The sequence below is a fragment of the Cyanistes caeruleus genome, chromosome 6, assembly GCF_971803275.1.
Source record: "Cyanistes caeruleus chromosome 6, bCyaCae1.hap1.1, whole genome shotgun sequence".
Classification (NCBI taxonomy): domain Eukaryota; kingdom Metazoa; phylum Chordata; class Aves; order Passeriformes; family Paridae; genus Cyanistes; species Cyanistes caeruleus.
Window position 1 is genome coordinate 16165717 of NC_141706.1, and position 72089 is coordinate 16237805.

At 40.6% G+C, this 72089-nt stretch overlaps 2 protein-coding genes across 2 annotated transcripts; one reads left to right on the forward strand and one right to left on the reverse strand.

Moving 5' to 3' along the window:
• The first annotated feature begins 27198 nt into the window (after positions 1-27198).
• On the forward strand, positions 27199-48336 carry LOC147652471 (uncharacterized). Its single transcript, XM_086892645.1, has 7 exons — positions 27199-28047; positions 42877-42949; positions 43318-43545; positions 45134-45269; positions 45545-45643; positions 45788-45931; positions 46953-48336. The coding sequence occupies exons 4-7, from the start codon at positions 45232-45234 to the stop codon at positions 47008-47010; spliced, it is 339 nt and encodes a 112-aa protein (XP_086748771.1). The 5' UTR covers positions 27199-28047; positions 42877-42949; positions 43318-43545; positions 45134-45231; the 3' UTR covers positions 47011-48336.
• Positions 48337-50284: 1948 nt separating this feature from the next.
• On the reverse strand, positions 50285-55757 carry LOC147652472 (uncharacterized). Its single transcript, XM_086892646.1, has 2 exons — positions 51081-55757; positions 50285-50767 (listed from the first exon to the last, which is right to left on the reverse strand). Exons 1-2 carry the CDS (start codon positions 51891-51893, stop codon positions 50570-50572), a joined length of 1011 nt encoding a protein of 336 aa, XP_086748772.1. The 5' UTR covers positions 51894-55757; the 3' UTR covers positions 50285-50569.
• Between the last annotated feature and the right edge of the window lie 16332 nt (positions 55758-72089).

Genomic DNA, 72089 nt, shown 5'->3' on the forward strand with positions numbered 1-72089 from the left:
TGCAATGTAGTTTTTATGCCAGAGTCATGAGTCATCCCCTCAGTTCCAACCTGATCCAATGCTCACTTGAATCTTGGAAAGGCTCAAATCAGCAAGATGAAATTTCAATTGTATTCATGAAAGGAGCTCTTTACTCTCCATTCCCCTCCCTCCCCCAAATACATCAGCACCAAGTGAGAAAGGCTCAATTTGAAAAATAATTATTACACAATTAAACTTGGACATAGCTAGTTTGCTACAAGTTCCAGCAGACAGACAAATGAGAGCAGAATCAGAGGTTATCAACCTCAATAGAAATTCCAGCTCATGCTTTCCCCAAAAGCCTCATTTAATTTATCCAGGATTAAAAAATAAAAGAGAAATGAAAAAAACCACATAAAAGCATTTCACATAGTATATAGTGAAATGCTATCGTTTCCACCTGAAATATTCATCATCATTATTATGTTTTTCCATAGTAAATTACAAAGTCTCCTGCACCCATCTTCCCAATATCTCATTCTAAGTGCTTGCTACTTTAATCCCTTAGGAAGCAAAAGGAGCCCCAGGTGTCTCTGGATCAACAGAAACTAAACAACACAGCTTGACAAAGTATATCAAATTGTCAATCAACTCAATAAAGAACTCCCACTCCAGAGATAGCTATCACCAGCTGATGAATTTGGCTAGGGCAGGTTTAGTGAAGAAAAACTAGGTCTTTATTACCAAATCAGTTAGGAGTTGTTCTACCGTACTGCCCGTAGGATGGGAGTATAAACACCATATTCTTCACAGCCTCATCCACAAAGAATTCCACCTTCAAATTAAGGCTGCTTTGGAGTTGGACCAAACCAATGAAAACTCACTCATCAAACACAGTGATGGCAGCATGCTCAGTCTTTGCAATACAAAACTGGCAACTAACAGCACATTCCTGATCACATCTCCAAGGCTGAGTGTACAGAACTGCAGTGGTGGCCAGGCCCTCGCTGACTGCCAAACCTCCAGCCATCATCCCTTCCTCTCACAGCGACAGGGCAGAAAATAACAACAGCAGAAACTAGAAAGCTTAAGCTAAAATCACAAAGGTCATTGATGAAACAGACTGGAGTGCTTTAGAAACTAGCACGCAGATTTAACTGAAAACAAATCTTATTGATCACCAATTACAATGAATACTTAATTCTATCATTCTGCATTATTATTAGACAGTCAGAGACAGCCAAGCTGACCTCAAGCATGCTGAAGCATCGGGGCCAAGCAGTGCACATCTTCCCAGGAGCTGATTTACCCATCGTTCTCAAGTGAATTCACCTGCACACAGCCCCACCGTACAACTGCTAGGCTGCAAAATAAAAAAATAGCTCTGCTTAAGAGTCAAACCCCAGGACATAGACCATATGAAAGGAAGAATGAAACCTGCAGCATTTGGTTGACCTTCAATGCCCTGAGAAGATGACAAATTCCCCAAGATGAACAAGTGCCCAAAATACAAAGCAAAGGACTGACTTTTAGGGATCAAATGTTAAATAGGCCTGCGAAATTGGAGTTGTTAGGTTGCACATGAAAGAAGGGAAAAAAGAAAAAACCACCCCAACCCTCAACTGCAATTTTACATCCCTCTTGGAAAATTTGCTTTAATAAGAGAGAGGAATGGATACAACCTTCCCCTCACCTGGAGATTTTAATCAATTCAAGCCATTTCAAATCTGGCAAGAAAGCCCTACCACAGTCCCCATCAAACAACATTGCCTTTCATTTTTGCTTCTCATGACTACTTCAGAGCAGTCTAAATAACAGCAAAGAAGGAAATTCAAGCTGCAATTAAAACACTAAGCTCTGGAATCCCACATTGCCTTCAAACACCTGCATGAAACACTAACTTCATGCTCTATGCTCCCTGCTTTCTTCTAGTTTACTGCACAGTGCATTATTTACATAAAACAGAATTTCTTCTGTGGGAAAGGCTTGCATGGTACTTCAAAGCCTGAATAAATCAGGGACTGCAGCTTGAACTAACAAAAAAATCATCCAAAAAATTCCTTTCAATATCTGCATTGTATTACCTTATCATGCTACCTGTCTAGCTGAGTTATTCAGGTATCCACACCAGAAATGACAGACAATGTCTCTCTATGATGATGTGATGTTACTTCAAATGAAAAAAAACAATAAATAAAAATCACAGATTAATTTCCCATACAAATGATGACTCACTACTCCCAAATCCTTCCTTATAGCAGGATGCTCACTTCAGTCTGGAAGTCTTCATGTTGCAGCCTGCAGGAATCAGCTTATTTCCTGTCAAGGGCTGGAAAGCCTTACAGGAACTGGTTTTGGTTGAAGAACTTCTCCAAGGTGCTTACCTGTGGGACTTATCCAGGTAAGGGATGTTAGCTCCCTCTTCTTTGAGGTTCAGTGTCCAACCACTCCTACTGCTGGTAAGAAGAACAGAAGAAACATCTGCCCATAGCAAGGACTGCACTGGTGGGCAAAGTCCAAATTCCATCCTTCAGGGAAAAAGAAACAAAGACTGAGGAATTCATGTCTGTTCAAAATTTCATCCTTGACTACTGAAAGCATTGGAAGCACATGTGTATGTTTAAAAATGGAATTGTCCTCATTTAAGAATAAAAATAATTTCATCCCATCACCATTTTTCTTGGTCCAATCCTGAACTGCAGATCCAAACAGCTGAGAAAGCATGGAATAGTCTGCTGGACAGCATTAAAATGAGCAACTCCTGTATCTTCCTAAGATAAGAACACAAATCACAAAGAAAGGCACTCTGAGAAAAAATTTCTTAGAGGAAGACCTCAATTATTTTCCAGCAAGGCAGGTAATATGCATTTGGCTATTTGTTAGAAAAAAAACCAAAAAACAAACCTGTTTTTATACAAGATTTTACTCATATATTAACTATCACATATTTTGCAAAACAAAAAGAGACCACAGCAAAGTAAAATCCCAATTTTTTCCTATATTTAAGCTGTGATAGTATGTCTGAAATGGGAATCCAGAGCCTCACCAGATTAATATCACCACTTGGACCAGAGAATTTGCCATATCCACTTCTTCTGGTTTCGTTCAGTTGGAGCTTCTGTTTGTACAGTGATGATGGCTCTTGAACATTCAGGGATTTAAAGTAGTCCCTGAAGAGATGGCTGACAAAAATATGATGTTACTTTCAAGATGCTTTTTAATTATTTCGACCCTCATCCAGAACCTTCTGAGGAGACTTGAAGAATTTTGAGGAATTTTTCTTAGATTTTGTGGAAACTTGTGGAGGTTTTGTGGGATTTTTGTGTGATTTTGTGGGATATTGAGGCGATTTAGGGATCTTGAGGGATTTTTCATGTATTTTGTGGGAATTTGTGGAGATTTGGTGGGATATTTTTCTAGAATTTTGTGGTATTTTGAAAAGATTTAGGGAATTTTGTGGTGTTTTTTCTTGAATTTTGTGGGAAACTGTGCTGATTTTATGGGGCGTTTCTGGAATTTGGTCGAGTTTTCAGAAGATTTAGGGATTTTTGTGGGATGTTCTGGGAATTGGTGGAGATTTTGTGGGACATTCCTGTGAATTGGTAGGGTTTTGAAATGAGTTAGGGAGTTTTGTGGGACTTTTCTGGAATTTGGTGGGGTTTTTCTGGAATTGTGTGGGATTCTGAGGAGACTTGAAGAATTTTGAGGAATTTGTTTTAGATTTTGTGGGAATTTGTGAAGATTCTGTGGGATTTTTCTGGAATTTGGTGGGCCTTTTCAAGGACGTTGTGTGGTTTTGAGGAGACTTGAAGAATTTTGAGGAATTTTTCTTAGATTTTGTGGAAACTTGTGGAGGTTTTGTGTGATTTTTGTGTGATTTTGTGGGATATTGAGGCGATTTAGGGATCTTGAGGGATTTTTCATGTATTTTGTGGGAATTTGTGGAGATTTGGTGGGATATTTTTCTAGAATTTGGTCGTGTTTTGAGAAGATTTAGCGAATTATGTGGGATTTTTCCTGGAATTTTGTTGGATATTGAGGAGATTTTGTGGGTGGTGTGTGGAACTTTGGGGGACTTTTCTGGAATTTGGTGAGATTCTGTAGAGAACTGACGAATTATCAGGGATTTTTCATGTATTCTGTGGGAATTTGTGGAGATTTGGTGGGATTTTTGTGGATTTTGGCCGTGTTTTGAGAAGATTTAGGGAATTTTGTGGGACTTCTCTGGGATTTTGTTGGGTATTGAGGACATTTTGTGGGATGTTTCTGGAATTTGGTGGGGCTTTTCAAGAATTTTGTGGTATTTTGAAAAGATTTAGGGAATTTTGTGGTGTTTTTTCTTGAATTTTGTGGGAAACTGTGCTGATTTTATGGGGCGTTTCTGGAATTTGGTCGAGTTTTCAGAAGATTTAGGGATTTTTGTGGCATTTTTGTGGGATGTTCTGGGAATTGGTGGAGATTTTGTGGGACATTCCTGTGAATTGGTAGGGTTTTGAAATGATTTAGGGAGTTTTGTGGGACTTCTCTGGAATTTGGTGGGGTTTTTTATGGAATTGTGTGGGATTCTGAGGAAACTTGAAGAATTTTGAGGAACTTGTTTTAGATTTTGTGGGAATTTGTGAGATTCTGTGTTATTTTACTGGAATTTGGTGGTTTTTTTCAAGGACTTTTTGTAGTTTTGCGGAGACTTGAAGAATTTTGAGGAATTTTTCTTAGATTTTGTGGAAACTTGTGGAGGTTTTGTGTGATTTTTGTGTGATTTTTTGGGATATTGAGGCGATTTAGGGATCTTGAGGGATTTCTCATGTATTTTGTGGGAATTTGTGGAGATTTGGTGGGATATTTTTCTAGAATTTGGTCGTGTTTTGAGATAATTTAGGGAATTTTGTGGTGTTTTTTCTTGAATTTTGTGGGAAACTGTGCTGATTTTATGGGGCGTTTCTGGAATTTGGTCAAGTTTTCAGAAGATTTAGGGAATTTTGTGAGATTTTTCCTGGAATTTTGTTGGATATTAGGGAGATTTTGTGGGATGCTTGTGGAACTTTGAGGGACTTTTCTGGAATTTGGTGAGATTCTGTAGAGAACTGACGAATTATCAGGGATTTTTCACGTATTCTGTGGGAATTTGTGGAGATTTGGTGGGATTTTTCTGGAATTTGGCCGTGTTTTGAGAAGATTTAGAGAATTTTGTGGGATTTTTCTTGAATTTTGTTGGATATTGAGGAGATTTTGTGGGATGTTTGTGGAACTTTGAGGGACTTTTCTGGAATTCGGTGAGATTCTGTAGAGAACTGACGAATTATCAGGGATTTTTCATGTATTCTGTGGGAATTTGTGGAGATTCGGTGGGATTTTTATGGAATTTTGGTTGTGTTTTGAGAAAATTTAAGGAATTTTGTGGGATTTTTCTGGGATTTTGTTGGATATTGGGGAGATTTTGTGGGATGTTTCTGGAATTTGGTGGGGCTTTTCAAGAATTTTGTGGTATTTTGAAAAGATTTAGGGAATTTTGTGGTGTTTTTTCTTGAATTTTGTTGGAAACTGTGCTGATTTTATGGGGCGTTTCTGGAATTTGGTCGAGTTTTCAGAAGATTTAGGGATTTTTGTGAGATTTTTGTGGGATGTTCTGGGTATTGGTGGAGATTTTGTGGGACATTCCTGTGAATTGGTAGGGTTTTGAAATGATTTAGGGAGTTTTGTGGGACTTCTCTGGAATTTTGTGGGGTTTTTCTGGAATTGTGTGGTTTTGAGGAGACTTGAAGAATTTTGAGGAATTTTTCTTAGATTTTGTGGAAACTTGTGGAGGTTTTGTGGGATTTTTGTGTGATTTTGTGGGATATTGAGGCGATTTAGGGATCTTGAGGGATTTTTCATGTATTTTGTGGGAATTTGTGGAGATTCGGTGGGATATTTTTCTGGAATTTGGTCGTGTTTTGAGAAGATTGAGGGAATTTTGTGGGATTTTTCTTGAATTTTGTGGGATATTGAGGAGATTTTGTGGGATGTTTGTGGAACTTTGGGGGACTTTTCTGGAATTTGGTGAGATTCTGTAGAGAAGTGACGAATTATCAGGGATTTTTCATGTATTCTGTGGGAATTTGTGGAGATTTGGTGGGATTTTTGTGGGTTAAAACACGACCAAATTCTAGAAAAATATCCCACCAAATCTCCACAAATTCCCACAAAATACATGAGAAATCCCTCAAGATCCCTAAATCGCCTCAATATCCCACAAAATCACACAAAAATCCCACAAAACCTCCACAAGTTTCCACAAAATCTAAGAGAAATTCCTCAAAATTCTTCAAGTCTCCTCAAAACCACACAAAGTTCGTGAAAAGGCCCAATAAAATTCCAGAAAAATCCCACAGAATCTCCACAAATTCCCACAAAAATCTAAATCAAATTCCTCAAAATTCTTCAAGTCTCCTCAGAATCCCACACAATTCCAGAAAAAACACACAAAATTCCAGAGAAGTCCCACAAAACTCCCTCAATCATTTCAAAACCCTACCAATTCACAGGAATGTCCCAAAAAATCTCCACCAATTCCCAGAACATCCCACAGAAATCCCACAAAAATCCCTAAATCTTCTGAAAACTCGACCAAATTCCAGAAACGCCCCATAAAATCAGCACAGTTTCCCACAAAATTCAAGAAAAAACACCACAAAATTCCCTAAATCTTTTCAAAATACCACAAAATTCTTGAAAAGCCCAACCAAATTCCAGAAACAGCCCACAAAATGTCCTCAATATCCAACAAAATCCCAGAAAAATCACACAAAATTCCCTAAATTTTCTCAAAACATAACCAAAATTCCAGAAAAATCCCTCCAAATCTCCACAAATTCCCACAGAATACGTGAAAAATCCCTGATAATTTGTCAGTTCTCTACAGAATCTCACCAAATTCCAGAAAAGTCCCTCAAAGTTCCACAAACCACCCACAAAATCTCCCCAGTATCCAACAAAATTCCAGGAAAAATCACACAAAATTTCCTAAATCTTCTCAAAACACGACCAAATTCTAGAAAAATATCCCACCAAATCTCCACAAATTCCCACAAAATACATGAAAAATCCCTCAAGATCCCTAAATCGCCTCAATATCCCACAAAATCACACAAAAATCACACAAAACCTCCACAAGTTTCCACAAAATCTAAGAAAAATTCCACAAAATTCTTCAAGTCTCCTCAAAACCACACAAAGTCCTTGAAAAGGCCCACCAAATTCCAGAAAAATAACACAGAATCTCCACAAATTCCCACAAAAATCTAAATCAAATTCCTCAAAATTCTTCAAGTCTCCTCAGAATCCCACACAATTCCAGAAAAACCCCACCAAATTCCAGAGAAGTCCCACAAAACTCCCTAAATCATTTCAAAACCCTACCAATTCACAGGAATGTCCCACAAAATCTCTACCAATTCCCAGAACATCCCAAAAAAATCTCACAAAAATCCCTAAATCTTCAGAAAACTCGACCAAATTCCAGAAACGCCCCATTAAATCAGCACAGTTTCCCACAAAATTCAAGAAAAAACACCACAAAATTCCCTAAATCTTTTCAAAATACCACAAAATTCTTGAAAAGCCCAACCAAATTCCAGAAACATCCCACAAAATGTACTCAATATCCAACAAAATCCCAGAAAAATCACACAAAATTCCCTAAATTTTCTCAAAACATAACCAAAATTCCAGAAAAATCCCACCAAATCTCCACAAATTCCCACAGAATACGTGAAAAATCCCTGATAATTCGTCAGTTCTCTACAGAATCTCACCAAATTCCAGAAAAGTCCCTCAAAGTTCCACAAACATCCCACAAAATCTCCTCAATATCCAACAAAATTCAAGAAAAATCACACAAAATTCTCTAAATCGTCTCAAAACACGACCAAATTCTAGAAAAATATCCCACCAAATCTCCACAAATTCCCAGAGAATACATGAAAAATCCCTGATAATTCGTCAGTTCTCTACAGAATCTCACCAAATTCCAGAAAAGTCCCCCAAAGTTCCACAAGCATCCCACAAAATCTCCCTAATATCCAAGAAAATTCCAGGAAAAATCTCACAAAATTCCCTAAATCTTCTGAAAACTTGACCAAATTCCAGAAACGCCCAATAAAATCAGCACAGTTTCCCACAAAATTCAAGAAAAAACACCACAAAATTCCCTAAATCTTCTCAAAACACGACCAAATTCTAGAAAATTATCCCACCAAATCTCCACAAATTCCCACAAAATACATGAAAAATCCCTCAAGATCCCGAAATCGCCTCAATATCCCACAAAATCACACAAAAATCACACAAAACCTCCACAAGTTTCCACAAAATCTAAGAAAAATTCCTCAAAATTCTTCAAGTCTCCTCAGAATCCCACACAATTCCAGAAAAAACACACCAAATTCCAGAGAAGTCCCACAAAACTCCCTCAATCATTTCAAAACCCTACCAATTCACAGGAATGTCCCACAAAATCTCCACCAATTCCCAGAACATCCCACAGAAATCCCACAAAAATCCCTAAATCTTCTGAAAACTCGACCAAATTCCAGAAACGCCCCATAAAATCAGCACAGTTTCCCACAAAATTCAAGAAAAAACACCACAAAATTCCCTAAATCTTTTCAAAATACCACAAAATTCTTGAAAAGCCCAACCAAATTCCCGAAACAGCCCACAAAATGTCCTCAATATCCAACAAAATCCCAGAAAAATCACACAAAATTCCCTAAATTTTCTCAAAACATAACCAAAATTCCAGAAAAATCCCTCCAAATCTCCACAAATTCCCACAGAATACGTGAAAAATCCCTGATAATTTGTCAGTTCTCTACAGAATCTCACCAAATTCCAGAAAAGTCCCTCAAAGTTCCACAAACCACCCACAAAATCTCCCCAGTATCCAACAAAATTCCAGGAAAAATCCCACAAAATTCCCTAAATCTTCTCAAAACACGACCAAATTCTAGAAAAATATCCCACCAAATCTCCACAAATTCCCACAAAATACATGAGAAATCCCTCAAGATCCCTAAATCGCCTCAATATCCCACAAAATCACACAAAAATCCCACAAAACCTCCACAAGTTTCCACAAAATCTAAGAAAAATTCCTCAAAATTCTTCAAGTCTCCTCAAAACCACACAAAGTTCGTGAAAAGGCCCACCAAATTCCAGAAAAATCCCACAGAATCTCCACAAATTCCCACAAAAATCTAAATCAAATTCCTCAAAATTCTTCAAGTCTCCTCAGAATCCCACACAATTCCAGAAAAAACACACAAAATTCCAGAGAAGTCCCACAAAACTCCCTAAATCATTTCAAAACCCTACCAATTCACAGGAATGTCCCACAAAATCTCCACCAATTCCCAGAACAGCCAACAAAAATCTCACAAAAATCCCTAAATCTTCTGAAAACTCGACCAAATTCCAGAAACGCCCCATAAAAACAGCACAGTTTCCCACAAAATTCAAGAAAAAACACCACACAATTCCCTAAATCTTTTCAAAATACCACAAAATTCTTGAAAACCCCCACCAAATTCCAGAAACATCCCACAAAATCTCCCCAATATCCAACAAAATTCCAGGAAAAATCACAGAAAATTCCCTAAATCTTCTCAAAACACGGCCAAAATCCACAAAAATCCCACCGAATCTCCACAAATTCCCACAAAATACATGAAAAATCCCTCAAGATCCCTAAATCGCCTCAATATCCCACAAAATCACACAAAAATCACACAAAACCTCCACAAGTTTCCACAAAATCTAAGAAAAATTCCACAAAATTCTTCAAGTCTCCTCAAAACCACACAAAGTCCTTGAAAAGGCCCACCAAATTCCAGAAAAATAACACAGAATCTCCACAAATTCCCACAAAAATCTAAATCAAATTCCTCAAAATTCTTCAAGTCTCCTCAGAATCCCACACAATTCCAGAAAAAACACACAAAATTCCAGAGAAGTCCCACAAAACTCCCTAAATCATTTCAAAACCCTACCAATTCACAGGAATGTCCCACAAAATCTCTACCAATTCCCAGAACATCCCAAAAAAATCTCACAAAAATCCCTAAATCTTCAGAAAACTCGACCAAATTCCAGAAACGCCCCATTAAATCAGCACAGTTTCCCACAAAATTCAAGAAAAAACACCACAAAATTCCCTAAATCTTTTCAAAATACCACAAAATTCTTGAAAAGCCCAACCAAATTCCAGAAACATCCCACAAAATGTACTCAATATCCAACAAAATCCCAGAAAAATCACACAAAATTCCCTAAATTTTCTCAAAACATAACCAAAATTCCAGAAAAATCCCACCAAATCTCCACAAATTCCCACAGAATACGTGAAAAATCCCTGATAATTCGTCAGTTCTCTACAGAATCTCACCAAATTCCAGAAAAGTCCCTCAAAGTTCCACAAACATCCCACAAAATCTCCTCAATATCCAACAAAATTCAAGAAAAATCACACAAAATTCTCTAAATCGTCTCAAAACACGACCAAATTCTAGAAAAATATCCCACCAAATCTCCACAAATTCCCAGAGAATACATGAAAAATCCCTGATAATTCGTCAGTTCTCTACAGAATCTCACCAAATTCCAGAAAAGTCCCCCAAAGTTCCACAAGCATCCCACAAAATCTCCCTAATATCCAAGAAAATTCCAGGAAAAATCTCACAAAATTCCCTAAATCTTCTGAAAACTTGACCAAATTCCAGAAACGCCCAATAAAATCAGCACAGTTTCCCACAAAATTCAAGAAAAAACACCACAAAATTCCCTAAATCTTCTCAAAACACGACCAAATTCTAGAAAATTATCCCACCAAATCTCCACAAATTCCCACAAAATACATGAAAAATCCCTCAAGATCCCGAAATCGCCTCAATATCCCACAAAATCACACAAAAATCACACAAAACCTCCACAAGTTTCCACAAAATCTAAGAAAAATTCCTCAAAATTCTTCAAGTCTCCTCAGAATCCCACACAATTCCAGAAAAAACACACCAAATTCCAGAGAAGTCCCACAAAACTCCCTCAATCATTTCAAAACCCTACCAATTCACAGGAATGTCCCACAAAATCTCCACCAATTCCCAGAACATCCCACAGAAATCCCACAAAAATCCCTAAATCTTCTGAAAACTCGACCAAATTCCAGAAACGCCCCATAAAATCAGCACAGTTTCCCACAAAATTCAAGAAAAAACACCACAAAATTCCCTAAATCTTTTCAAAATACCACAAAATTCTTGAAAAGCCCAACCAAATTCCCGAAACAGCCCACAAAATGTCCTCAATATCCAACAAAATCCCAGAAAAATCACACAAAATTCCCTAAATTTTCTCAAAACATAACCAAAATTCCAGAAAAATCCCTCCAAATCTCCACAAATTCCCACAGAATACGTGAAAAATCCCTGATAATTTGTCAGTTCTCTACAGAATCTCACCAAATTCCAGAAAAGTCCCTCAAAGTTCCACAAACCACCCACAAAATCTCCCCAGTATCCAACAAAATTCCAGGAAAAATCCCACAAAATTCCCTAAATCTTCTCAAAACACGACCAAATTCTAGAAAAATATCCCACCAAATCTCCACAAATTCCCACAAAATACATGAGAAATCCCTCAAGATCCCTAAATCGCCTCAATATCCCACAAAATCACACAAAAATCCCACAAAACCTCCACAAGTTTCCACAAAATCTAAGAAAAATTCCTCAAAATTCTTCAAGTCTCCTCAAAACCACACAAAGTTCGTGAAAAGGCCCACCAAATTCCAGAAAAATCCCACAGAATCTCCACAAATTCCCACAAAAATCTAAATCAAATTCCTCAAAATTCTTCAAGTCTCCTCAGAATCCCACACAATTCCAGAAAAAACACACAAAATTCCAGAGAAGTCCCACAAAACTCCCTAAATCATTTCAAAACCCTACCAATTCACAGGAATGTCCCACAAAATCTCCACCAATTCCCAGAACAGCCAACAAAAATCTCACAAAAATCCCTAAATCTTCTGAAAACTCGACCAAATTCCAGAAACGCCCCATAAAAACAGCACAGTTTCCCACAAAATTCAAGAAAAAACACCACAAAATTCCCTAAATCTTTTCAAAATACCACAAAATTCTTGAAAACCCCCACCAAATTCCAGAAACATCCCACAAAATCTCCCCAATATCCAACAAAATTCCAGGAAAAATCACAGAAAATTCCCTAAATCTTCTCAAAACACGGCCAAAATCCACAAAAATCCCACCGAATCTCCACAAATTCCCACAAAATACATGAAAAATCCCTCAAGATCCCTAAATCGCCTCAATATCCCACAAAATCACACAAAAATCACACAAAACCTCCACAAGTTTCCACAAAATCTAAGAAAAATTCCACAAAATTCTTCAAGTCTCCTCAAAACCACACAAAGTCCTTGAAAAGGCCCACCAAATTCCAGAAAAATAACACAGAATCTCCACAAATTCCCACAAAAATCTAAATCAAATTCCTCAAAATTCTTCAAGTCTCCTCAGAATCCCACACAATTCCAGAAAAAACACACAAAATTCCAGAGAAGTCCCACAAAACTCCCTAAATCATTTCAAAACCCTACCAATTCACAGGAATGTCCCACAAAATCTCTACCAATTCCCAGAACATCCCAAAAAAATCTCACAAAAATCCCTAAATCTTCAGAAAACTCGACCAAATTCCAGAAACGCCCCATTAAATCAGCACAGTTTCCCACAAAATTCAAGAAAAAACACCACAAAATTCCCTAAATCTTTTCAAAATACCACAAAATTCTTGAAAAGCCCAACCAAATTCCAGAAACATCCCACAAAATGTACTCAATATCCAACAAAATCCCAGAAAAATCACACAAAATTCCCTAAATTTTCTCAAAACATAACCAAAATTCCAGAAAAATCCCACCAAATCTCCACAAATTCCCACAGAATACGTGAAAAATCCCTGATAATTCGTCAGTTCTCTACAGAATCTCACCAAATTCCAGAAAAGTCCCTCAAAGTTCCACAAACATCCCACAAAATCTCCTCAATATCCAACAAAATTCAAGAAAAATCACACAAAATTCTCTAAATCGTCTCAAAACACGACCAAATTCTAGAAAAATATCCCACCAAATCTCCACAAATTCCCAGAGAATACATGAAAAATCCCTGATAATTCGTCAGTTCTCTACAGAATCTCACCAAATTCCAGAAAAGTCCCCCAAAGTTCCACAAGCATCCCACAAAATCTCCCTAATATCCAAGAAAATTCCAGGAAAAATCTCACAAAATTCCCTAAATCTTCTGAAAACTTGACCAAATTCCAGAAACGCCCAATAAAATCAGCACAGTTTCCCACAAAATTCAAGAAAAAACACCACAAAATTCCCTAAATCTTCTCAAAACACGACCAAATTCTAGAAAATTATCCCACCAAATCTCCACAAATTCCCACAAAATACATGAAAAATCCCTCAAGATCCCGAAATCGCCTCAATATCCCACAAAATCACACAAAAATCACACAAAACCTCCACAAGTTTCCACAAAATCTAAGAAAAATTCCTCAAAATTCTTCAAGTCTCCTCAGAATCCCACACAATTCCAGAAAAAACACACCAAATTCCAGAGAAGTCCCACAAAACTCCCTCAATCATTTCAAAACCCTACCAATTCACAGGAATGTCCCACAAAATCTCCACCAATTCCCAGAACATCCCACAGAAATCCCACAAAAATCCCTAAATCTTCTGAAAACTCGACCAAATTCCAGAAACGCCCCATAAAATCAGCACAGTTTCCCACAAAATTCAAGAAAAAACACCACAAAATTCCCTAAATCTTTTCAAAATACCACAAAATTCTTGAAAAGCCCAACCAAATTCCCGAAACAGCCCACAAAATGTCCTCAATATCCAACAAAATCCCAGAAAAGTCCCACAAAATTCCCTAAATTTTCTCAAAACATAACCAAAATTCCAGAAAAATCCCTCCAAATCTCCACAAATTCCCACAGAATACGTGAAAAATCCCTGATAATTTGTCAGTTCTCTACAGAATCTCACCAAATTCCAGAAAAGTCCCTCAAAGTTCCACAAACCACCCACAAAATCTCCCCAGTATCCAACAAAATTCCAGGAAAAATCCCACAAAATTCCCTAAATCTTCTCAAAACACGACCAAATTCTAGAAAAATATCCCACCAAATCTCCACAAATTCCCACAAAATACATGAGAAATCCCTCAAGATCCCTAAATCGCCTCAATATCCCACAAAATCACACAAAAATCCCACAAAACCTCCACAAGTTTCCACAAAATCTAAGAAAAATTCCTCAAAATTCTTCAAGTCTCCTCAAAACCACACAAAGTTCGTGAAAAGGCCCACCAAATTCCAGAAAAATCCCACAGAATCTCCACAAATTCCCACAAAAATCTAAATCAAATTCCTCAAAATTCTTCAAGTCTCCTCAGAATCCCACACAATTCCAGAAAAAACACACAAAATTCCAGAGAAGTCCCACAAAACTCCCTAAATCATTTCAAAACCCTACCAATTCACAGGAATGTCCCACAAAATCTCCACCAATTCCCAGAACAGCCAACAAAAATCTCACAAAAATCCCTAAATCTTCTGAAAACTCGACCAAATTCCAGAAACGCCCCATAAAAACAGCACAGTTTCCCACAAAATTCAAGAAAAAACACCACACAATTCCCTAAATCTTTTCAAAATACCACAAAATTCTTGAAAACCCCCACCAAATTCCAGAAACATCCCACAAAATCTCCCCAATATCCAACAAAATTCCAGGAAAAATCACAGAAAATTCCCTAAATCTTCTCAAAACACGGCCAAAATCCACAAAAATCCCACCGAATCTCCACAAATTCCCACAAAATACATGAAAAATCCCTCAAGATCCCTAAATCGCCTCAATATCCCACAAAATCACACAAAAATCACACAAAACCTCCACAAGTTTCCACAAAATCTAAGAAAAATTCCACAAAATTCTTCAAGTCTCCTCAAAACCACACAAAGTCCTTGAAAAGGCCCACCAAATTCCAGAAAAATAACACAGAATCTCCACAAATTCCCACAAAAATCTAAATCAAATTCCTCAAAATTCTTCAAGTCTCCTCAGAATCCCACACAATTCCAGAAAAACCCCACCAAATTCCAGAGAAGTCCCACAAAACTCCCTAAATCATTTCAAAACCCTACCAATTCACAGGAATGTCCCACAAAATCTCTACCAATTCCCAGAACATCCCAAAAAAATCTCACAAAAATCCCTAAATCTTCAGAAAACTCGACCAAATTCCAGAAACGCCCCATTAAATCAGCACAGTTTCCCACAAAATTCAAGAAAAAACACCACAAAATTCCCTAAATCTTTTCAAAATACCACAAAATTCTTGAAAAGCCCAACCAAATTCCAGAAACATCCCACAAAATGTACTCAATATCCAACAAAATCCCAGAAAAATCACACAAAATTCCCTAAATTTTCTCAAAACATAACCAAAATTCCAGAAAAATCCCACCAAATCTCCACAAATTCCCACAGAATACGTGAAAAATCCCTGATAATTCGTCAGTTCTCTACAGAATCTCACCAAATTCCAGAAAAGTCCCTCAAAGTTCCACAAACATCCCACAAAATCTCCTCAATATCCAACAAAATTCAAGAAAAATCACACAAAATTCTCTAAATCGTCTCAAAACACGACCAAATTCTAGAAAAATATCCCACCAAATCTCCACAAATTCCCAGAGAATACATGAAAAATCCCTGATAATTCGTCAGTTCTCTACAGAATCTCACCAAATTCCAGAAAAGTCCCCCAAAGTTCCACAAGCATCCCACAAAATCTCCCTAATATCCAAGAAAATTCCAGGAAAAATCTCACAAAATTCCCTAAATCTTCTGAAAACTTGACCAAATTCCAGAAACGCCCAATAAAATCAGCACAGTTTCCCACAAAATTCAAGAAAAAACACCACAAAATTCCCTAAATCTTCTCAAAACACGACCAAATTCTAGAAAATTATCCCACCAAATCTCTACAAATTCCCACAAAATACATGAAAAATCCCTCAAGATCCCGAAATCGCCTCAATATCCCACAAAATCACACAAAAATCACACAAAACCTCCACAAGTTTCCACAAAATCTAAGAAAAATTCCTCAAAATTCTTCAAGTCTCCTCAGAATCCCACACAATTCCAGAAAAAACACACAAAATTCCAGAGAAGTCCCACAAAACTCCCTAAATCATTTCAAAACCCTACCAATTCACAGGAATGTCCCACAAAATCTCCACCAATTCCCAGAACATCCCACAAAAATCTCACAAAAATCCCTAACACTTCTGAAAACTCGACCAAATTCCAGAAACGCCCCATAAAATCAGCACAGTTTCCCACAAAATTCAAGAAAAAACACCACAAAATTCCCTAAACCTTTTCAAAATACCACAAAATTCTTGAAAAGCCCCAACAAATTCCAGAAACATCCCACAAAATGACCTCAATATCCAACAAAATCCCAGAAAAATCACACAAAATTCCCTAAATCTTCTCAAAACACGGCCAAAATCCACAAAAATCCCACAGAATCTCCACAAATTCCCACAGAATACATGAAAAATCCCTGATAATTCGTCAGTTCTCTACAGAATCTCACCAAATTCCAGAAAAGTCCCTCAAAGTTCCACAAACATCCCACAAAATCTCCTCAATATCCAACAAAATCCCAGAAAAATCACACAAAATTCCCTAAATCTTCTCAAAACTCTACCAAATTCCAGAAAAATCTCACCAAATCTCCACAAATTCCCACAGAATACGTGAAAAATCCCTGATAATTCGTCAGTTCTCTACAGAATCTCACCAAATTCCAGAAAAGTCCCTCAAAGTTCCACAAACATCCCACAAAATCTCCTCAATATCCAACAAAATTCAAGAAAAATCACACAAAATTCTCTAAATCGTCTCAAAACACGACCAAATTCTAGAAAAATATCCCACCAAATCTCCACAAATTCCCAGAGAATACATGAAAAATCCCTGATAATTCGTCAGTTCTCTACAGAATCTCACCAAATTCCAGAAAAGTCCCCCAAAGTTCCACAAGCATCCCACAAAATCTCCCTAATATCCAAGAAAATTCCAGGAAAAATCTCACAAAATTCCCTAAATCTTCTGAAAACTTGACCAAATTCCAGAAACGCCCAATAAAATCAGCACAGTTTCCCACAAAATTCAAGAAAAAACACCACAAAATTCCCTAAATCTTCTCAAAACACGACCAAATTCTAGAAAATTATCCCACCAATCTCTACAAATTCCCACAAAATACATGAAAAATCCCTCAAGATCCCGAAATCGCCTCAATATCCCACAAAATCACACAAAAATCACACAAAACCTCCACAAGTTTCCACAAAATCTAAGAAAAATTCCTCAAAATTCTTCAAGTCTCCTCAGAATCCCACACAATTCCAGAAAAAACACACAAAATTCCAGAGAAGTCCCACAAAACTCCCTCAATCATTTCAAAACCCTACCAATTCACAGGAATGTCCCACAAAATCTCCACCAATTCCCAGAACATCCCACAGAAATCCCACAAAAATCCCTAAATCTTCTGAAAACTCGACCAAATTCCAGAAACGCCCCATAAAATCAGCACAGTTTCCCACAAAATTCAAGAAAAAACACCACAAAATTCCCTAAATCTTTTCAAAATACCACAAAATTCTTGAAAAGCCCAACCAAATTCCCGAAACAGCCCACAAAATGTCCTCAATATCCAACAAAATCCCAGAAAAGTCCCACAAAATTCCCTAAATTTTCTCAAAACATAACCAAAATTCCAGAAAAATCCCTCCAAATCTCCACAAATTCCCACAGAATACGTGAAAAATCCCTGATAATTTGTCAGTTCTCTACAGAATCTCACCAAATTCCAGAAAAGTCCCTCAAAGTTCCACAAACCACCCACAAAATCTCCCCAGTATCCAACAAAATTCCAGGAAAAATCCCACAAAATTCCCTAAATCTTCTCAAAACACGACCAAATTCTAGAAAAATATCCCACCAAATCTCCACAAATTCCCACAAAATACATGAGAAATCCCTCAAGATCCCTAAATCGCCTCAATATCCCACAAAATCACACAAAAATCCCACAAAACCTCCACAAGTTTCCACAAAATCTAAGAAAAATTCCTCAAAATTCTTCAAGTCTCCTCAAAACCACACAAAGTTCGTGAAAAGGCCCACCAAATTCCAGAAAAATCCCACAGAATCTCCACAAATTCCCACAAAAATCTAAATCAAATTCCTCAAAATTCTTCAAGTCTCCTCAGAATCCCACACAATTCCAGAAAAAACACACAAAATTCCAGAGAAGTCCCACAAAACTCCCTAAATCATTTCAAAACCCTACCAATTCACAGGAATGTCCCACAAAATCTCCACCAATTCCCAGAACAGCCAACAAAAATCTCACAAAAATCCCTAAATCTTCTGAAAACTCGACCAAATTCCAGAAACGCCCCATAAAAACAGCACAGTTTCCCACAAAATTCAAGAAAAAACACCACACAATTCCCTAAATCTTTTCAAAATACCACAAAATTCTTGAAAACCCCCACCAAATTCCAGAAACATCCCACAAAATCTCCCCAATATCCAACAAAATTCCAGGAAAAATCACAGAAAATTCCCTAAATCTTCTCAAAACACGGCCAAAATCCACAAAAATCCCACCGAATCTCCACAAATTCCCACAAAATACATGAAAAATCCCTCAAGATCCCTAAATCGCCTCAATATCCCACAAAATCACACAAAAATCACACAAAACCTCCACAAGTTTCCACAAAATCTAAGAAAAATTCCACAAAATTCTTCAAGTCTCCTCAAAACCACACAAAGTCCTTGAAAAGGCCCACCAAATTCCAGAAAAATAACACAGAATCTCCACAAATTCCCACAAAAATCTAAATCAAATTCCTCAAAATTCTTCAAGTCTCCTCAGAATCCCACACAATTCCAGAAAAACCCCACCAAATTCCAGAGAAGTCCCACAAAACTCCCTAAATCATTTCAAAACCCTACCAATTCACAGGAATGTCCCACAAAATCTCTACCAATTCCCAGAACATCCCAAAAAAATCTCACAAAAATCCCTAAATCTTCAGAAAACTCGACCAAATTCCAGAAACGCCCCATTAAATCAGCACAGTTTCCCACAAAATTCAAGAAAAAACACCACAAAATTCCCTAAATCTTTTCAAAATACCACAAAATTCTTGAAAAGCCCAACCAAATTCCAGAAACATCCCACAAAATGTACTCAATATCCAACAAAATCCCAGAAAAATCACACAAAATTCCCTAAATTTTCTCAAAACATAACCAAAATTCCAGAAAAATCCCACCAAATCTCCACAAATTCCCACAGAATACGTGAAAAATCCCTGATAATTCGTCAGTTCTCTACAGAATCTCACCAAATTCCAGAAAAGTCCCTCAAAGTTCCACAAACATCCCACAAAATCTCCTCAATATCCAACAAAATTCAAGAAAAATCACACAAAATTCTCTAAATCGTCTCAAAACACGACCAAATTCTAGAAAAATATCCCACCAAATCTCCACAAATTCCCAGAGAATACATGAAAAATCCCTGATAATTCGTCAGTTCTCTACAGAATCTCACCAAATTCCAGAAAAGTCCCCCAAAGTTCCACAAGCATCCCACAAAATCTCCCTAATATCCAAGAAAATTCCAGGAAAAATCTCACAAAATTCCCTAAATCTTCTGAAAACTTGACCAAATTCCAGAAACGCCCAATAAAATCAGCACAGTTTCCCACAAAATTCAAGAAAAAACACCACAAAATTCCCTAAATCTTCTCAAAACACGACCAAATTCTAGAAAATTATCCCACCAAATCTCTACAAATTCCCACAAAATACATGAAAAATCCCTCAAGATCCCGAAATCGCCTCAATATCCCACAAAATCACACAAAAATCACACAAAACCTCCACAAGTTTCCACAAAATCTAAGAAAAATTCCTCAAAATTCTTCAAGTCTCCTCAGAATCCCACACAATTCCAGAAAAAACACACAAAATTCCAGAGAAGTCCCACAAAACTCCCTAAATCATTTCAAAACCCTACCAATTCACAGGAATGTCCCACAAAATCTCCACCAATTCCCAGAACATCCCACAAAAATCTCACAAAAATCCCTAACACTTCTGAAAACTCGACCAAATTCCAGAAACGCCCCATAAAATCAGCACAGTTTCCCACAAAATTCAAGAAAAAACACCACAAAATTCCCTAAACCTTTTCAAAATACCACAAAATTCTTGAAAAGCCCCAACAAATTCCAGAAACATCCCACAAAATGACCTCAATATCCAACAAAATCCCAGAAAAATCACACAAAATTCCCTAAATCTTCTCAAAACACGGCCAAAATCCACAAAAATCCCACAGAATCTCCACAAATTCCCACAGAATACATGAAAAATCCCTGATAATTCGTCAGTTCTCTACAGAATCTCACCAAATTCCAGAAAAGTCCCTCAAAGTTCCACAAACATCCCACAAAATCTCCTCAATATCCAACAAAATCCCAGAAAAATCACACAAAATTCCCTAAATCTTCTCAAAACTCTACCAAATTCCAGAAAAATCTCACCAAATCTCCACAAATTCCCACAGAATACATGAAAAATCCCTGATAATTTGTCAGTTCTCTACAGAATCTCACCAAATTCCAGAAAAGTCCCTCAAAGTTCCACAAACCACCCACAAAATCTCCCCAGTATCCAACAAAATTCCAGGAAAAATCCCACAAAATTCCCTAAATCTTCTCAAAACACGACCAAATTCTAGAAAAATATCCTACCAAATCTCCACAAATTCCCACAAAATACATGAGAAATCCCTCAAGATCCCTAAATCGCCTCAATATCCCACAAAATCACACAAAAATCACACAAAACCTCCACAAGTTTCCACAAAATCTAAGAAAAATTCCTCAAAATTCTTCAAGTCTCCTCAGAATCCCACACAATTCCAGAAAAAACACACAAAATTCCAGAGAAGTCCCACAAAACTCCCTCAATCATTTCAAAACCCTACCAATTCACAGGAATGTCCCACAAAATCTCCACCAATTCCCAGAACATCCCACAGAAATCCCACAAAAATCCCTAAATCTTCTGAAAACTCAACCAAATTCCAGAAACGCCCCATAAAATCAGCACAGTTTCCCACAAAATTCAAGAAAAAACACCACAAAATTCCCTAAATCTTTTCAAAATACCACAAAATTCTTGAAAAGCCCCACCAAATTCCAGAAACATCCCACAAAATGTCCTCAATATCCAACAAAATCCCAGAAAAATCAACCAAAATTCCCTAAATTTTCTCAAAACATAACCAAAATTCCAGAAAAATCCCACCAAATCTCCACAAATTCCCACAGAATACGTGAAAAATCCCTGATAATTCGTCAGTTCTCTACAGAATCTCACCAAATTCCAGAAAAGTCCCTCAAAGTTCCACAAACATCCCACAAAATCTCCTCAATATCCAACAAAATTCAAGAAAAATCCCACAAAATTCTCTAAATCTTCTCAAAACACGACCAAATTCTAGAAAAATATCCCACCAAATCTCCACAAATTCCCAGAGAATACATGAAAAATCCCTGATAATTCGTCAGTTCTCTACAGAATCTCACCAAATTCCAGAAAAGTCCCTCAAAGTTCCACAAGCATCCCACAAAATCTCCCTAATATCCAACAAAATTCCAGGAAAAATCTAACAAAATTCCCTAAATCTTCTGAAAACTTGACCAAATTCCAGAAATGCCCCATAAAATCAGCAGAGTTTCCCACAAAATTCAAGAAAAAACACCACAAAATTCCCTAAATCTTCTCAAAACACGACCAAATTCTAGAAAATTATCCCACCAAATCTCCACAAATTCCCACAAAATACATGAGAAATCCCTCAAGATCCCTAAATCGCCTCAATATCCCACAAAATCACACAAAAATCCCACAAAACCTCCACAAGTTTCCACAAAATCTAAGAAAAATTCCTCAAAATTCTTCAAGTCTCCTCAAAACCACACAAAGTTCGTGAAAAGGCCCACCAAATTCCAGAAAAATCCCACAGAATCTCCACAAATTCCCACAAAAATCTAAATCAAATTCCTCAAAATTCTTCAAGTCTTTTCAGAATCCCACACAATTCCAGAAAAAACACACAAAATTCCAGAGAAGTCCCACAAAACTCCCTAAATCATTTCAAAACCCTACCAATTCACAGGAATGTCCCACAAAATCTCCACCAATTCCCAGAACATCCCACAGAAATCCCACAAAAATCCCTAAATCTTCTGAAAACTCGACCAAATTCCAGAAACGCCCCATAAAATCAGCACAGTTTCCCACAAAATTCAAGAAAAAACACCACAAAATTCCCTAAACCTTTTCAAAATACCACAAAATTCTTGAAAAGCCCCAACAAATTCCAGAAACATCCCACAAAATCTCCTCAATATCCAACAAAATCCCAGAAAAATCACACAAAATTCCCTAAATCTTCTCAAAACACGGCCAAAATCCTCAAAAATCCCACCGAATCTCAACAAATTCCCACAGAATACATGAAAAATCCCTGATAATTTGTCAGTTCTCTACAGAATCTCACCAAATTCCAGAAAAGTCCCTCAAAGTTCTACAAAACACCCACAAAATCTCCCCAGTATCCAACAAAATTCCAGGAAAAATCCCACAAAATTCCCTAAATCTTCTCAAAACACGACCAAATTCTAGAAAAATATCCCACCAAATCTCCACAAATTCCCACAAAATACATGAGAAATCCCTCAAGATCCCTAAATCGCCTCAATATCCCACAAAATCACACAAAAATCACACAAAACCTCCACAAGTTTCCACAAAATCTAAGAAAAATTCCTCAAAATTCTTCAAGTCTCCTCAGAATCCCACACAATTCCAGAAAAAACACACAAAATTCCAGAGAAGTCCCACAAAACTCCCTCAATCATTTCAAAACCCTACCAATTCACAGGAATGTCCCACAAAATCTCTACCAATTCCCAGAACATCCCACAAAAATCTCACAAAAATCCCTAAATCTTCTGAAAACTCGACCAAATTCCAGAAACGCCCCATAAAATCAGCACAGTTTCCCACAAAATTCAAGGAAAAACACCACAAAATTCCCTAAACCTTTTCAAAATACCACAAAATTCTTGAAGAGCCCCAACAAATTCCAGAAACATCCCACAAAATCTCCTCAATATCCAACAAAATTCAAGAAAAATCCCACAAAATTCTCTAAATCTTCTCAAAACACGGCCAAAATCCTCAAAAATCCCACCGAATCTCCACAAATTCCCACAGAATACATGAAAAATCCCTGATAATTCGTCAGTTCTCTACAGAATCTCACCAAATTCCAGAAAAGTCCCTCAAAGTTCCACAAACATCCCACAAAATCTCCCCAGTATCCAACAAAATTCAAGGAAAAATCCCACAAAATTCTCTAAATCTTCTCAAAACACGGCCAAAATCCTCAAAAATCCCACCGAATCTCCACAAATTCCCACAGAATACATGAAAAATCCCTGATAATTCGTCAGTTCTCTACAGAATCTCACCAAATTCCTAAAAAGTCCCTCAAAGTTCCACAAACATCCCAAAAAAGGTCCTCAATACCCAACAAAATCCCAGAAAAATCTCACAAAATTCCCTAAATTTTCTCAAAACACAACCAAAATTCCAGAAAAATCCCACCGCATCTCCACAAATTCCCACAGAATACATGAAAAATCCCTGATAATTCGTCAGTTCTCTACAGAATCTCACCAAATTGCAGAAAAGTCCCTCAAAGTTCCACAAACATCCCACAAAATCTCCTCAATATCCAACAAAATCCCAGAAAAATCACACAAAATTCCCTAAATCTTCTCAAAACACGACTAAATTCTAGAAAAATGTCCCACCAAATCTCCACAAAATCCCACAAAATACATTAAAAATCCCTCAAGATCCCTAAATCGCCTCAATATCCCAAAAAATCCCACAAAAATCACACAAAACCTCCACAAGTTTCCACAAAATCTAAGAAAAATTCCCACAAAATACTTCAAGTCTCCTCCGAATCCCACACAATTCCAGAAAAACCCCACAAAATTCCTGAGAAGTCCCACAAAACTCCCTAAATCATTTCAAAACCCTACCAATTCACAGGAATGTCCCACAAAATCTCCACCAATTCCCAGAACATCCCACAAAAATCTCACAAAAATCCCTAAATCTTCTGAAAACTCGACCAAATTCCAGAAACGCCCCATAAAATCAGCACAGTTTCCCAAAAAATTCAAGAAAAAACACCACAAAATTCCCTAAACCTTTTCAAAATACCACAAAATTCTTGAAGAGCCCCACCAAATTCCAGAAACATCCCACAAAATCTCCCCAGTATCCAACAAAATTCCAGGAAAAATCCCACAAATTTCTCTAAATCTTCTCAAAACACGACCAAATTCTAGAAAAATATCCCACCGAATCTCCACAAATTCCCACAGAATACATGAAAAATCCCTGATAATTCGTCAGTTCTCTACAGAATCTCACCAAATACCAGAAAAGTCCCCCAAAGTTCCACAAGCCTCCCACAAAATCTCCCTAATATCCAAGAAAATTCCAGGAAAAATCTCACAAAATTCCCTAAATCTTCTGAAAACTTGACCAAATTCCAGAAACGCCCCATAAAATCAGCACAGTTTCCCACAAAATTCAAGAAAAAACAACACAAAATTCCCTAAATCTTCTCAAAACTCTACCAAATTCCAGAAGCATCCCACAGAATCTCCACAAATTCCCACAGAATACATGAAAAATCCCTGATAATTTGTCAGTTCTCTACAGAATCACACCAAATTCCAGAAAAGTCCCTCAAAGTTCCACAAACATCCCACAAAAATCTCACAAAAATCCCTAACACTTCTGAAAACTCGACCAAATTCCAGAAACGCCCAATAAAATCAGCACAGTTTCCCACAAAATTCAAGAAAAAACACCACACAATTCCCTAAATCTTTTCAAAATACAACAAAATTCTTGAAAACCCCCACCAAATTCCAGAAACATCCCACAAAATCTCCCCAATATCCAACAAAATTCCAGGAAAAATCACAGAAAATTCCCTAAATCTTCTCAAAACTCTACCAAAATCCACAAAAATCCCACAGAATCTCCACAAATTCCCACTGAATACATGACAAATCCCTGATAATTCGTCAGTTCTCTACAGAATCTCTCCAAATTCCAGAAGAGTCCCTCAAAGTTCCACAAACATCCCACAAAATCTCCCAATATCCAACAAAATTCCAGGAAAAATCCCACAAAATTCCCTAAATCTTCTCACAACACGACGAAATTCTAGAAAAATATCCCACCAAATCTCCACAAATTCTTACAGAATACATGAAAAATCCCTGATAATTCGTCAGTTCTCTACAGAATCTCACCAAATTCCAGAAGAGTCCCTCAAAGTTCCACAAACATCCCACAAAATCTCCCAATATCCAATAAAATTCCAGAAAAAATCCCACAAAATTCCCTAAATCTCTTCAAAACTAGGCCAAAATCCACAAAAATCCCGCCGAATCTCCACAAATTCCCACAGAATACATGAAAAATCCCTGATAATTCGTCAGTTCTCTACAGAATCTCAACAAATTCCAGAAGAGTCCCTCAAAGTTCCACAAACATCCCACAAAATCTCCCCAGTATCCAATAAAATTCCAGGAAAAATCTTCGGAATTTGGTGGGGCTTTTCAGGAATTTTGTGGTATTTTGAAAAGATTTAAGGAATTGTGTGGTGTTTTTTCTTGAATTTTGTGGGAAACTGTGCTGATTTTATGGGGAGTTGCAGGAATTTGGTCGAGTTTTCAGAAGATTTAGGGATTTTTGTGGGATTTTTGTGGGATGTTCTGGGAATTGGTGGAGATTTTGTGGGACATTCCTGTGAATTGGTAGGGTTTTGAAATGATTTAGGGAGTTTTGTGGGACTTCTCTGGAATTTTGTGTGTTTTTTCTGGAATTGTGTGGGATTCTGAGGAGACTTGAAGAATTTTGAGGAATTTATTTTAGATTTTGTGGGAATTTGTGGAGATTCTGTGGGATTTTTCTGGGATTTGGTGGGCCTTTTCACGAACTTTGTGTGGTTTTGAGGAGACTTGAAGAATTTTGAGGAATTTTTCTTAGATTTTGTGGAAACTTGTGGAGGTTTTGTGTGATTTTTGTGTGATTTTGTGGGATATTGAGGCGATTTAGGGATCTTGAGGGATTTTTCATGTATTTTGTGGGAATTTGTGGTGATTTGGTGAGATATTTTTCTAGAATTTGGTCGTGTTTATGGGAAGATTTATCTATCTATCTATCTATCTATCTATCTATCTATCTATCTATCTATCTCTCTATCTATCTATCTATCTATCTATCTATCTATCTATCTCCCTATCTATATATCTCCCTATCTATCACCCTATATGCATTTCTTTATTATAGATTTGTATATTTTAATTTCTATATTATTCATTTAAATGCCAAGCTTTTAAATAAATAGGGGAACCGAGTGAGAGGAGTGGCAGCATGGTACGAGTCGTCGCGAGTGCCAGAAGCCCGAAAAAGCGGCCGCGTCAAGGACCCCGGCAGAGTGCGGCGTCGTCACCGCTGCCTGTCGGCACCCGACCGCCTCGCGCTCGGCCCCGGTGCCGCCGAGCGCACAGCCCGTGTCCGCACGGCTGGAGCAGTCGCGGAAAATTGCGACGGGGCGGCGTCGACGCCGGGGTGTTTGTTAGGCAGTCGAATTCACGCACCCACTGCCCGGGGTCCTTCCATTTTCCCGCCTTTTTGGCCGCCATCCTTGGAAGGACAAGCCGGCCACGACCTGGCAGCCATCTTCGGCGTGGCGTGACGTAACTTCCGCCCTTCCTCGCCGCCATCTTTGCTGTGGCTGAAGCCACTTCCGGCAGAGCGGCCATCTTTGTTATGGCACAATTAAGGCCCCCGCTGCTCTCAGCGCGTCTGTCTAACTTACATGCCTGAACGAAAAACCTGCCGACGCTGACCGACTCCGAGCATTCCGCCCGATTTTCCGCCGCCTTTCCCGGGGCGAGGACGATGGCGGCGAGACTCAGCGGCTCCGTAGCTGGGTGGCGGCCGCGCCTGCGGCGGCAGGCATTGGAGTTAACGCCTCTGCCGCGGTCCTCCCGGCCGGCTCCGGCGGGGGGCGGGGGGGAGGCCCGACGCGGCTCGGTTCGGTTCGACTCTTTCCGGCCCGCTTCGGCTCGGCTCTTTCTGGCCCGCTTCGGCTCGGCTCGCCCCTGCTCGGCCCCGCTCGGCCAGGCCCCGCCCGGCTCGGAGCACAGCTGCAGTACCGCTCTGTGCCCACAATGCGGCAGCACTGCCGCAGAGCTCAGCCCGGGGTGGGCGGGGGGAGCCCCTGCAAGTGCAGAGAAGCGAGGCAAGAAACCACGTGTACAACCCCCTTCCATATGCTGCTACCTGTTTCCAGGCGACGACAAAGACCCATGAAGCAAATGCTTTTTCTTGGCCCATTTTGCTAAGCAAAGCTCTTCTGCAGCTCTTTAGTGCTTGCCAAACTCCAATGCGCGTGCTGCTGCTTCGATCGGATAAGAAGCACAGCCTTCTGACAGCAGCTTTCAGGTTGCTTCGTGCTCTTGCAAAGCCTGCTGGGGCACTGGGGCTCTCCATTGCAGGCAGTCTGGAGCTGCCATGCAAAGCCATCTCTCAAGGAGTCCCCAGGTCTCAGGTGCAACCTCAAGAAAATGACACAGCAACGTGTAGAAAACGTGAACTTTATTCACTTGACTACTTCTAAAATCTACAATCCAACGTTACTAGAAGACTATGGGGTAAGAATCTTAAGGCTAAGAAACTTCAATGCTTCAACTGTTTAGAACTGAACACTAAGGGAAAGGTCAACTTCTTGGGGGAAACGTGGTGGGGAATCGAACAACAACAGGGGTGTGGCTAACTTGTAAGGTGGGGAACGTCGCAGTGCCTGGGCTGGGCACTGGTCACCCGTTCCCCGTAAGGTTCTTTAGATGGAGCGCGGCGCTGGAGGTCAGAGCTGTGGGGAGGTGCGGAGTCTCCTGTCACTGCCCTCTTTTGCCGCCGTCTTGGTGGTTGGCCTCCTCGGCTGAGAGCTGTAGCGAAGGTGCAGCCGCATCAGGTCACGGTTTTGCCTGAGCAGCTGCATCAACTTGGTGGGACAGCCGAGTCTTCGATGGCGGCGGGGCCCCGCACGGCCCGAAGGGCTCTGGAGATTCCGCTGCAAGGCAAAGCACAGGGATCCCCATGGAAGAGGCAGAGGGGCAGAGCGGGGCCGGCACCTGTGGGGCTGCCTTTGGCCTGGGAGACAGAGACTCGGGCCCAGTTGGGCTGGGCTGGCCCAGGGAAGAGGCTGCAGCAGGCAGAGCTCTGCCGCCTCTGCTTGGTGCTGTCCATGGAGCTCAGCCCCTGGGCCACATTCCCCAGCCAGGAGCTCAGGCCCCTTCTGCCGCAGGGCATTGGCCAAAGGGTGCCCAAGAGGCCCTCAAAGTCTGCCCCATCCCACCTGCCCCTGACCCCCCACCCCCTGCCTCACCTCTCCCCAGCGTCTCTGAAATCTTCTTCCAAGGGCCCATCCCATGGCCATTCCTATGAGGAGCACGTCAATGAGCAGGAGTGTCCTGGACGCCCACCAGAGGAGCGCAGAGTCCTTCTCCTCCAGGTCGAAATCCTCCGGAACCAGAGGAGAGGCACCCGTGCTCCTCTCGGGTTTGCTCACAGGGTCGAGGGGATGGGCCAAGAGCAGCAGCACGTAAAGCTGCAGCAGCGCGGAGGAGCCGTGAGCAGCCATAGTGCTCTGCCAGCAGCACCGAGGCTCTGGGCGTCTCTCTGCGAGCAGCTGTGCCTGGGCTCTGGGGCGCAGCAACAGCTGGGGACAGTTGCCAGCCAGCGTGCCGTCCCCAGAGGCTGTGATGTCACAGAAGCACAGAACGCCCTGGCTGCAGAGAGCCCTGAGAGAATGTTGAGTCCAAGCTGGGAGCCATGGCGGCAAGTATGGCCAGCAGAGCGGGGCCCGAGCGCTGCGGCCTGGCTTGCCTTGCACCCGTGCCACAATGATGACTCCAGCAGCCCCTGTCAGGCCATTGCAGTATCTGATGGCCCACGCTGGGCACAAGTTCTTCCCAATGGCCAGCGTAAACCTCCCTTGGCCCAGCTTCCAAGCCTTGTTGGCATCTGCTCTCTCTTGTCCTTGCCCACCTGGCTGGCGATGCCGTGTTGCTCGCTGGCCTGTCTGTGGGAGAAGAGGCTGTGCCAATGAGTGCTGCTCAACTTGGAGGCCATTCAAAGGAGGATTTGATTGTGCCTGCTGTGGGAAGAAGGAATATGCGTGCACATGGCCACTTCCCATAGGTTTTACCCCAGATTTTCATGAGCAGCTGTCCTAGTGAAAGTCAAGTCTGTTTTAGTGAGTATTTGAGGGCTTCCAGAGCACAGTGCCATCTCAGGGGAATTCTGCTGGTTGAGTTCTACTGAGGCTTTGAGATGAGTTGCAAATCCTGAAAATGTTCTCCTTGCCCAGGTAGTAATTTCACAGTTTAGACTGTGGGGATATTGACTGCTCAGTGTTGAGGACCTCATGTAACTTTCAGCCCCAGAAATTTTCAACCTCCAGTGATTGTCCTTGAGACAAAACCATTTGAAATCTTTTTTTCTGTGGACAGGAATTGCTTCGGTGTTACTTCACATCATCCATTAAAAATTTGATGCCTGGAACAAGTCCCGAGTGCTGTGTGATTTCCTTGGTCGTGTTCCTTGGAATGGCTTCCCCCCCATTTTCTGAAGCTGGCCCCAGAAAGGTCATAGATGGGTGAGAAGTTCTGAAAGGCCAAGTGGTGCAGATCTTTGCCTCCTGTTTCGAGGTCTGCGGTGAGCTGTGAGTCAAAGAGCTGATTTGAATTGATGGTGAAAACACAATTGAACCTTTTTGCAGCAGGGTGGATGGATAGAAGCAAAGCACAGCACGGCTGGCAGCAGCAAATGAATTAAAATGCATCCCTGGAATATGTTTCTTGGATTGTTCTTCTAGTATTGTGGTAGTAATTCTGATGTCTGAGTAGTGAACAAGCAACAAGTAGTGAACACGTGATTTGTAGTCAGTTTTCTATTTCTTATGTAGTGGAGAGTATGGATGCTAGCTTTGGAGCAGGCTGCAGAGAGCTGCAGAAACTGCAGGCCCCATGGCCTATCAGTCCTGCCCGAGAAGCTAGCCTGGGAATTCATAGGAGGATTTCAAAACAATCCTCAGAGACAGAAAACAACTGCCAGGTGCTGTTTGTCTGTCCTCTTGTTTTCCTTGCAGGAGAAAGTCAGGGGGGTGGTGAGCCCCGCTGACCAATGATGGTGATGTAGCACTTTACTAAGCAATAAGAGTTTCCTTTCTGTACTTTCCACGTATCTGTCTATTAGACAAGCCTAGAGTAATAAAGTAGAGAAGATTCTCCTGTTGTGACTCCCTTGAGAGTCCGTGTCGTTCTTTCCCACCGTTCCCAATCAGAACGACAGAGGAGATTTTTAAGAATTGTGTTTTTCTCTCCTGGTTGAGGAATGTGTTCTTCACGGGCTGAATCTTCATATCACTTTGTTTTTGTAGAAGAGCAGTTTCAGCAGCAGATGATTCTCCTTGCCCTCCTTTTCATTTTTCTTATCTGTATTATTGCCTGGCAGGTTAACCTTTTCAAATTGCGTGCTGCAAAACGTTGCTACTAAGGATAGTTGGTGTCCAAACAGGTTCTTTTCTCGCTTGGATTTCAACTATTGCAGGATGAAAGGTTTCTAATGAAGCTACAGAATTGCATATCACTGGGACCTTGACTTCTTCCCTGCTTGGATCTAGATAAAGAGATTCTTGCCAATTGAACTGCTGACATATTATGTAGAGATCAGGAGTGGCCACCACAAGTGGTACTGAATTCTTGGAAATGTGGTGATTTTTGTTAGAAATGATTTTAGCTTCGACAGTGCAAGCTTATCATATCCATCTGCATTTGTGTTCTATTAATCATGGGGTTTTGTATTAAGCATGGGCTTCAGTTTGCTGTCTTTTTGTCACTTCTTCAAATACCAGTTTTCTACACCTGCTGGCTTGTTCCTTCTGACTTCAAATGGTATCTCTTGGGCACATAACTTCATCTTATTGTGAACAGCGCAAAGAACATGTTTTGGTCTGCCTTGATTTGATGGAGTGATTGCTGTGGAAGGACTGGGAGGTTTTGTGGTTTAAGGTGAAAGAAGTTCAGCAGCCTTGGCAAGTAAGTGTGCCAGTTTACAAGGTGAATCTACAGAAACCCCCGTGCTTCAGCTGCAATGTACAATCTCTGAGGCTGCTGCTGTCGGGGTGCCTTTGTTCTGTTGGTTTGGGAACCCATATTCTACACAGCATCATTTGTCAGAACTCCATTTCACTTGTACAGTCCCTCTGTTTTCCCACTTCTGAATGATGGTTTTCTCTGTGCCTTTAACATGGGGAATTCTGGGTGATAAAAATAATACATATTCCATAATGTTTTACGTTTCCTCTTGGAGTTTTTTCTAGTTTTCAAATAATTACCTTTTGTTTCTAGCTGGGGGCAAAATGCATTTGCAGTTTCAGTGGTTTTTTTCCCAATTTCTAATCTTACTTGGGCACTAGATAAGGGAGAAAAATGCCCTAGTTTCATGGAAAAGATTCTGTGTTATTCCATGCCTTGAAATGAATTAAAATACGGTTCTATTGCTCTCTGTTTCATTTCTTCACTTCATTTGGTAGAGTTTAGAAATCTCTTGCCATGAACTAGGTAGTGCAGAGTGCCTGCCTTGCTGTGTTGAACTCCTGGGTGAGCATGCCAGGCTTAGTTTAGAGATTTGCTTTTAAACATCCCTTATTCCTTGTGAAATCTATCATTTGGTTTGTTTGTAGTTGTGTTAGAAGATAAAGAGGAGGGGGATCACCCTGGAAAATTTGTCATCTGAACTGAATTTGTACCCTTTAGGCCATCAGTGACTGCTCCTTAGCTTTCTCAAGGCATGAAGGACACTGGGAGTTCCTCCCAGACTCTTCTTTTGGGACAGCAGTCCTTTCTCTTTGGCTCCATGAGATGCTCTGCACAGGAGTGCTTGAGCTCTGAAGGGCAGGGGCATTCCATGAGGGTGAATAATAAAGAACTCCTGTAGCCTGAACTGTTTCCAACTTAACCCAGCAGAAGGAATTGTTTCCCAATTCTGAGTCTAATGGTGCTGCTGACAAATTGTGCAGTTTCAGAGCAGCAGTGCAAGATGTGCAAGGGGCTTGTGTGGAGGGAGAGCAGCAGCTTGTAACACTGGACCTTTGTCCCGTGGGCAGCTGTGCGGTTTTAAGCGGGAATGTTCCGGAGGGGTGTGGAATTGAAGAAATGTTTGGAAGATTTGTAGGTTTGTTGCTGTAGGTGTGAAGGGTGGGGACAAGTCTTGTCCAGTGACGGAGCAATGATTAGGTAAGGTACTGGGAGAGCATCTGAGGATGGTGTTGCTGTTGCATGTGATTTTTCTGGAGGCCATCTGATGCACACAAGATTTGTTATGACTACCAGGATTGCAACTAAACAGAATGCAGTCGTTTTTCTTGTAATTTAGTGCAGCATCTTTTGATCCGTGATGAGCTGAAGGCTCAGTGCACAAGGCTGAAAGGAAATGGCACGCTCTCAAGAGATTTTGGTCTTTGCGGCTTCATGAAGGTGGATAGGACATAATTCCTTCGCTCATTGGAGCTGCAGAGTTTAGTTTGATCTCCTCTGTTTCTAAGCAGTGCTAAAAGGTGTTCCTTCCCTCAATTTTGATGGCAGCAGAGAGTCAGCTAATGAATGTGGATCTAGGTAAGGTTTGTGGAACAAAATCAAACACAATTGTCTGAAAAGCTGTTAGACATGCCTACAGTCAGTGTCAACAGAGAAGGAAGAGGTTAAAATTCCATCTTAATTTTAGAGCTCTTCCTCTCTTCTGCCTGCTTTTCCCATAGTGCATATGGAACCAGCATAGTTCATTTGATCCCTACCCCTGAGTGCAGCAGCTCACCTGCTTTCTGCTGCCCGCCTTTGCTTTCTTGTCAGATGGAAACACTGAAATAGAAAAGGTGATGTGACTTAATTGACTTCATTCAAATGCCTTGGCAATTGAATTTCTGTCTCTTGGCTGGATACTCAGCATCTCTAAGTGCAGAATCCTCCCTGGCACTGTATATCCTCGCCTTGTCCCTGCCACCACCACTCAAATATTTTCCTTTCATTGTAAAGTGAGTGAGATTTTACTTGGCTGGAATTCTGCAGTGCTGGGAATGAAGGCTTTTTCCTTCCTCATTTTTTTATAATGAATTTCTTTTTTATTCTATTCACACCTTCTGAGTGAGCCTTTCATAAGGGCTTCTGTATTTCACAGAGGCTACACCTATTTGGGCCTGAAGACTTTGATACAATTGTAATCACTTGGAAATGGAACCTGTTTGATTTGTATGGAAGGCAGCCATTCTCCCTGTTCCAAACTTCCTAAAATAGTTTATCCACGTTGAAAAAAAAAATACCTCTTGGAGATAGTCGAGACAGTGCATGATGGTGATTCCAGGGATGGAGAAGAAGGACCATCACCTTCCTCACACCGTCAAACTTGAGACTAATAGTCAGGTCTGCAGTTCTAATTTTAATCCACAGTAATCTACAGACAATCCTTTATTATCTAAAAAAGCTGATACCGTTCAAGTTGGAAGCAAGCTGAAGTTGGAAGAGTTAGGTTTCTTCAAAGCTCTTGTTTCCAGCAGGATTGGAGAGCCTTTACCTTTTGTAACAGGAAGGTTTTAAATTTGTAATGCTGACCTTGCAACTGGAACTTGGTGGCTCCATTGTTGCACTTGGAGCAGCCAGATGACCTCAAAGGAGAAGTGCATTGTTCTAACTTGTGTGGAAGCAGTGGCTTCAAATACCATCAGGAAGTGCTGGACTGGCAGGACATTGGATGGATGCTCTTAGGCCACAGAGCTGGAAATATCAGTTGTAGCCACATGGTAAGTCCATTTATGTAATTCCAAATCTGTTCCTCACACGATCTGTGCTCCTCTATTCCGTATCAGCTTGGTGAGGAGGTAGATGAGACTGTTGGGGGAAAGAAACACTTAAATTTAAAGCAGAGTAACTGTTCCATTATAAATGCTGAAGATAAACCTGTGAGGCTACCAAAGAAATCTTTCTTTGGCTTCCAGTTAATAACTTCAAATGGATAACAAATCTATGCTGTATAATCTGCTTTGAATGGATTTCCTTTGGAACGTGTGCTTCTTCCTGAATGACAGAACTGCAATATTTTCACACTTGCAGTTTCACCCTCAAATGGCCACAGGAAATGCAGCAGCTTCTGTTTTCTGTTGCTTCTGTTTGTTAATGCTTCAAGGTGTTGCTCTGTATTTGTCCCCAGCTGTCATGACCTTAGAAAGAGAATGTTCTAAAGATAGGAGTAAAAAAGCCAGAGAGCTCCTCCTTGCAGCAGACACGGGCAGCATTGGATCCTAATAGTTTTTGCAAGGCATCCTGATGGGGAGAGGCAGATGTCAAGAATGGCAACTTCAGCAGGTGTGTGGCTGCTTCGTAGCTTGGGCTGGATTCAGGAAGGGCAGTGTTCCAGAGAGCAAAGTCAAGAGTTTGAATCAAGTAAGTGTGAGGTGCCCAGAAAGGCAGGGCCCACACTGCTCATGTGTGTCGGGGGAAGGTGAGAATCAGGCCCATCTGCTCCTAGAAATGCAGGTTCCATCTTTAGCAGCCAAAGGCTATGCAAATAAATGGCTTCTATGTATTGGAGAGCATAGAGCATGAAGTTAGTGTTTCATGCAGTTGTTTGAAGGCAATATGGGATTCCAGAGCTTAGTGTTTGAATTGCAACTTGAATTTCCTTCTTTGCTGTTATTTAGACTGCTCTGAAGTAGTCATGAGAAGCAAAAATGAAAGGCAATGTTGTTTGATGGGGACTGTGGTAGGGCTTTCTTGCCAGATTTGAAATGGCTTGAATTGATTAAAATCTCCAGGTGAGGGGAAGGTTGTATCCATTCCTCTCTCTTATTAAAGCAAATTTTCCAAGAGGGATGTAAAATTGCAGTTGAGGGTTGGGGTGGTTTTTTCTTTTTTCCCTTCTTTCATGTGCAACCTAACAACTCCAATTTCGCAGGCCTATTTAACATTTGATCCCTAAAAGTCAGTCCTTTGCTTTGTATTTTGGGCACTTGTTCATCTTGGGGAATTTGTCATCTTCTCAGGGCATTGAAGGTCAACCAAATGCTGCAGGTTTCATTCTTCCTTTCATATGGTCTATGTCCTGGGGTTTGACTCTTAAGCAGAGCTATTTTTTTATTTTGCAGCCTAGCAGTTGTACGGTGGGGCTGTGTGCAGGTGAATTGACTTGAGAACGATGGGTAAATCAGCTCCTGGGAAGATGTGCACTGCCTGGCCCCGATGCTTCAGCATGCTTGAGGTCAGCTTGGCTGCCTCTGACTGTCTAATAATAATGCAGAATAACAGAATTAAGTATTCATTGTAATTGGTGATCAATAAGATTTGTTTTCAGCTAAGTCTGCGTGCTAGTTTCTAAAGCACTCCAGTCTGTTTCATCAATGACCTTTGTGGTTTTAGCTTAAGCTAAAAATCTAGTTTCTGCTGTTGTTATTTTCTGCCCTGTCGCTGTGAGAGGAAGGGATGATGGCTGGAGGTTTGGCAGTCAGCGAGGGCCTGGCCACCACTGCAGTTCTGTACACTCAGCCTTGGAGATGTGATCAGGAATGTGCTGTTAGTTGCCAGTTTTGTATTGCAAAGACTGAGCATGCTGCCATCACTGTGTTTGATGAGTGAGTTTTCATTGGTTTGGTCCAACTCCAAAGCAGCCTTAATTTGAAGGTGGAATTCTTTGTGGATGAGGCTGTGAAGAATATGGTGTTTATACTCCCATCCTACGGGCAGTACGGTAGAACAACTCCTAACTGATTTGGTAATAAAGACCTAGTTTTTCTTCACTAAACCTGCCCTAGCCAAATTCATCAGCTGGTGATAGCTATCTCTGGAGTGGGAGTTCTTTATTGAGTTGATTGACAATTTGATATACTTTGTCAAGCTGTGTTGTTTAGTTTCTGTTGATCCAGAGACACCTGAGGCTCCTTTTGCTTCCTAAGGGATTAAAGTAGCAAGCACTTAGAATGAGATATTGGGAAGATGGGTGCAGGAGACTTTGTAATTTACTATGGAAAAACATAATAATGATGATGAATATTTCAGGTGGAAATGATAGTATTTCACTATATCCTATGTGAAATGCTTTTATGTGATTTTTTTTCATTTCTCTTTTATTTTTTAATCCTGGATAAATTAAATGAGGCTTTTGGGGAAAGCATGAGCTGGAATTTCTATTGAGGTTGATAACCTCTGATTCTGCTCTTGTTTGTCTGTCTGCTGGAACTTGTAGCAAACTAGCTATGTCCAAGTTTAATTGTGTAATAATTATTTTTCAAATTGAGCCTTTCTCACTTGGTGCTGATGTATTTGGGGGAGGGAGGGGAATGGAGAGTAAAGAGCTCCTTTCATGAATACAATTGAAATTTCATCTTGCTGATTTGAGCCTTTCCAAGATTCAAGTGAGCATTGGATCAGGTTGGAACTGAGGGGATGACTCATGACTCTGGCATAAAAACTACATTGCATTCCACATATTAGGAGTTTTCTGTTGCCCACAAGAAAGTTCAGGAAAAAAAGACAAAAAGAGAAATGGGTTTCAAATTTCCTGTGCTATTTTCAGTTGACTCCTCTTTCTGGAGATGCCTTAGCAAGTGTAGGACATCTGAAAAACTTGGAACTGCAACTTTCTTGTTGAGGCTCTGATGAACATTGCTTCTGTCATCAAGTTCTTGTGTTCATACTTTGAACTTAGCTGAGTAATGTTGGTATCAGCAGACTCTACTAAAGCCATGCCTTCCTAATTAATAATGCATTCTTAATAAAAAAAAAAAAAATCTATTTCTTCATGTATTTAATTACCTAGTGAGTGTAAGACTGAATGAAGTTAATACCGTGCAGATTTCAAGCAAAACGCTGCTTTTTAATGTGCTTCAGTATAGGCTATGCACAAGTCAATAGACATGATTTTTAAGCTTCAGTTACCTTTCATTACCCTGTGCATATTCAAATTCAGATTGATGAATGCTGAACCAAAAGCAGACATCATAGAGTTAATTGAAGTTCTTTAAATTCAGAGGCAAACTATTTTCATAGCTTTGTTTTGAGGGTGGGTTGCTTTTGATGTCTGGGGTTTTTTTGGCTAAGGCAATGGCAAACATTTATTTATCCTGCTCCCTCCCCATTTTCCACCATCGTTGTTGCCAGTGATGCCTGCAGTGCTCAGTGGTCAATGACCCTCAGCCAGGGTGAGCTGCAGGAGCCTTACAGACGGGCCTGTTCTTTCTCCCAGTGCTAGAACAAGTGCAACAGCACAGTGCCATTTTGCTAAAAGCTAATATTTTTCCCAGCAGCTTCTTCTCCAGGCAGAATGAAATGCTTTCTTCAAGAGCAACCACATCTTTTCTCTGCCTGAAAGGTTGTGTTTGTTTGGGGTTTTTTCTCTTGCTTTAGGTGAGAGATAAAAAAAAAATGAAGAGGAAAGCCCAAGGAAATGCCAAAAGTGCCACCTGGTAGTAATTTTGTGTGAGTGTCTCCATTTACACTTCAAACTTGCTCTTGGAGAACTTGGAGCTGCATTTAAAATGTATTTTGGTAGGTGGTCTGCTGCTGACTATCTGCATTTCTTCTTCCATTTCTTTTCTGTGCTTGTTTGGTATTGCTGCTGAATGTCCCCAAAGAGTAAAGTGGTGTGGAAGAGTTGAGGAAGCAGCTTTTGAAATTCTAAAGCTGATGTGTAGGTTTTGTTCCTCTTGGATTTTTAAAAGCAGGTATGTCATCCAAGTTAACTTTCTTCAGCAAGTAACAAGATTGTCGTCCTTCCACTGATGCTCTGTATTTTAACAGAGGTATTTGATGGTGCTGGAAAGGAGCAAGATGCAGAATGAGTTTGAGAGAAGTGATTTAAAGTGGGAGCACAGATGGTTGATTCCTAAAAATCAAAAAACGGATGTTTTGTTTTGTAGGAAAATGAAATCTAATCCTATTTGAGGGTCAACAGGATAAATACAAAGAACTAAATACAGATGTAGATACATATATACATATATGCGTATATATATATATATATATATGTATAACCCCCCGCCCGAAATCTATGAAGCAGGACTGATTGGTGCCATAGCCCAGGCAGCCTGTGGATCTAATTGCCTGCCTGTATTCAGCCCTTGCCTGGATGCCAGGGGAGACGTCTCTGGATTTGTCTCCAGACAGCTTTCCAGGGATGATCCTGCTCCTTTCCTGGTGCCCCAGAGTGCTGCAAGCCCCCCGTCCTGGGGCCATGGGGATGCCTGCCGGGGCCTTTAGGGTCCCCCCTAAAGGGCAGACAGGGTTTGACTGCAAGCTTCCTTGGAAGGTGGAGGCAGGTGAATATTGGCCACCTTCTTCTTTCCCGCTGCCCTCCGTGCTCTTGCAAAGCCTGCTGGGGCACTGGGGCTCTCCATTGCAGGCAGTCTGGAGCTGCCATGCAAAGCCATCTCTCAAGGAGTCCCCAGGTCTCAGGTGCAACCTCAAGAAAATGACACAGCAACGTGTAGAAAACGTGAACTTTATTCACTTGACTACTTCTAAAATCTACAATCCAACGTTACTTGAAGACTATGGGGTAAGAATCTTAAGGCTAAGAAACTTCAATGCTTCAACTGTTTAGAACTGAACACTAAGGGAAAGGTCAACTTCTTGGGGGAAACGTGGTGGGGAATCGAACAACAACAGGGGTGTGGCTAACTTGTAAGGTGGGGAACGTCGCAGTGCCTGGGCTGGGCACTGGTCACCCGTTCCCCGTAAGGTTCTGTAGCTGGAGCACGACGCTGGAGGTCAGAGCTGTGGGGAGGTGCGGAGTCTCCTGTCACTGCCCTCTTTTGCCGCCATCTTGGTGGTTGGTTGAGGGCTGTCGCGAAGGAGCAGCCGCATCAGGTCGCGGTTGTCCATCAGCAGCTGCATCAGCTCCGTGGGACAGCCCTGTCTTCGATGGCGGCGGGGCCCCGCACGGCCCGAAGGGCTCTGGAGATTCCGCTGCAAGGCAAAGCACAGGGATCCCCATGGAAGAGGCAGAGGGGCAGAGCGGGGCCGGCACCTGTGGGGCTGCCTTTGGCCTGGGAGACAGAGACTCGGGCCCAGTTGGGCTGGGCTGGCCCGGGGAAGAGGCTGCAGCAGGCAGAGCTCTGCCGCCTCTGCTTGGTGCTGTCCATGGAGCTCAGGCCCTGGGCCGCATTCCCCAGCCAGGAGCTCAGGCCCCTTCTGCCGCAGGGCATTGGCCAAAGGGTGCCCAAGAGGCCCTCAAGGTCTGCCCCATCCCGCCTGCCTGACCCCCCACCCCCCTCCTCACCTCTCGCCAGCGTCTCTGAATTCTTTTTCCGAGCGACCATCCCATGGCCATTCCTATGATGAGCAGGTCGATGAGCAGGAATGTCCTGGCCGCCCACCGGATGCGCTCAGGGTCCGACTCGTCCAGATGACAATCCTCCAGAAGCAGAGGAGAGGCATCCGTGCTGCGCTCAGGTTTGCTCACAGGGTCGAGGGGATGAGCCAAGAGCAGCAGCACGTAAAGCTGCAGCAGCGCGGAGGAGCCGTGAGCAGCCATAGTGCTCTGCCAGCAGCACCGAGGCTCTGGGCGTCTCTCTGCGAGCAGCTGTGCCTGGGCACTGGGGCGCAGCAACAGCTGGGGACAGTTGCCAGCCAGCGTGCCGTCCCCAGAGGCTGTGATGTCACAGAAGCACAGAACGCCCTGGCTGCAGAGAGCCCTGAGAGAATGTTGAGTCCAAGCTGGGAGCCATGGCGGCAAGCATGGCCAGCAGAGCGGGGCCCGAGCGCTGCGGCCTGGCTTGCCTTGCACCCGTGCCACAATGATGACTCCAGCAGCCCCTGTCAGGCCATTGCAGTATCTGATGGCCCACGCTGGGCACAAGTTCTTCCCAATGGCCAGTGTAAACCTCCCTTGGCCCAGCTTCCAAGCCTTGTTGGCATCTGCTCTCTCTTGTCCTTGCCCACCTGGCTGGCGCTGCCGTGTTGCTCGCTGGCCTGTCTGTGGGAGAAGAGGCTGTGCCAATGAGTGCTGCTCAACTTGGAGGCCATTCAAAGGAGGATTTGATTGTGCCTGCTGTGGGAAGAAGGAATATGCGTGCACATGGCCACTTCCCATAGGTTTTACCCCAGATTTTCATGAGCAGCTGTCCTAGTGAAAGTCAAGTCTGTTTTAGTGAGTATTTGAGGGCTTCCAGAGCACAGTGCCATCTCAGGGGAATTCTGCTGGTTGAGTTCTACTGAGGCTTTGAGATGAGTTGCAAATCCTGAAAATGTTCTCCTTGCCCAGGTAGTAATTTCACAGTTTAGACTGTGGGGATATTGATTGCTCAGTGTTGAGGACCTCATGTAACTTTCAGCCCCAGAAACTTTCAACCTCCAGTGATTGTCCTTGAGACAAAACCATTTGAAATCTTTTTTTCTGTGGACAGGAATTGCTTCGGTGTTACTTCACATCATCCATTAAAAATTTGATGCCTGGAACAAATCCCGAGTGCTGTGTGATTTCCTTGGTCGTGTTCTTTGGAATGGCTTCCCCCTCATTTTGTGAAGCTGGCCCCAGAAAGGTCATAGATGGGTGAGAAGTTCTGAAAGGCCAAGTGGTGCAGATCTTTGCCTCCTGTTTCGAGGTCTGCGGTGAGCTGTGAGTCCAAGAGCTGATCTGACGTGATGGTGAAAACACAGTTGTCGTGGTTTTAAAGCAGTAACTGAAAAAATACTAGAAAACTTACTTATTTCTTGCTGTGAGATATGGATTAGAGCAAGAGCAAAACAGGCTTAAAACTTAAAAGGAATAAAGAAAGTTTATTCACAAAACTACAAGAATAAGAACACCAGAATAAACTTTCAGAAAACCCTTTTATCCCGCACTTCCCAGCATTCCCTTGTTCACATGACAAGATAGAGACAAAAGACTTTGGAACTTTGGTGTTTAAAACAGTCCCAATTCTTGCTAGAGTCTCTTTATCAGTGTTTGTATAGAAACAGAAATCTTCTTCTGCTAATCTATGGAGTTTCTCACAAGAAAAATATTTCTGTTATAGTTTTCTATTTGTTTGATGCCAGCTGCCCGGAAATCTGCCATGAGTTCACTCCTCCCATTTCACATCACTCTGAGGTGTGTATGGGCCATGAGTCCTCTTCATCTGTCTCTGTGAGCTTCGCAGGAAAACAGTTTTCTCATTGCCCTCAAGGCCTCAAATCTTCACTCCACTCTGTTCCAGCGCCTCACTGTATCACAATTACTCTACTTTTTACTCAAAATCCACACTTTGAACACTCCATGCTTCCCAATATACTCTGTCATGAATTAAAGGAGTTTTTTTCAGAACATGGTTGTCCATCTCCATAGCTTTAAGAGAAAAATATTTCAGCTTATAAAGCATCTCCTTATTCTCTCTTCCCTATCTAAAACTTAAGCCTTGTTTTTGTCCTATATTTTTCTAATACTAAAAAAAAAAAAAATCTGTGTTTTTCTAAAAGTGAAAAAAAAAAATAAAAAAATAAAGTAAAGAGTAGAAACAGAATAATATTTCTGAGAGGCAGGACATTTTTTAGTTTGTGTTGTCCGATGGAACAACAGTCACTTGAAGAAATTCCATATAGTAGAACATGTCACATTTGTCAATTTTAACCTGAAATTTATTAACAGGAATGTCTGTACTACGAACATGTGTTAAGTATAGGAATATATTGCATGTTTTCCTACTTGTAAGAAGTAAATTTCTGTCTTTACAAGCTAACACCATTAATTTCAGCTCTTAGTTATTCCCATTGCATATTCTTTTAAACAGACTTAATCAGACAAATTTTGTGTTATTTAGCAAGTAATGCTTGGTTATTACTACAAGTTCTTGAAGTCATAACACTTAAAATTGCAGTACATATATATTATTCTTACTATGATGATGTGAGTTGGCTGCTAGTCATTTAACTATATATAAGGTCTTACTATTTCTTAGTGCAATTACTTGAAATAAGTGTCTTGGAAATTGTTTTTATTTTTAGATTTAAAACTGTTCTTACTAAAGTTGATTTGTTAAAGATTGGACAATGTATATTTAATAATTAATGTTCCCCAGTGATATTTATTGTCAGTCAGGATTCACTTTACAGTCAATAAATAACCTAAAAAATCTGAATTTTGTAGCCAGTTTTGTCTAATTCTTAGAGCAATGCTTTGGGAAATTGGAGATATATATATATGAATATAAATATGTATATCTGCTATATACCTTTTTTATGATGGTTTTGTCCTACTACTGCAAATGTTTCTTTTTGTTTGTTTTTTCCTAACATACATAAAATTTTCTTAACCATATTTGAAGCTACCAGCTTGTTATTCTGACAAAACCCTGTGAGAATAAATTATTTTTATTAATACTCTACATGTCAAAACCTTGCAGTCAGTCAAATAACAGAAGGAGTGTTCATTGTCTCTCTCCCCCACTGATGCTGTTCTAGGAGTTGGAGTTAGAAGATTCAGACATCAAGTGAAACAGTGAAAGATGATAAGAAAACACTTGATTCTCACAAGGTATTTCCTACTAAAAGAGATTGTTTTGCAGTTTTGTTTGCTCTTGACACTATTTTGAGTAAATGTGAATTCCTAAGACATGCTCAAGGCAATTAAATATTTATGCTCCCCAAACTCAACTTTTAAGCAACATTTTCTGTTTACAAGAATCAGGTTTGCTTTGGTTTTCTCTCTTTTCTTTCAGGTTACAAGACAGATTTTTTTATTATTATTTTCATTGGGGGAAAAAGATATGTATTTATAGTGTTTGTGAAGACTTTGCTCAGCTGAAAAAAGTAATAGGTAACATGAGTATAACATTGTGTTCTTCCATATTTCTATTTTTAAGTCCTATTACATGTGATATTTTCCATTTTGCCTTCTATTAGGCCTGAAATTGGAAACTATTTAAAACCTAACAAACCCCGGAGTTTATCCCTGTTCTTTGAATAGCAACAGAAGTATGGCTGTCATGGTTTGACACATCAATGAAGAACAGCCTCTGCTCTGCAGCAGGTACTCAAGTGGAACTTTTGCAAGTGGGCTCTCATCAGGAGTGAAACACTGGCTGCTGACTCTGCTGCTTTTGGTCACAGACTGCTGCCTTTATGAACCAGGTTTGTCCTTCTGCCTCTTTTGTGTTTTATATAGACTTGATTACAAATGAGGCACTTGTCCTCTTACCTGGGAGTTGCAGCAGGTCAGCAGCAGCAGGAGTTACTGGCTGCTTCCCATCAGCTGACTCCTTTTAGCCAACCCTTCCCATTTCCTGCGCCAATCCGATTTTTCCAAGCAATTAGGAAGAAAACTAAACCATAACTTTTACAAAATCACTTTAGGGAAGATGTTGCTTAATTGTTTGCTTCATTCAAATGAACACTTCTAACATTCACTTCTCTGAGTAAGAATGCCTTTTATGAGAAGCTGCTAAAAATAGGAATTTGAGAGCAGGGATGTTAAAAGTAGGGCCAGAGAGGAGCAAATTTGTCGCAGGGCAAGTTCTGTTTGCACTGAGGGAGTACTATCAATTTTGTCTCTGTCCTGTCTTTCACTGGTCCTGAAACAACAGTGCCTGCTTGAACAAACCTGCTCCTCAGGAGTGATTGGATCTGGTGCTCTGGGTGTTAGCAGCTGCAGTGCTGAACCACAGGCAGACATGAGATCTGACTGGATCACCCTTGCTAACATTTTCATGTAGAACCCATAAGTCACTTGATCAGCAACACTTGCTTGAATGCTGCCTTTTGCCTTGGCTCTTCCCACTAAATAGTTCTTGAGCTGGGAAGTGGTCCTGATCTAAGAATCTGCAGTAATCTTTAATTCTGCCTTTATAACTCAGGAAACCACAGTAACCTTCATTTTAGAATGTGAACATTTTTTGGACAAACACTGAATTGTAGCTTCATTGACATGAGCTAAAGTAAGCTCTTTCAGTGGTCCTAGAGTGGTAGCTGTAAAAGGCAATCAGAGTGAAGATCCTGAATAATTTTCTTTTCCAGCCAGGTTTTAATGTATTTCCCCTGCAAATCAATTCATGTATCATAGAGCTCAATTACCTGCCCATAAAATGAGAGTTGTTGCTCAGAACTGTGGAATTAGGGTAACAAGAACTGTAATGATACACTAGATAAACACTGTTGCAATACTCTCTCAGCCCTGTTAGGGTATTTTAAATTTGCAGCAGATCTCAGTAAGGATGAGAAAATGCTGAGCTACATAAAAATGATGGAGACTGGAGGAGAAATTAGCCTTGCAGTGTTCTACAGTCCCAACATTTCCAACCACCACACCTGGTAGTGAAAATGCTGGTTTGTATTTGAAAAAAAGGAACTGCAATCAATCAAATGCACTGCCAAGTATAAATTAATTTCTGTAAGTCAAGTCCCTTAGGAACAATTCCTTAATAAAAGATCTGTTTCAAATCTCCTAAGTCTTCTAAAACCAACCCCAACAAAACACAGAAAACATAGTGTCTTTATTTGACCTGTCCTAGACTTCATTTATTTATTTACAGTCTGAAGGATGAGTCAAGTACCTGCAGTGGTGCCTTTAGCAATGCAAAACAAAATATTTTGAATATTCTTATTTAGCGTTCCAGTTTTAATGAGTTTGGAGCATAGTGAAGGAGATCAGATGTTTGCAGGTTCTGGATGAGGGTAGAAATAATTAAAAAGCATCTTGAAAGTAACATCATATTTTTGTCAGCCATCTCTTCAGGGACTACTTTAAATCCCAGAATGTTCAAGAGCCATCATCACTGTGCAAACAGAAGCTCCAACTGAACGAAACCAGAAGAAGTGGATATGGCAAATTCTCTGGTCCAAGTGGTGATATTAATCTGGTGAGGCTCTGGATTCCCATTTCAGACATACTATCACAGCTTAAATATAGGAAAAAATTGGGATTTTACTTTGCTGTGGTCTCTTTTTGTTTTGCAAAATATGTGATAGTTAATATATGAGTAAAATCTTGTATAAAAACAGGTTTGTTTTTTGGTTTTTTTTCTAACAAATAGCCAAATGCATATTACCTGCCTTGCTGGAAAATAATTGAGGTCTTCCTCTAAGAAATTTTTTCTCAGAGTGCCTTTCTTTGTGATTTGTGTTCTTATCTTAGGAAGATACAGGAGTTGCTCATTTTAATGCTGTCCAGCAGACTATTCCATGCTTTCTCAGCTGTTTGGATCTGCAGTTCAGGATTGGACCAAGAAAAATGGTGATGGGATGAAATTATTTTTATTCTTAAATGAGGACAATTCCATTTTTAAACATACACATGTGCTTCCAATGCTTTCAGTAGTCAAGGATGAAATTTTGAACAGACATGAATTCCTCAGTCTTTGTTTCTTTTTCCCTGAAGGATGGAATTTGGACTTTGCCCACCAGTGCAGTCCTTGCTATGGGCAGATGTTTCTTCTGTTCTTCTTACCAGCAGTAGGAGTGGTTGGACACTGAACCTCAAAGAAGAGGGAGCTAACATCCCTTACCTGGATAAGTCCCACAGGTAAGCACCTTGGAGAAGTTCTTCAACCAAAACCAGTTCCTGTAAGGCTTTCCAGCCCTTGACAGGAAATAAGCTGATTCCTGCAGGCTGCAACATGAAGACTTCCAGACTGAAGTGAGCATCCTGCTATAAGGAAGGATTTGGGAGTAGTGAGTCATCATTTGTATGGGAAATTAATCTGTGATTTTTATTTATTGTTTTTTTTCATTTGAAGTAACATCACATCATCATAGAGAGACATTGTCTGTCATTTCTGGTGTGGATACCTGAATAACTCAGCTAGACAGGTAGCATGATAAGGTAATACAATGCAGATATTGAAAGGAATTTTTTGGATGATTTTTTTGTTAGTTCAAGCTGCAGTCCCTGATTTATTCAGGCTTTGAAGTACCATGCAAGCCTTTCCCACAGAAGAAATTCTGTTTTATGTAAATAATGCACTGTGCAGTAAACTAGAAGAAAGCAGGGAGCATAGAGCATGAAGTTAGTGTTTCATGCAGGTGTTTGAAGGCAATGTGGGATTCCAGAGCTTAGTGTTTTAATTGCAGCTTGAATTTCCTTCTTTGCTGTTATTTAGACTGCTCTGAAGTAGTCATGAGAAGCAAAAATGAAAGGCAATGTTGTTTGATGGGGACTGTGGTAGGGCTTTCTTGCCAGATTTGAAATGGCTTGAATTGATTAAAATCTCCAGGTGAGGGGAAGATTGTATCCATTCCTCTCTCTTATTAAAGCAAATTTTCCAAGAGGGATGTAAAATTGCAGTTGAGGGTTGGGGTGGTTTTTTCTTTTTTCCCTTCTTTCATGTGCAACCTAACAACTCCAATTTCGCAGGCCTATTTAACATTTGATCCCTAAAAGTCAGTCCTTTGCTTTGTATTTTGGGCACTTGTTCATCTTGGGGAATTTGTCATCTTCTCAGGGCATTGAAGGTCAACCAAATGCTGCAGGTTTCATTCTTCCTTTCATATGGTCTATGTCCTGGGGTTTGACTCTTAAGCAGAGCTATTTTTTTATTTTGCAGCCTAGCAGTTGTACGGTGGGGCTGTGTGCAGGTGAATTCACTTGAGAACGATGGGTAAATCAGCTCCTGGGAAGATGTGCACTGCTTGGCCCCGATGCTTCAGCATGCTTGAGGTCAGCTTGGCTGTCTCTGACTGTCTAATAATAATGCAGAATGATAGAATTAAGTATTCATTGTAATTGGTGATCAATAAGATTTGTTTTCAGCTAAATCTGCGTGCTAGTTTCTAAAGCACTCCAGTCTGTTTCATCAATGACCTTTGTGATTTTAGCTTAAGCTTTCTAGTTTCTGCTGTTGTTATTTTCTGCCCTGTCGCTGTGAGAGGAAGGGATGATGGCTGGAGGTTTGGCAGTCAGCGAGGGCCTGGCCACCACTGCAGTTCTGTACACTCAGCCTTGGAGATGTGATCAGGAATGTGCTGTTAGTTGCCAGTTTTGTATTGCAAAGACTGAGCATGCTGCCATCACTGTGTTTGATGAGTGAGTTTTCATTGGTTTGGTCCAACTCCAAAGCAGCCTTAATTTGAAGGTGGAATTCTTTGTGGATGAGGCTGTGAAGAATATGGTGTTTATACTCCCATCCTACGGGCAGTACGGTAGAACAACTCCTAACTGATTTGGTAATAAAGACCTAGTTTTTCTTCACTAAACCTGCCCTAGCCAAATTCATCAGCTGGTGATAGCTATCTCTGGAGTGGGAGTTCTTTATTGAGTTGATTGACAATTTGATATACTTTGTCAAGCTGTGTTGTTTAGTTTCTGTTGATCCAGAGACACCTGAGGCTCCTTTTGCTTCCTAAGGGATTAAAGTAGCAAGCACTTAGAATGAGATATTGGGAAGATGGGTGCAGGAGACTTTGTAATTTAGTATGGAAAAACATAATAATGATGATGAATATTTCAGGTGGAAATGATAGTATTTCACTATATACTATGTGAAATGCTTTTATGTGATTTTTTTTTCATTTCTCTTTTATTTTTTAATCCTGGATAAATTAAATGAGGCTTTTGGGGAAAGCATGAGCTGGAATTTCTATTGAGGTTGATAACCTCTGATTCTGCTCTTGTTTGTCTGTCTGCTGGAACTTGTAGCAAACTAGCTATGTCCAAGTTTAATTGTGTAATAATTATCTTTCAAATCGAGCCTTTCTCACTTGGTGCTGATGTATTTGGGGGAGGGAGGGGAATGGAGAGTAAAGAGCTCCTTTCATGAATACAATTTTAATTTCATCTTGCTGATTTGAGCCTTTCCAAGATTCAAGTGAGCATTGGATCAGGTTGGAACTGAGGGGATGACTCATGACTCTGGCATAAAAACTACATTGCATTCCACATATTGGGAGTTTTCTGTTGCCCACAAGAAAGTTCAGGAAAAAAAAGAAAAATATAGAAATGGGTTTCAAATTTCCTGTGCTATTTTCAGTTGACTCCTCTTTCTGGAGGTGCCTTAGCAAGTGTAGGACATCTGAAAAACTTGGAACTGCAACTTTCTTGTTGAGGCTCTGATGAACATTGCTTCTCTCATCAAGTTCTTGTGTTCATACTTTGAACTTAGCTGAGTAATGTTGGTATCAGCAGACTCTGCTAAAGCCATGCCTTCCTAATTAATAATGCATTCTTAATAAAAAAAAAAAAAATCTATTTCTTCATGTATTTAATTACCTAGTGAGTGTAAGACTGAATGAAGTTAATACCGTGCAGATTTCAAGCAAAACGCTGCTTTTTAATGTGCTTCAGTATAGGCTATGCACAAGTCAATAGACATGATTTTTAAGCTTCAGTTACCTTTCATTACCCTGTGCATATTCAAATTCAGATTGATGAATGCTGAACCAAAAGCAGACATCATAGAGTTAATTGAAGTTCTTTAAATTCAGAGGCAAACTATTTTCATAGCTTTGTTTTGAGGGTGGGTTGCTTTTGATGTCTGGGGTTTTTTTGGCTAAGGCAATGGCAAACATTTATTTATCCTGCTCCCTCCCCATTTTCCACCATCGTTGTTGCCAGTGATGCCTGCAGTGCTCAGTGGTCAATGACCCTCAGCCAGGGTGAGCTGCAGGAGCCTTACAGACGGGCCTGTTCTTTCTCCCAGTGCTAGAACAAGTGCAACAGCACAGTGCCATTTTGCTAAAAGCTAATATTTTTCCCAGCAGCTTCTTCTCCAGGCAGAATGAAATGCTTTCTTCAAGAGCAACCACATCTTTTCTCTGCCTGAAAGGTTGTGTTTGTTTGGGGTTTTTTCTCTTGCTTTAGATGAGAGATAAAAAAAAAATGAAGAGGAAAGCCCAAGGAAATGCCAAAAGTACCACCTGGTAGTAATTTTGTGTGAGTGTCTCCATTTACACTTCAAACTTGCTCTTGGAGAACTTGGAGCTGCATTTAAAATGTATTTTGGTAGGTGGTCTGCTGCTGACTATCTGCATTTCTTCTTCCATTTCTTTTCTGTGCTTGTTTGGTATTGCTGCTGAATGTCCCCAAAGAGTAAAGTGGTGTGGAAGAGTTGAGGAAGCAGCTTTTGAAATTCTAAAGCTGATGTGTAGGTTTTGTTCCTCTTGGATTTTTAAAAGCAGGTATGTCATCCAAGTTAACTTTCTTCAGCAAGTAACAAGATTGTCGTCCTTCCACTGATGCTCTGTATTTTAACAGAGGTATTTGATGGTGCTGGAAAGGAGCAAGATGCAGAATGAGTTTGAGAGAAGTGATTTAAAGTGGGAGCACAGATGGTTGATTCCTAAAAATCAAAAAACGGATGTTTTGTTTTGTAGGAAAATGAAATCTAATCCTATTTGAGGGTCAACAGGATAAATACAAAGAACTAAATACAGATGTAGATACATATATACATATATGCGTATATATATATATATATATATATGTATAACCCCGCCCCCCGAAATCTATGAAGCAGGACTGATTGGTGCCATAGCCCAGGCAGCCTGTGGATCTAATTGCCTGCCTGTATTCAGCCCTTGCCTGGATGCCAGGGGAGACGTCTCTGGATTTGTCTCCAGACAGCTTTCCAGGGATGATCCTGCTCCTTTCCTGGTGCCCCAGAGTGCTGCAAGCCCCCCGTCCTGGGGCCATGGGGATGCCTGCCGGGGCCTTTAGGGTCCCCCCTAAAGGGCAGACAGGGTTTGACTGCAAGCTTCCTTGGAAGGTGGAGGCAGGTGAATATTGGCCACCTTCTTCTTTCCCGCTGCCCTCCGTGCTCTTGCAAAGCCTGCTGGGGCACTGGGGCTCTCCATTGCAGGCAGTCTGGAGCTGCCATGCAAAGCCATCTCTCAAGGAGTCCCCAGGTCTCAGGTGCAACCTCAAGAAAATGACACAGCAACGTGTAGAAAACGTGAACTTTATTCACTTGACTACTTCTAAAATCTACAATCCAACGTTACTAGAAGACTATGGGGTAAGAATCTTAAGGCTAAGAAACTTCAATGCTTCAACTGTTTAGAACTGAACACTAAGGGAAAGGTCAACTTCTTGGGGGAAACGTGGTGGGGAATCGAACAACAACAGGGGTGTGGCTAACTTGTAAGGTGGGGAACGTCGCAGTGCCTGGGCTGGGCACTGGTCACCCGTTCCCCGTAAGGTTCTGTAGCTGGAGCGCGACGCTGGAGGTCAGAGCTGTGGGGAGGTGCGGAGTCTCCTGTCACTGCCCTCTTTTGCCGCCATCTTGGTGGTTGGTTGAGGGCTGTCGCGAAGGAGCAGCCGCATCAGGTCGCGGTTGTCCATCAGCAGCTGCATCAGCTCCGTGGGACAGCCCTGTCTTCGATGGCGGCGGGGCCCCGCACGGCCCGAAGGGCTCTGGAGATTCCGCTGCAAGGCAAAGCACAGGGATCCCCATGGAAGAGGCAGAGGGGCAGAGCGGGGCCGGCACCTGTGGGGCTGCCTTTGGCCTGGGAGACAGAGACTCGGGCCCAGTTGGGCTGGGCTGGCCCGGGGAAGAGGCTGCAGCAGGCAGAGCTCTGCCGCCTCTGCTTGGTGCTGTCCATGGAGCTCAGGCCCTGGGCCGCATTCCCCAGCCAGGAGCTCAGGCCCCTTCTGCCGCAGGGCATTGGCCAAAGGGTGCCCAAGAGGCCCTCAAGGTCTGCCCCATCCCGCCTGCCTGACCCCCCACCCCCCTCCTCACCTCTCGCCAGCGTCTCTGAATTCTTTTTCCGAGCGACCATCCCATGGCCATTCCTATGATGAGCAGGTCGATGAGCAGGAATGTCCTGGCCGCCCACCGGATGCGCTCAGGGTCCGACTCGTCCAGATGACAATCCTCCAGAAGCAGAGGAGAGGCATCCGTGCTGCGCTCAGGTTTGCTCACAGGGTCGAGGGGATGAGCCAAGAGCAGCAGCACGTAAAGCTGCAGCAGCGCGGAGGAGCCGTGAGCAGCCATAGTGCTCTGCCAGCAGCACCGAGGCTCTGGGCGTCTCTCTGCGAGCAGCTGTGCCTGGGCACTGGGGCGCAGCAACAGCTGGGGACAGTTGCCAGCCAGCGTGCCGTCCCCAGAGGCTGTGATGTCACAGAAGCACAGAACACCCTGGCTGCAGAGAGCCCTGAGAGAATGTTGAGTCCAAGCTGGGAGCCATGGCGGCAAGTATGGCCAGCAGAGCGGGGCCCGAGCGCTGCGGCCTGGCTTGCCTTGCACCCGTGCCACAATGATGACTCCAGCAGCCCCTGTCAGGCCATTGCAGTATCTGATGGCCCACGCTGGGCACAAGTTCTTCCCAATGGCCAGCGTAAACCTCCCTTGGCCCAGCTTCCAAGCCTTGTTGGCATCTGCTCTCTCTTGTCCTTGCCCACCTGGCTGGCGCTGCCGTGTTGCTCGCTGGCCTGTCTGTGGGAGAAGAGGCTGTGCCAATGAGTGCTGCTCAACTTGGAGGCCATTCAAAGGAGGATTTGATTGTGCCTGCTGTGGGAAGAAGGAATATGCGTGCACATGGCCACTTCCCATAGGTTTTACCCCAGATTTTCATGAGCAGCTGTCCTAGTGAAAGTCAAGTCTGTTTTAGTGAGTATTTGAGGGCTTCCAGAGCACAGTGCCATCTCAGGGGAATTCTGCTGGTTGAGTTCTACTGAGGCTTTGAGATGAGTTGCAAATCCTGAAAATGTTCTCCTTGCCCAGGTAGTAATTTCACAGTTTAGACTGTGGGGATATTGATTGCTCAGTGTTGAGGACCTCATGTAACTTTCAGCCCCAGAAATTTTCAACCTCCAGTGATTGTCCTTGAGACAAAACCATTTGAAATCTTTTTTTCTGTGGACAGGAATTGCTTCGGTGTTACTTCACATCATCCATTAAAAATTTGATGCCTGGAACAAGTCCCGAGTGCTGTGTGATTTCCTTGGTCGTGTTCCTTGGAATGGCTTCCCCCCCATTTTCTGAAGCTGGCCCCAGAAAGGTCATAGATGGGTGAGAAGTTCTGAAAGGCCAAGTGGTGCAGATCTTTGCCTCCTGTTTCGAGGTCTGCGGTGAGCTGTGAGTCAAAGAGCTGATTTGAAGTGATGGTGAAAACACAATTGAACCTTTTTGCAGCAGGGTGGATGGATAGAAGCAAAGCACAGCACGGCTGGCAGCAGCAAATGAATTAAAATGCATCCCTGGAATATGTTTCTTGGATTGTTCTTCTAGTATTGTGGTAGTAATTCTGATGTCTGAGTAGTGAACAAGCAACAAGTAGTGAACACGTGATTTGTAGTCAGTTTTCTATTTCTTATGTAGTGGAGAGTATGGATGCTAGCTTTGGAGCAGGCTGCAGAGAGCTGCAGAAACTGCAGGCCCCATGGCCTATCAGTCCTGCCCGAGAAGCTAGCCTGGGAATTCATAGGAGGATTTCAAAACAATCCTCAGAGACAGAAAACAACTGCCAGGTGCTGTTTGTCTGTCCTCTTGTTTTCCTTGCAGGAGAAAGTCAGGGGGGTGGTGAGCCCCGCTGACCAATGATGGTGATGTAGCACTTTACTAAGCAATAAGAGTTTCCTTTCTGTACTTTCCACGTATCTGTCTATTAGACAAGCCTAGAGTAATAAAGTAGAGAAGATTCTCCTGTTGTGACTCCCTTGAGAGTCCGTGTCGTTCTTTCCCACCGTTCCCAATCAGAACGACAGAGGAGATTTTTAAGAATTGTGTTTTTCTCTCCTGGTTGAGGAATGTGTTCTTCACGGGCTGAATCTTCATATCACTTTGTTTTTGTAGAAGAGCAGTTTCAGCAGCAGATGATTCTCCTTGCCCTCCTTTTCATTTTTCTTATCTGTATTATTGCCTGGCAGGTTAACCTTTTCAAATTGCGTGCTGCAAAACGTTGCTACTAAGGATAGTTGGTGTCCAAACAGGTTCTTTTCTCGCTTGGATTTCAACTATTGCAGGATGAAAGGTTTCTAATGAAGCTACAGAATTGCATATCACTGGGACCTTGACTTCTTCCCTGCTTGGATCTAGATAAAGAGATTCTTGCCAATTGAACTGCTGACATATTATGTAGAGATCAGGAGTGGCCACCACAAGTGGTACTGAATTCTTGGAAATGTGGTGATTTTTGTTAGAAATGATTTTAGCTTCGACAGTGCAAGCTTATCATATCCATCTGCATTTGTGTTCTATTAATCATGGGGTTTTGTATTAAGCATGGGCTTCAGTTTGCTGTCTTTTTGTCACTTCTTCAAATACCAGTTTTCTACACCTGCTGGCTTGTTCCTTCTGACTTCAAATGGTATCTCTTGGGCACATAACTTCATCTTATTGTGAACAGCGCAAAGAACATGTTTTGGTCTGCCTTGATTTGATGGAGTGATTGCTGTGGAAGGACTGGGAGGTTTTGTGGTTTAAGGTGAAAGAAGTTCAGCAGCCTTGGCAAGTAAGTGTGCCAGTTTACAAGGTGAATCTACAGAAACCCCCGTGCTTCAGCTGCAATGTACAATCTCTGAGGCTGCTGCTGTCGGGGTGCCTTTGTTCTGTTGGTTTGGGAACCCATATTCTACACAGCATCATTTGTCAGAACTCCATTTCACTTGTACAGTCCCTCTGTTTTCCCACTTCTGAATGATGGTTTTCTCTGTGCCTTTAACATGGGGAATTCTGGGTGATAAAAATAATACATATTCCATAATGTTTTACGTTTCCTCTTGGAGTTTTTTCTAGTTTTCAAATAATTACCTTTTGTTTCTAGCTGGGGGCAAAATGCATTTGCAGTTTCAGTGGTTTTTTTCCCAATTTCTAATCTTACTTGGGCACTAGATAAGGGAGAAAAATGCCCTAGTTTCATGGAAAAGATTCTGTGTTATTCCATGCCTTGAAATGAATTAAAATACGGTTCTATTGCTCTCTGTTTCATTTCTTCACTTCATTTGGTAGAGTTTAGAAATCTCTTGCCATGAACTAGGTAGTGCAGAGTGCCTGCCTTGCTGTGTTGAACTCCTGGGTGAGCATGCCAGGCTTAGTTTAGAGATTTGCTTTTAAACATCCCTTATTCCTTGTGAAATCTATCATTTGGTTTGTTTGTAGTTGTGTTAGAAGATAAAGAGGAGGGGGATCACCCTGGAAAATTTGTCATCTGAACTGAATTTGTACCCTTTAGGCCATCAGTGACTGCTCCTTAGCTTTCTCAAGGCATGAAGGACACTGGGAGTTCCTCCCAGACTCTTCTTTTGGGACAGCAGTCCTTTCTCTTTGGCTCCATGAGATGCTCTGCACAGGAGTGCTTGAGCTCTGAAGGGCAGGGGCATTCCATGAGGGTGAATAATAAAGAACTCCTGTAGCCTGAACTGTTTCCAACTTAACCCAGCAGAAGGAATTGTTTCCCAATTCTGAGTCTAATGGTGCTGCTGACAAATTGTGCAGTTTCAGAGCAGCAGTGCAAGATGTGCAAGGGGCTTGTGTGGAGGGAGAGCAGCAGCTTGTAACACTGGACCTTTGTCCCGTGGGCAGCTGTGCGGTTTTAAGCGGGAATGTTCCGGAGGGGTGTGGAATTGAAGAAATGTTTGGAAGATTTGTAGGTTTGTTGCTGTAGGTGTGAAGGGTGGGGACAAGTCTTGTCCAGTGACGGAGCAATGATTAGGTAAGGTACTGGGAGAGCATCTGAGGATGGTGTTGCTGTTGCATGTGATTTTTCTGGAGGCCATCTGATGCACACAAGATTTGTTATGACTACCAGGATTGCAACTAAACAGAATGCAGTCATTTTTCTTGTAATTTAGTGCAGCAACTTTTGATCCGTGATGAGCTGAAGGCTCAGTGCACAAGGCTGAAAGGAAATGGCACGCTCTCAAGAGATTTTGGTCTTTGCGGCTTCATGAAGGTGGATAGGACATAATTCCTTCGCTCATTGGAGCTGCAGAGTTTAGTTTGATCTCCTCTGTTTCTAAGCAGTGCTAAAAGGTGTTCCTTCCCTCAATTTTGATGGCAGCAGAGAGTCAGCTAATGAATGTGGATCTAGGTAAGGTTTGTGGAACAAAATCAAACACAATTGTCTGAAAAGCTGTTAGACATGCCTACAGTCAGTGTCAACAGAGAAGGAAGAGGTTAAAATTCCATCTTAATTTTAGAGCTCTTCCTCTCTTCTGCCTGCTTTTCCCATAGTGCATATGGAACCAGCATAGTTCATTTGATCCCTACCCCTGAGTGCAGCAGCTCACCTGCTTTCTGCTGCCCGCCTTTGCTTTCTTGTCAGATGGAAACACTGAAATAGAAAAGGTGATGTGACTTAATTGACTTCATTCAAATGCCTTGGCAATTGAATTTCTGTCTCTTGGCTGGATACTCAGCATCTCTAAGTGCAGAATCCTCCCTGGCACCGTATATCCTCGCCTTGTCCCTGCCACCACCACTCAAATATTTTCCTTTCATTGTAAAGTGAGTGAGATTTTACTTGGCTGGAATTCTGCAGTGTTAGGGAATGAAGGCTTTTTCCTTCCTCATTTTTTTATAATGAATTTCTTTTTTATTCTATTCACACCTTCTGAGTGAGCCTTTCATAAGGGCTTCTGTATTTCACAGCGGCTACACCTATTTGGGTCTGAAGACTTTGATACAATTGTAATCACTTGGAAATGGAACCTGTTTGATTTGTATGGAAGGCAGCCATTCTCCCTGTTCCAAACTTCCTAAAATAGTTTATCCACGTTGAAAAAAAAAATACCTCTTGGAGATAGTCGAGACAGTGCATGATGGTGATTCCAGGGATGGAGAAGAAGGACCATCACCTTCCTCACACCGTCAAACTTGAGACTAATAGTCAGGTCTGCAGTTCTAATTTTAATCCACAGTAATCTACAGACAATCCTTTATTATTTAAAAAGCTGATACCGTCAAGTTGGAAGCAAGCTGAAGTTGGAAGAGTTAGGTTTCTTCAAAGCTCTTGTTTCCAGCGGGATTGGAGAGCCTTTACCTTTTGTAACAGGAAGGTTTTAAATTTGTAATGCTGACCTTGCAACTGGAACTTGGTGGCTCCATTGTTGCACTTGGAGCAGCCAGATGACCTCAAAGGAGAAGTGCGTTGTTCTGACTTTTGTGGAAGCAGTGGCTGCAAATACCATCAGGAAGTGCTGGACTGGCAGGACATTGGATGGATGCTCTTAGGCCACAGAGCTGGAAATATCAGCTGTAGCCACATGGTAAGTCCATTTATGTAATTCCAAATCTGTTCCTCACACGATCTGTGCTCCTCTATTCTCTATCAGCTTGGTGAGGAGGTAGATGAGACTGTTGGGGGAAAGAAACCACTTATATTTAAAGCAGAGTAACTGTCCTATTATAAATGATGAAGATAAACCTGTGAGGCTACCAAAGAAATCTTTCTTTGTCTTCCAGTTAATAACTTCAAATGGATAACAAATCTATGCTGTATAATCTGCTTTGGATGGATTTCCTTTGGAACATGTGCTTCTTCCTGAATTACAGAACTGCAATATTTTCACTGCTTCCCAGCTCTGCCATCCCAGCATCTCCCCTGCTTCCCAGCCCTCTGCCATCAGCATCTCCCCTGCTTCACAGCTTCCCAGCCAGGTCAGTGCACTGGGGGCCGGGGTGGGCAGTGGGTTATGGGGTTTTGGGATGCGCAGGGATCCCAAAGGAGCCCCTGTGGAATGGGCCCGACATCCCAGCGTGCTCCCGGTGCCCCGGCAGGGCGGTTTGCCTGGAGAAGCTGTCAGGCAGGATTTGCTGGGTTTTTCACAGCTCTGATTTCTCCATCCCCCGGAGTGCCCTTGCTAAGAGGAAGCATTGATTGCTGCCAGGCAGCACACACACGTGGGAATGTGATTCATTCCGGCCCAGGCCTCAGAATAACTTCTGTGAGCTGTTATCCCTGCTAAAATGAGCCTTTTCACAGTTCTCTATTTCCACCTAGCGCACACACACACACACACAGTAAAATTACAGAGGGAAATAAACTTCCCTTGGCTTGGGAAGAAATTTTGTGTTGTTGTAGGGAGCTCTTTCTGAAGGAATAACAGGTGCCTTTCTACTACAATAATTTATATGGAAACCCAGCACCGTGTTTATTTGGTGTCAGTCTAGGGTGAACAGAAACCAGCACAGGCAGCTGGAAACAAAGGTCCTCTCGTCCCATTCCACAATATTGGTGTTAAAAATCTCTGTTCAAGGCCAGATTCCACCACAGGAATCTGGCTAAGAAAATAAGAGCTTATTCAATAAGAAAATGCCGCACTCAGAATGTTTCTTTGCATTAGGATTTTCCCAAGTATCTCGTTTAGCTTTTGTTAATAGGTTAAAGGTAAAAGGGTTTTGGTAACCCTTTTTAAGTGTACCTATTTCCTCTGTTAAATGGGAGAACAGGAGTGCAAAGCCCTATGGACGGGGGCTGCTGGAGAGATCCTATAAACCTGATTATGTCCTAGAGACCTGAGTCATCATTTCATCCCATTGCAAAGTCTCTTATTCTTTCAGTTCAGTTAAACCTGCAAAGAATTCAACCCTTAGAGCTTTAATATTTTTAAAGAGACATTCATGTCCAGAAGGTGTCTCAAGGTGTTTGTTCCATCAGGCTGGGTTTGATATCCCTATTAAAAATATATATGGCTCAATTGATGAGAAAATCTTCTTCAGAGAGAAGGATTTTTCTTCAGCTTAAAATCTGAACTATAAAATTGAGTACAATAAAGTGAAGAGTTGAGTCATGAAGCAAGGGATAGAAAAGAAAAATGACCATGCACATCTTGTGCTGAAACTGCTTGGATTTATTAGGAAAGGTCCAGCAAAATCCTCTGTTAGGAAGCCAATTAGAATTATTTATTCTATTGAGGGGGTTTGTGCCAGATCTGAAGAAATCACTTGAAGAAGGAAACTTATTTGAAAGCTGCAAACATAAATGTTCTTTTTTTGACCGAGTGATGGAGATTCTTCAAGTCTCCTCAGAATCCCACACAATTCCAGAAAAACCCCACAAAATTCCAGAGAAGTCCCACAAAACTCCCTAAATCATTTCAAAACCCTACCAATTCACAGGAATGTCCCACAAAATCTCCACCAATTCCCAGAACATCCCACAAAAATCCCACAAAAATCCCTAAATCTTCTGAAAACTCGACCAAATTCCAGAAACGCCCCATAAAATCAGCACAGTTTCCCACAAAATTCAAGAAAAAACACCACAAAATTCCCTAAATCTTTTCAAAATACCACAAAATTCTTAAAAAGCCCCACCAAATTCCCGAAACATCCCACAAAATGTCCTCAATATCCAACAAAATCCCAGAAAAGTCCCACAAAATTCCCTAAATCTTCTGAAAACTCTACCAAATTCCAGAAAAATCCCACCGAATCTCCACAAATTCCCACAGAATACATGAAAAATCCCTGATAATTCGGCAGTTCTCTACAGAATCTCACCAAATTCCTAAAAAGTCCCTCAAAGTTCCACAAAACACCCACAAAATCTCCCCAGTATCCAACAAAATTCCAGGAAAAATCCCACAAAATTCCCTAAATCTTCTCAAAACACGACCAAATTCTAGAAAAATATCCCACCAAATCTCCACAAATTCCCACAAAATACATGAAAAATCCCTCAAGATCCCTAAATCGCCTCAATATCCCACAAAATCACACAAAAATCCCACAAAACCTCCACAAGTTTCCACAAAATCTAAGAAAAATTCCTCAAAATTCTTCAAGTCTCCTCAAAACCACACAAAGTTCGTGAAAAGGCCCACCAAATTCCAGAAAAATCCCACAGAATCTCCACAAATTCCCACAAAAATCTAAAACAAATTCCTCAAAATTCTTCAAGTCTCCTCAGAATCCCAAACAATTCCAGAAAAACCCCACAAAATTCCAGAGAAGTCCCACAAAACTCCCTAAATCATTTCAAAACTCTACCAATTCACAGGAATGTCCCACAAAATCTCTACCAATTCCCAGAACATCCCACAAAAATCTCACAAAAATCCCTAAATCTTCTGAAAACTCGACCAAATTCCAGAAACGCCCCATAAAATCAGCACAGTTTCCCACAAAATTCAAGAAAAAACACCACAAAATTCCCTAAACCTTTTCAAAATACCACAAAATTCTTGAAAAGCCCCACCAAATTCCAGAAACATCCCACAAAATGTCCCCAATATCCAACAAAATCCCAGAAAAATCACACAAAATTCTCTAAATCTTCTCAAAACACGGCCAAAATCCACAAAAATCCCACAGAATCTCCACAAATTCCCACAGAATACATGAAAAATCCCTGATAATTCGTCAGTTCTCTACAGAATATCACCAAATTCCAGAAGAGTCCCTCAAAGTTCCACAAACATCCCACAAAATCTCCCCAGTATCCAACAAAATGCCAGGAAAAATCCCACAAAATTCCCTAAATCTTCTCAAAACACGACCAAATTCTAGAAAAATATCCCACCGAATCTCCACAAATTCCCACAGAATACGTGAAAAATCCCTGATAATTCGTCAGTTCTCTACAGAATCTCTCCAAATTCCAGAAAAGTCCCTCAAAGTTCCACAAACATCCAACAAAATCTCCTCAATATCGAACAAAATTCAAGAAAAATCCCACAAAATTCTCTAAATCTTCTCAAAACACGGCCAAAATCCACAAAAATCCCACAAAATCTCCACAAATTCCCACAGAATACATGAAAAATCCCTGATAATTCGTCAGTTCTCTACAGAATCTCACCAAATTCCAGAAAAGTCCCTCAAAGTTCCACAAACATCCCACAAAATCTCCTCAATATCCAACAAAATTCCAGGAAAAATCCCACAAAATTCTCTAAATCTTCTCAAAACACGACCAAATTCTAGAAAAATATCCCACCGAATCTCCACAAATTCCCAAAGAATACATGAAAAATCCCTGATAATTCGTCAGTTCTCTACAGAATCTCACCAAATACCAGAAAAGTCCCTCAAAGTTCCACAAGCCTCCCACAAAATCTCCCTAATATCCAAAAAAATTCCAGGAAAAATCTCACACAATTCCCTAAATCTTCTGAAACTTGACCAAATTCCAGAAACGCCCCATAAAATCAGCACAGTTTCCCACAAAATTCAAGAAAAAACAACATAAAATTCCCTAAATCTCTCAAAACTCTACCAAATTCCAAAAAAATCCCACCAAATCTCCACAAATTCCCACAGAATACATGAAAAATCCCTGATAATTCGTCAGTTCTCTACAGAATCTCACCAAATTCCAGAAAAGTCCCTCAAAGTTCCACAAACATCCCACAAATTCTCCCTAATATCCAACAAAATTCCAGGAAAAATCCCACAAAATTCCCTAAATCTTCTCAAAACACGACCAAATTCTTGAAAAATATCCCACCAAATCTCCACAAATTCCCACAAAATATATGAGAAATCCCTCAAGATCCCTAAATCGCCTCAATATCCCACAAAATCACACAAAAATCACACAAAACCTCCACAAGTTTCCACAAAATCTAAGAAAAATTCCTCAAAATTCTTCAAGTCTCCTCAGAATCCCACACAATTCCAGAAAAAACACACAAAATTCCAGAGAAGTCCCACAAAACTCCCTAAATCATTTCAAAACCCTACCAATTCACAGGAATGTCCCACAAAATCTCCACCAATTCCCAGAACATCCCACAGAAATCCCACAAAAATCCCTAAATCTTCTGAAAACTCGACCAAATTCCTGAAACGCCCCATAAAATCAGCACAGTTTCCCACAAAATTCAAGAAAAAACACCACAAAATTCCCTAAATCTTCTCAAAACACGACCAAATTCTAGAAAAATATCCCACCAAATCTCCACAAATTCCCACAAAATATATGAGAAATCCCTCAAGATCCCTAAATCGCCTCAATATCCCACAAAATCACACAAAAATCACACAAAACCTCCACAAGTTTCCACAAAATCTAAGAAAAATTCCTCAAAATTCTTCAAGTCTCCTCAGAATCCCACACAATTCCAGAAAAAACACACAAAATTCCAGAGAAGTCCCACAAAACTCCCTCAATCATTTCAAAAACCTACCAATTCACAGGAATGTCCCACAAAATCTCCACCAATTCCCAGAACATCCCACAAAAATCTCGCAAAAATCCCTAACACTTCTGAAAACTCGACCAAATTCCAGAAACGCTCCATAAAATCAGCACAGTTTCCCACAAAATTCAAGAAAAAACACCACAAAATTCCCTAAACCTTTTCAAAATACCACAAAATTCTTGAAAAGCCCCACCAAATTCCCGAAACATCCCACAAAATGTCCTCAATACCCAACAAAATCCCAGAAAAGTCCCACAAAATTCCCTAAATCTTCTCAAAACACGACCAAATTCCAGAAAAATCCCACAGAATCTCCACAAATTCCCACAGAATACATGAAAAATCCCTGATAATTCTTCAGTTCTCTACAGAATCTCACCAAATTCCTAAAAAGTCCCTCAAAGTTCCACAAACATCCCACAAAATCTCCTCAATATCGAACAAAATTCAAGAAAAATCCCACAAAATTCTCTAAATCTTCTCAAAACACGGCCAAAATCCACAAAAATCCCACAGAATCTCCACAAATTCCCACAGAATACATGACAAATCCCTGATAATTCGTCAGTTCTCTACAGAATCTCACCAAATTCCAGAAAAGTCCCTCAAAGTTCCACAAACATCCCACAAAATCTCCTCAATATCCAACAAAATTCCAGGAAAAATCCCACAAAATTCTCTAAATCTTCTCAAAACACGACCAAATTCTAGAAAAATATCCCACCAAATCTCCACAAATTCCCACAGAATACATGAAAAATCCCTGATAATTCGTCAGTTCTCTACAGAATCTCACCAAATTCCAGAAAAGTCCCTCAAAGTTCCACAAGCATCCCACAAAATCTCCCTAATATCCAACAAAATTCCAGGAAAAATCTCACACAATTCCCTAAATCTTCTGAAAACTTGACCAAATTCCAGCAACGCCCAATAAAATCAGCAGAGTTTCCCACAAAATTCAAGAAAAAACACCACAAAATTCCCTAAATCTTCTCAAAACACGACCAAATTCTAGAAAATTATCCCACCAAATCTCCACAAATTCCCACAAAATACATGAGAAATCCCTCAAGATCCCTAAATCTCCTCAATATCCCACAAAATCACACAAAAATCACCCAAAACCTCCACAAGTTTCCACAAAATCTAAGAAAAATTCCTCAAAATTCTTCAAGTCTCTTCAGAATCCCACACAATTCCAGAAAAAACACACCAAATTCCAGAGAAGTCCCACAAAACTCCCTCAATCATTTCAAAACCCTACCAATTCACAGGAATGTCCCACAAAATCTCCACCAATTCCCAGAACATCCCACAGAAATCCCACAAAAATCCCTAAATCTTCTGAAAACTCGACCAAATTCCGGAAACGCCCCATAAAATCAGCACAGTTTCCCACAAAATTCAAGAAAAAACACCACAAAATTCCCTAAATCTTTTCAAAATACCACAAAATTCTTGAAAAGCCCCACCAAATTCCCGAAACATCCCACAAAATGTCCTCAATATCCAACAAAATCCCAGAAAAGTCCCACAAAATTCCCTAAATCTTCTCAAAACTCTACCAAATTCCAGAAAAATCCCACAGAATCTCCACAAATTCCCACAGAATACATGACAAATACCTGATAATTCGTCAGTTCTCTACAGAATCTCACCAAATTCCTAAAAAGTCCCTCAAAGTTCCACAAACATCCCACAAATTCTCTCTAATATCCAACAAAATTCCAGGAAAAATCCCACAAAATTCCCTAAATCTTCTCAAAACACGACCAAATTCTAGAAAAATATCCCACCAAATCTCCACAAAATCCTACAAAATACATGAAAAATCCCTCAAGATCCCTAAATCGCCTCAATATCCCACAAAATCACACAAAAATCCCACAAAACCTCCACAAGTTTCCACAAAATCTAAGAAAAATTCCTCAAAATTCTTCAAGTCTCCTCAAAACCACACAAAGTTCGTGAAAAGGCCCACCAAATTCCAGAAAAATCCCACAGAATCTCCACAAATTCCCACAAAAATCTAAATCAAATTCCTCAAAATTCTTCAAGTCTCCTCAGAATCCCACACAATTCCAGAAAAACCCCACCAAATTCCAGAGAAATCCCACAGAATCTCCACAAATTCCCACAGAATACATGACAAATCCCTGATAATTCGTCAGTTCTCTACAGAATCTCACCAAATACCAGAAAAGTCCCCCAAAGTTCCACAAGCCTCCCACAAAATCTCCCTAATATCCAACAAAATTCCAGGAAAAATCTCACACAATTCCCTAAATCTTCTGAAAACTTGACCAAATTCCAGAAACGCCCCATAAAATCAGCACAGTTTCCCACAAAATTCATGAAAAAACAACATAAAATTCCCTAAATCTTCTCAAAACTCTACCAAATTCCAGAAAAATCCCACAGAATCTCCACAAATTCCCACAGAATACATGACAAATCCCTGATAATTCGTCAGTTCTCTACAGAATCTCACCAAATTCCAGAAAAGTCCCTCAAAGTTCCACAAACATCCCACAAAATGTCCTCAATATCCAACAAAATCCCAGAAAAATCACACCAAATTCCCTAAATCTTCTCAAAACACGGCCAAAATCCTCAAAAATCCCACCGAATCTCCACAAATTCCCACAGAATACATGAAAAATCCCTGATAATTCGGCAGTTCTCTACAGAATCTCACCAAATTCCTAAAAAGTCCCTCAAAGTTCCACAAAACACCCACAAAATCTCCCCAGTATCCAACAAAATTCCAGGAAAAATCCCACAAAATTCCCTAAATCTTCTCAAAACACGACCAAATTCTAGAAAAATATCCCACCAAATCTCCACAAATTCCCACAAAATACATGAGAAATGCCTCAAGATCCCTAAATCTCCTCAATATCCCACAAAATCACACAAAAATCACACAAAACCTCCACAAGTTTCCACAAAATCTAAGAAAAATTCCTCAAAATTCTTCAAGTCTCCTCAGAATCCCACACAATTCCAGAAAAAACACACCAAATTCCAGAGAAGTCCCACAAAACTCCCTCAATCATTTCAAAACCCTACCAATTCACAGGAATGTCCCACAAAATCTCCACCAATTCCCAGAACATCCCACAGAAATCCCAGAAAAATCCCTAAATCTTCTGAAAACTTGACCAAATTCCAGAAACGCCCCATAAAATCAGCACAGTTTCCCACAAAATTCAAGAAAAAACACCACAAAATTCCCTAAATCTTTTCAAAATACCACAAAATTCTTGAAAAGCCCCACCAAATTCCAGAAACATCCCACAAAATTTCCTCAATACCCAACAAAATCCCAGAAAAGTCCCACAAAATTCCCTAAATCTTCTCAAAACATGGCCAAAATCCACAAAAATCCCACCGAATCTCCACAAATTCCCACAGAATACATGAAAATACCCCTGATAATTCGTCAGTTCTCTACAGAATCTCACCAAATTCCAGAAAAGTCCCTCAAAGTTCCACAAACATCCCACAAAATCTCCTCAATATCCCACAAAATTCAAGAAAAATCACACAAAATTCCATAAATCTTCTCAAAACACGACCAAATTCTAGAAAAATATCCCACCAAATCTCCACAAATTCCCACAAAATACATGAAAAATCCCTCAAGATCCCGAAATCGCCTCGATATCCCACAAAATCACACAAAAATCACACAAAACCTCCACAAGTTTCCACAAAATCTAAGAAAAATTCCTCAAAATTCTTCAAGTCTCCTCAAAACCACACAAAGTCCTTGAAAAGGCCCACCAAATTCCAGTAAAATCCCACAGATTCTCCACAAATACCCACAAAATCTAAAAAAATTCCTCAAAATTCTTCAAGTCTCCTCAGAATCCCACACAATTCCAGAAAAAACACACAAAATTCCAGAGAAGTCCCACAAAACTCCCTCAATCATTTCAAAACCCTACCAATTCACAGGAATGTCCCACAAAATCTCCACCAATTCCCAGAACATCCCGCAAAAATCTCACAAAAATCCCTAAATCTTCTGAAAACTCGACCAAATTCCAGAAACGCCCCATAAAATCAGCACAGTTTCCTACAAAATTCAAGAAAAAACACCACAAAATTCCCTAAATCTTTTCAAAATACCACAAAATTCTTGAAAAGCCCCACCAAATTCCAGAAACATCCCACAAAATGTCCTCAATATCCAACAAAATCCCAGAAAAGTCCCACAAAATTCCCTAAATCTTCTCAAAACTCTACCAAATTCCAGAAAAATCCCACAGAATCTCCACAAATTCCCACGGAATACATGACAAATCCCTGATAATTCGTCAGTTCTCTACAGAATCTCACCAAATTCCTAAAAAGTCCCTCAAAGTTCCACAAACATCCCACAAAATCTCCCCAGTATCCAACAAAATTCCAGGAAAAATCCCACTAAATTCTCTAAATCTTCTCAAAACACGGCCAAGATCCACAAAAATCCCACCGAATCTCCACAAATTCCCACAGAATACATGAAAAATCCCTGATAATTCGTCAGTTCTCTACAGAATCTCACCAAATTCCAGAAAAGTCCCTCAAAGTTCCACAAACATCCCACAAAATGTCCTCAATATCCAACAAAATCCCAGAAAAATCACACAAAATTCCCTAAATCTTCTCAAAACACGGCCAAAATCCTCAAAAATCCCACCGAATCTCCACAAATTCCCACAGAATACATGAAAAATCCCTGATAATTTGTCAGTTCTCTACAGAATCTCACCAAATTCCAGAAAAGTCCCTCAAAGTTCCACAAAACACCCACAAAATCTCCCCAGTATCCAACAAAATTCCAGGAAAAATCCCACAAAATTCCCTAAATCTTCTCAAAACACGACCAAATTCTAGAAAAATATCCCACCAAATCTCCACAAATTCCCACAAAATACATGAGAAATCCCTCAAGATCCCTAAATCGCCTCAATATCCCACAAAATCACACAAAAATCACCCAAAACCTCCACAAGTTTCCACAAAATCTAAGAAAAATTCCTCAAAATTCTTCAAGTCTCCTCAGAATCCCACACAATTCCAGAAAAACCCCACCAAATTCCAGAGAAGTCCCACAAAACTCCCTCAATCATTTCAAAACCCTACCAATTCACAGGAATGTCCCACAAAATCTCCACCAATTCCCAGAACATCCCACAGAAATCCCACAAAAATCCCTAAATCTTCTGAAAACTCGACCAAATTCCAGAAACGCCCCATAAAATCAGCACAGTTTCCCACAAAATTCAAGAAAAAACACCACAAAATTCCCTAAATCTTTTCAAAATACCACAAAATTCTTGAAAAGCCCCACCAAATTCCAGAAACATCCCACAAAATGTCCCCAATACCCAACAAAATCCCAGAAAAATCCCACAAAATTCCCTAAATTTTCTCTAAACACAACCAAAATTCCAGAAAAATCCCACAGAATCTCCACAAATTCCCACAGAATACATGAAAAATCCCTGATAATTCGTCAGTTCTCTACAGAATCTCACCAAATTCCAGAAAAGTCCCTCAAAGTTCCACAAACATCCCACAAAATCTCCTCAATATCCAACAAAATTCAAGAAAAATCCCACAAAATTCTCTAAATCTTCTCAAAACACGGCCAAATTCCAGAAAAATCCCACAGAATCTCCACAAATTCCCACAGAATATATGAAAAATCCCTGATAATTCGTCAGTTCTCTACAGAATCTCACCAAATTCCAGAAAAGTCCCCCAAAGTTCCACAAGCCTCCCACAAAATCTCCCTAATATCCAACAAAATTCCAGAAAAAATCTCACACAATTCCCTAAATCTTCTGAAAACTTGACCAAATTCCAGAAACGCCCCATAAAATCAGCACAGTTTCCCACAAAATTCAAGAAAAAACAACATAAAATTCCCTAAATCTTCTCAAAACTCTACCAAATTCCAGAAAAATCCCACCAAATCTCCACAAATTCCCACAGAATACATGAAAAATCCCTGATAATTCGTCAGTTCTCTACAGAATCTCACCAAATTCCAGAAAAGTCCCTCAAAGTTCCACAAACATCGCACAAAAATCTCACAAAAATCCCTAACACTTCTGAAAACTCGACCAAATTCCAGAAACGCCCCATAAAATCAGCACAGTTTCCCACAAAATTCAAGAAAAAACACCACAAAATTCCCTAAACCTTTTCAAAATACCACAAAATTCTTGAAAAGCCACACCAAATTCCAGAAACATCCCACAAAATGTCCTCAATACCCAACAAAATCCCAGAAAAGTCCCACAAAATTCCCTAAATCTTCTCAAAACACAACCAAAATTCCAGAAAAATCCAACCGAATCTCCACAAATTCCCACAGAATACATGAAAAATCCCTGATAATTCGTCAGTTCTCTACAGAATCTCACCAAATTCCAGAAAAGTCCCTCAAAGTTCCACAAGCATCCCACAAAATCTCCTCAATATCCAACAAAATTCCAGGAAAAATCCCACGAAATTCCCTAAATCTTCTCAAAACACGACCAAATTCTAGAAAAATATCCCACCAAATCTCCACAAAATCCCACAAAATACATGAAAAATCCCTCAAGATCCCTAAATCGCCACAATATCCCACAAAATCCCACAAAAATCACACAAAACCTCCACAAGTTTCCACAAAATCTAAGAAAAATTCCTCAAAATTCTTCAAGTCTCCTCAAAACCACACAAAGTTTTTGAAAAGGTCCACCAAATTCCAGAAAAATCCCACAGAATCTCCACAAATTCCCACAAAAATCTAAAACAAATTCCTCAAAATTCTTCAAGTCTCCTCAGAATCCCACACAATTCCAGAAAAACCCCACCAAATTCCAGAGAAATCCCACCGAATCTCCACAAATTCCCACAGAATACATGAAAAATCCCTGATAATTTGTCAGTTCTCTACAGAATCTCACCAAATTCCAGAAAAGTCCCTCAAAGTTCCACAAACATCCCACAAAATCTCCTCAATATCGAACAAAATTCAAGAAAAATCCCACAAAATTCTCTAAATCTTCTCAAAACACGGCCAAAATGCACAAAAATCCCACCAAATCTCCACAAATTCCCACAGAATACATGAAAAATCCCTGATAATTCGTCAGTTCTCTACAGAATCTCACCAAATACCAGAAATGTCCCCCAAAGTTCCACAAGCCTCCCACAAAATCTCCCTAATATCCAACAAAATTCCAGGAAAAATCTCACACAATTCCCTAAATCTTCTGAAAACTTGACCAAATTCCAGAAACGCCCCATAAAATCAGCACAGTTTCCCACAAAATTCAAGAAAAAACAACATAAAATTCCCTAAATCTTCTCAAAACTCTACCAAATTCCAAAAAAATCCCACCAAATCTCCACAAATTCCCACAGAATACATGAAAAATCCCTGATAATTCATCAGTTCTCTACAGAATCTCACCAAATTCCAGAAAAGTCCCTCAAATTTCCACAAACATCCCACAAAAATCTCACAAAAATCCCTAACACTTCTGAAAACTCGACCAAATTCCAGAAACGCCCCATAAAATCAGCACAGTTTCCCACAAAATTCAAGAAAAAACACCACAAAATTCCCTAAATCTTTTCAAAATACCACAAAATTCTTGAAAAGCCCCACCAAATTCCAGAAACATCCCACAAAATGTCCCCAATACCCAACAAAATCCCAGAAAAATCCCACAAAATTCCCTAAATTTTCTCAAAACACAACCAAAATTCCAGAAAAATCCCACCGAATCTCCACAAATTCCCACAGAATACATGAAAAATCCCTGATAATTTGTCAGTTCTCTACAGAATCTCACCAAATTTCAGAAAAGTCCCTCAAAGTTCCACAAACATCCCACAAAATCTCCTCAATATCCAACAAAATTCAAGAAAAATCCCACAAAATTCCCTAAATCTTCTCAAAACACGGCCAAATTCCAGAAAAATCCCACAGAATCTCCACAAATTCCCACAGAATATATGAAAAATCCCTGATAATTCGTCAGTTCTCTACAGAATCTCACCAAATTCCAGAAAAGTCCCTCAAAGTTCCACAAACATCCCACAAATTCTCCCTAATATCCAACAAAATTCCAGGAAAAATCCCACAAAATTCCCTAAATCTTCTCAAAACACGACCAAATTCTAGAAAAATATCCCACCAAATCTCCACAAATTCTTACAAAATACATGAGAAATCCCTCAAGATCCCTAAATCGCCTCAATATCCCACAAAATCACACAAAAATCACACAAAACCTCCACAAGTTTCCACAAAATCTAAGAAAAATTCCTCAAAATTCTTCAAGTCTCCTCAGAATCCCACACAATTCCAGAAAAAACACACAAAATTCCAGAGAAGTCCCACAAAACTCCCTCAATCATTTCAAAACCCTACCAATTCACAGGAATGTCCCACAAAATCTCCACCAATTCCCAGAACATCCCACAGAAATCCCACAAAAATCCCTAAATCTTCTGAAAACTCGACCAAATTCCAGAAACGCCCCATAAAATCAGCACAGTTTCCCACAAAATTCAAGAAAAAACACCACAAAATTCCCTAAATCTTCTCAAAACATGACCAAATTCTAGAAAATTATCCCACCAAATCTCCACAAATTCCCACAAAATACATGAGAAATCCCTCAAGATCCCTAAATCTCCTCAATATCCCACAAAATCACACAAAAATCACCCAAAACCTCCACAAGTTTCCACAAAATCTAAGAAAAATTCCTCAAAATTCTTCAAGTCTCCTCAGAATCCCACACAATTCCAGAAAAACCCCACCAAATTCCAGAGAAGTCCCACAAAACTCCCTCAATCATTTCAAAACCCTACCAATTCACAGGAATGTCCCACAAAATCTCCACCAATTCCCAGAACATCCCACAGAAATCCCACAAAAATCCCTAAATCTTCTGAAAACTTGACCAAATTCCTGAAACGCCCCATAAAATCAGCACAGTTTCCCACAAAATTCAAGAAAAAACACCACAAAATTCCCTAAATCTTTTCAAAATACCACAAAATTCCTGAAAAGCCCCACCAAATTCCCGAAACATCCCACAAAATGTCCTCAATATCCAACAAAATCCCAGAAAAGTCCCACAAAATTCCCTAAATCTTCTCAAAACTCTACCAAATTCCAGAAAAATCCCACAGAATCTCCACAAATTCCCACAGAATACATGAAAAATCCCTGATAATTCGTCAGTTCTCTACAGAATCTCACCAAATTCCTAAAAAGTCCCTCAAAGTTCCACAAACATCCCACAAAATCTCCCTAATATCCAACAAAATTCCAGGAAAAATCCCACAAAATTTCCTAAATCTTCTCAAAACACGACCAAATTCTAGAAAAATATCCCACCAAATCTCCACAAATTCCCACAAAATACATGAAAAATCCCTCAAGATCCCTAAATCGCCTCAATATCCCACAAAATCACACAAAAATCCCACAAAACCTCCATAAGTTTCCACAAAATCTAAGAAAAATTCCTCAAAATTCTTCAAGTCTCCTCAAAACCACACAAAGTTCGTGAAAAGGCCCACCAAATTCCAGAAAAATCCCACAGAATCTCCACAAATTCCCACAAAAATCTAAATGAAATTCCTCAAAATTCTTCAAGTCTCCTCAGAATCCCACACAATTCCAGAAAAAACACACAAAATTCCAGAGAAGTCCCACAAAACTCCCTAAATCATTTCAAAACCCTACCAATTCACAGGAATGTCCCACCAAATCTCCACCAATTCCCAGAACATCCCACAAAAATCTCACAAAAATCCCTAAATCTTCTGAAAACTCGACCAAATTCCAGAAACGCCCCATAAAATCAGCACAGTTTCCCACAAAATTCAAGAAAAAACAACACAAAATTCCCTAAACCTTTTCAAAATACCACAAAATTCTTGAAGAGCCCCACCAAATTCCAGAAACATCCCACAAAATGTCCTCAATATCCAACAAAATCCCAGAAAAATCCCACAAAATTCCCTAAATCTTCTCAAAACACGGCCAAAATCCACAAAAATCCCACCAAATCTCCACAAATTCCCACAGAATACATGAAAATACCCCTGATAATTCGTCAGTTCTCTACAGAATCTCACCAAATTCCTAAAAAGTCCCCCAAAGTTCCACAAGCCTCCCACAAAATCTCCCTAATATCCAACAAAATTCCAGAAAAAATCTCACACAATTCCCTAAATCATCTGAAAAGTTGACCAAATTCCAGAAACGCCCCATAAAATCAGCACAGTTTCCCACAAAATTCAAGAAAAAACAACATAAAATTCCCTAAATCTTCTCAAAACTCTACCAAATTCCAGAAAAATCCCACCAAATCTCCACAAATTCCCACAGAATACATGAAAAATCCCTGATAATTCGTCAGTTCTCTACAGAATCTCACCAAATTCCAGAAAAGTCCCTCAAAGTTCCACAAACATCGCACAAAAATCTCACAAAAATCCCTAACACTTCTGAAAACTCGACCAAATTCCAGAAACGCCCCATAAAATCAGCACAGTTTCCCACAAAATTCAAGAAAAAACACCACAAAATTCCCTAAACCTTTTCAAAATACCACAAAATTCTTGAAAAGCCCCACCAAAT

Excerpts from the sequence above, each read along its gene's own strand:
- LOC147652472 (XM_086892646.1), bottom strand. The coding sequence starts at position 51,893 with ATGGGAAGTGGCCATGTGCACGCATATTCCTTCTTCCCACAGCAGGCA. Across the intron at positions 50,768-51,080 it reads TTCAGAGACGCTGGCGAGAG|CGGAATCTCCAGAGCCCTTC; the intron begins GTGAGGAGGGGG and ends TTTGCCTTGCAG.
- LOC147652471 (XM_086892645.1), top strand. The coding sequence starts at position 45,232 with ATGGCAAATTCTCTGGTCCAAGTGGTGATATTAATCTG. Across the intron at positions 45,270-45,544 it reads CAAGTGGTGATATTAATCTG|GAAGATACAGGAGTTGCTCA; the intron begins GTGAGGCTCTGG and ends TTCTTATCTTAG. Across the intron at positions 45,644-45,787 it reads GGATTGGACCAAGAAAAATG|GATGGAATTTGGACTTTGCC; the intron begins GTGATGGGATGA and ends TTTTCCCTGAAG.